Source organism: Gastrolobium bilobum, unplaced genomic scaffold (assembly GCF_033153095.1).
Source record: "Gastrolobium bilobum isolate Gb01-03AN ecotype WA unplaced genomic scaffold, APGP_CSIRO_Gbil_v1 utg11564, whole genome shotgun sequence".
NCBI classification, from domain to species: Eukaryota; Viridiplantae; Streptophyta; class Magnoliopsida; order Fabales; family Fabaceae; genus Gastrolobium; species Gastrolobium bilobum.
The window spans coordinates 74,170-141,675 of record NW_026895109.1 but is presented as its reverse complement, the minus strand read 5'-3'; the positions used below and the strand labels follow the sequence as shown (position 1 = coordinate 141,675).

General features: G+C 34.1%; 5 protein-coding genes across 11 annotated transcripts; 3 read left to right on the top strand and 2 right to left on the bottom strand.

Annotated features, from left to right (window-relative positions):
• Positions 1–7,217: 7,217 nt before the first annotated feature.
• LOC133309687 (cellulose synthase A catalytic subunit 4 [UDP-forming]-like) lies at positions 7,218–12,848 on the bottom strand. Its single transcript, XM_061510513.1, has 12 exons — positions 12,795–12,848; positions 12,486–12,687; positions 11,968–12,086; positions 11,705–11,771; positions 11,429–11,579; positions 10,248–10,860; positions 10,001–10,138; positions 9,574–9,699; positions 9,270–9,482; positions 8,654–9,166; positions 8,128–8,478; positions 7,218–7,958 (listed from the first exon to the last, which is right to left on the bottom strand). Exons 1-12 carry the CDS (start codon positions 12,846–12,848, stop codon positions 7,377–7,379), a joined length of 3,129 nt encoding a protein of 1,042 aa, XP_061366497.1. The 3' UTR covers positions 7,218–7,376.
• A 2,223-nt stretch (positions 12,849–15,071) lies between these two features.
• LOC133309848 (polygalacturonase QRT3) lies at positions 15,072–17,152 on the bottom strand. The gene is made up of 3 exons (XM_061510722.1): positions 16,911–17,152; positions 16,577–16,813; positions 15,072–16,109 (listed from the first exon to the last, which is right to left on the bottom strand). Exons 1-3 carry the CDS (start codon positions 17,148–17,150, stop codon positions 15,072–15,074), a joined length of 1,515 nt encoding a protein of 504 aa, XP_061366706.1. The 5' UTR covers positions 17,151–17,152.
• A 13,511-nt stretch (positions 17,153–30,663) lies between these two features.
• LOC133309771 (UDP-D-xylose:L-fucose alpha-1,3-D-xylosyltransferase MGP4-like) lies at positions 30,664–36,242 on the top strand. The gene is made up of 4 exons (XM_061510617.1): positions 30,664–31,134; positions 31,820–31,981; positions 32,940–33,155; positions 36,033–36,242. Exons 1-4 carry the CDS (start codon positions 30,664–30,666, stop codon positions 36,240–36,242), a joined length of 1,059 nt encoding a protein of 352 aa, XP_061366601.1.
• Positions 36,243–46,339: 10,097 nt separating this feature from the next.
• LOC133308392 (allantoate deiminase 1) lies at positions 46,340–51,639 on the top strand. Of its 7 annotated transcripts, XM_061509169.1 has the most exons (13): positions 46,499–46,629; positions 46,793–46,961; positions 47,320–47,364; positions 47,624–47,727; positions 47,799–47,883; positions 48,002–48,118; positions 48,306–48,415; positions 48,498–48,603; positions 48,706–48,792; positions 50,541–50,783; positions 50,877–51,002; positions 51,163–51,324; positions 51,429–51,639. In XM_061509169.1, the coding sequence occupies exons 2-13, from the start codon at positions 46,944–46,946 to the stop codon at positions 51,546–51,548; spliced, it is 1,323 nt and encodes a 440-aa protein (XP_061365153.1). In that variant the 5' UTR covers positions 46,499–46,629; positions 46,793–46,943; the 3' UTR covers positions 51,549–51,639. The 7 variants fall into 7 exon arrangements, with proteins under 7 accessions (XP_061365021.1, XP_061365288.1, XP_061365153.1 ...); XM_061509037.1 differs by lacking the exon at positions 46,793–46,961 and having other exon boundaries at positions 46,340–46,629; positions 47,273–47,364; XM_061509376.1 differs by lacking the exon at positions 46,793–46,961 and having other exon boundaries at positions 46,506–46,629.
• Positions 51,640–55,202: 3,563 nt separating this feature from the next.
• Positions 55,203–61,754, top strand: LOC133308880 (uncharacterized). Its single transcript, XM_061509640.1, has 5 exons — positions 55,203–55,253; positions 57,411–57,938; positions 58,265–58,749; positions 58,854–59,356; positions 60,196–61,754. Exons 1-5 carry the CDS (start codon positions 55,203–55,205, stop codon positions 61,752–61,754), a joined length of 3,126 nt encoding a protein of 1,041 aa, XP_061365624.1.
• The last annotated feature ends 5,752 nt before the right edge of the window (positions 61,755–67,506 follow it).

Genomic DNA, 67,506 nt, shown 5'->3' with positions numbered 1-67,506 from the left:
TTAATATGTATCCTTAGGTGACAGATATCAGTGAGTTCAGAATTCTCAGAGGCTGAGTGAGACTGGTCAAAATTATTTCAGACTAATAAGTAGGGGTATAAATGGGTTGGACGGAATTTGCCTTAGGTTTGGTCAGATTTATGTAAAATACTTTAAGTTTGGTCTAGTTTATTAGTCTTGTGTAGGCTCAAATTATAAGTCTGGCCTGATCTATATTTAAAAAACAAAAAGCTTAGCCAAGACCTGTTAACCTGGTTAATGATGCTTTTTTTTTTTTAACTATGATTACCTCATAAATTAAGCAACCACTCTCTTAACTTTATTCACCTCAATGATTTAAATTTTTAGTCGACATGTATATGTACAATAATCTTATTACTTTATATAAGACAAAAAAATCACTTATTTTTAAGTAATGTAGTAATAAAAAAAAATACTAGTTAATCACTTTTTATTTTACAGAATTATTCTTAAACTTATAGAATGGTCATAATATTGAGCAAACCTTGTACTTGATGCTTTCATTTCTAGGACTGTAACAGCAACTACTGCAGCAATCAAACAAAAAGCAGAGGAAAAAGTAACAAGAACTGCACCAAAGTAGCATGAAAGGAAGGAAAAAGATGCTGACCACAACATTGGCACCACCAGATGAAGGGAATGTGATGGGTTTGCTGATTTTGTAGTTTCCACCTTGCAAATCAATCACAACTCCTCCAAGGTCTTTAACTCCTGGCAGCATTTCAAGTTCACTCTCCATCTCAAAAGCATATCCTATAGCTTTCAGAATTGCATCACTGCTTTCACCTTCCCCTGTAGGGTCTGCACCATACTCAGCTGGGTACAAAACTCTCACTCCCTATTCCATATTCAAAACCAAAACCAAAACCAAAACCATGCAAAAAATATTGACATTATTATTGTTTGCTTTCAGTTTCAGAGAAAAGCCAGAAAACTGAAAAAGGAAAAAGAAAAGAAAAGAAAATATTTTCACCTACCCTTTTTGTATCTGAAGATGCTGATGCTGATGATTGTGGTTGGGGCAGGCCAATGGGCACTCTATCCTTAAGTTTGTTTCTGAAGTGAGACAGCTCCATGTGTTCATTTAAGCAAGTAGCTTCTTGTAACAGCAATAATAATAAGAGAAAGGCTAAGATTAAGAATCTCATGGTTTTGGGGCACTAAAACAAATGTACAATGTGGATTTTGGTTTCTCATACACAGAGAAACAGAGGTAGAGGGGAGTGATATTGAGAAGGCAATTATTATGTAGTAGATATAATATCATGTAACTGTTTCCTTCCCCCACTTTAAGATATTTCCTACTTATAACTCATTGAATTGGCTGTCTCTCTGCATGCTCCCCATGAGCCTTTAAAAAGACACGGATGCCGAAAGCTAATAACCACACTTTAATTGCATGTTATCCCTATTTTAAGGTATTCTTTTATTTTTATTTTTAACTTAGATTGACAATGAGCGAAAAATTTTAACACTATTATTTTATGGAGATATAATATTTTACCTACTTTTTTTTTCTTGTCTATCTTACCTTATGGTGTTCATCAACCAATCCAAACATATTCAAACCGTGGTGACCGAACCAAGAAATCGATAACCGAATAAACTGAAAATCGAAAAACCGAAAAAAAATCGCAAATTTTAATTGGATTGGATCGGTTTTCGGATGGGTTGATGAAAACCGATCCTATATATTAATTTCTCTCTGCCTACTTAGGTATTTCTCCAATCATAACCCAACATTTTTTTAAATTCAAGACTCATTAACCCATTAACTAAACCCAAGAAAAACTTAATCACATCTCAACAACAAAATTCCATCTGTGTAGAGTTTCATATCTCATTGCCCAAAAAATTAACTATATTATCGTTTACTGATGCTTTTGTATTTCAAAAAAAAAATTACAAAGCCAATATATACCAAAGATATTATTTGCACAATAATCATGAAACTAATTTTAGGATTTTCAAAAAATCAAAAATCGATCCAATACAAACCGAAAAAAATTAGATTGGATCAGATGATTTTTGCTTCCATAACTGATCCAATCCAGACCGCGAACACCCCTAACCTACTCGTCTTCAATACCATTAGATCAAAATCTCAAGAAAAGAGAGAAATAGTGAGATTTTGATCCATTGATATGCAGAGCCACTTGTTACTCAGGTGGTGCCTTGACACCAACTAATTTTAAAAAATGGTACAATTTTTTTTTAAAAAAAATTATGGTACAATCTTAACACTGGTTGAGTTTTTGGCACTGGCTGAATTCTACTTGTTTGGGTCTTTTGGCACGAGTTGAGTTTTATTTCTGGCTCCGCCATTGATGATATTGAAGATGAATATATAAGATAGACAAGAAAAAAATGTAGTTAAAATATTCTATCTCTTTATGAGATATGATATTATGCCTATTTTATCAATTCATCTCCAACGCTATTGGATCAATCTCAAGAGAGAAATAAATGGTAAAGTTAGTTGGGATTAAATTCTCATTTAATGTTATTTAAGTAAGTAAAATAACATATCCTTTATTTTATTATGTGAATATAATTGACAGGAAACTCTTAATTCCTATGCGGTACTCATTTTTTAATTTGTTTCTACATAATACAGTTTTCAAATCGATCTTCATAAAGTCATTTTCAATCCCTATACACAATAATATAGTCATGTAAGATAAGTAGATGATTGTTAAGATACACTCCATTTTAACTTTGTGTCATTATCTTTTCCTATAATTATAAAAGCTTGATGCTGTTTCATAACTAACGTGGCTCATGTTCAATGGTATAGTATAAAAAGATTATGACTAAATGGACATCAAGTTAGTCACCCAATTTATCGTGGGACATTAAGTTAGTCTCTAAATTATACTTGTATTATGAAAGACAAAATTAATATTCAATTTTTTAAAAGAACCAATTTAATGTTTCATATATTTTTTGAAAGGTGAATTTAAATATTTATCATGCACTAAAATATGTCACCGTGGTCGAACAAATAATATAATAAACTTTAGCATGCATATCTGTTTCGAGAAAATCAAGTGGGCACACCTATGGACCCAAAACACCAAATGAATTAATGTTTTAGTAACCGATCTTCAAATGAAGGGATAAGGTTATTCTTCCTATCATTTTTTTTGCCTATCTTTTCCTACCACCTTCCACATCGTTAGATCAGAATCTTAAGAAGAGGAAAAAGATAAATGTTAGTTAAGATTTTAATCTAACAATGTTGGAGGGTGGTAAGCAAAAAAAAATGACAAGTAGAATAATCTATCCCAAAAAAGAATCATGAAACATACAAGGAAATATTTTATCTCACTTAAATTTTGCAAATACCTCCCTTTTGAATGTTTGGTTCCACAAGCTGTTATTGTCTGAACCCTACATTGTTTATTGAGAATTGCTACTAGACGTATAATAACTTTATGTGCAATTATGGAAACTGCATTTGATTAAGAATTTAATCATGTATAGTGGAATTTAATTAGGTAAAAGACTTAATTAAATTAAGTCACTTTCACTACAAAAAATTCCACAAGTTAAGAAAGTTAAACCATTGCATTTCAACCTTTAGTAAGTAACCAAGACTCCAACTGCCTAGACTACACTGACTACGGTAAATTAGAAATTTGAAATAATGTACAAACCATTATTTTTTATTGCAAGTTGCAGTTTCTTTTATCAATAGCAATATATATTTGCAGTAGTAGTAAAAATGCATACCACTCGTTTCTTCTTGCTTTGCTCGCGGTTCTTCTATATGAAGTTCAAACACACACCTCTGTGCAAACTCTCACAGTGTTATTGAACTTGTGATTGGTGAGTAGTTTTCACTCTACACTCTATGGATGTTTTATTATTTTTGCTTTATATTTATGTTATGAAGTTTGAGTATTTGATTGACTATATGACTTATTATGTGCTGCTATATGTATTAAATGTAAACCATATTATATATATATATATATATATTAAAAATATTATTTAATATCTAACGTGTCGAAACATGACATTTTTTAGAATTTACGTGTTGGAGTGTTTGTCTCGTGTCCCATGTCGGTGTCGGTGCATCATTGTCCACAAACATAATCTTATTAACGGGACATATTTTACATACACTAAAATTCTTTAGGGGATGTTTGGTAGAGGAGATATTTTTTTACTAGGTAAATGCAATTACCCAGAAATACGGTAGGAAAGTGAGTTTGGTAGGAAAGTTCAAAAAAAGTTGTTTGGTTGGTCAAATTTTTACTAGAAAAATTGGGTTAAATTTTCTGAATCTTTGTTTGGTTGAGGTAAAACAATGATGGAGAAATGGGTTGAAATGACAAAAATAACCGTTACACTTACAATTTTGAATGTGAAGAACGTTTATGAAAACACAATTGTGTGTGTGCGTGTTGACATTTGTTGTCCGAACGTTTTCACATCTGCACATACCTGTCTCTTCCTCCCTGCCTCTCCTTTCTCCAGTTGCCAAGCATCACTTATGCACGGTGATCCTGTGGTCTCTTTCTCTCAGGCAACAGGCACAAAGAATCTTGGACTTTAGGGCAGCCTAGTGCATTGGAGCGGTGTTATGGTCTTTTAATGTGATTATTGTTATGTTTGCATCTGCCTATGGTTTTGCTTTTTTGATGTTAATAATAATTATGATTATGATTATGCCTCTTGAATTGTGGTTCCAATAATGTTATTTTTTTCTGAAATTGAATTGTAGGCATAAGCCTTACAACATCCAACCATCCAAATATTGAAGCTTCCAGTTGTTGGCTTGGTATACCTGCAAGTTCTGCGGAGGTAGATTCCAAGGCGAAGGAGACACGTTAAAGTTTCTTTCATGTTTGAACAGGCCACAATTGGCAGCACTTCCTGCATCTGCTCAAGAAAAGACGTGTGCTCTCCTTGAAACATTATTCCAGGGCTTTCACAATGACTTGAGTATAACATTCTATTTTATGCTCCTCCTCTTGGTATTGTGCACGATCCACATGTAGCCTGTGGCTTTGCGTATTCAACTTTTGGCCATGTCTTCTGCAACCCACAACTTTGGTAAAGCTGGCTTGGTACAGAAGACGGTAATTTTGTCACAAAATAAGGTAACTTTTAGCCACTTAACCGGTTTTACACAAATACCACATTGCAAATGAAAAAGTTGAACAGTGTTTTGTTTACTTTTTTCCATGCGAACTTCGAAGGTTGGGGAAAATGGTTGACCGGGTAAATTTTCATATCTCCTCTACTAAACAAAGACAACCTATAATACAAAACTCAGATAGATGGGGAAGTAAACCAAAAACCTGAACAAAACAATACCTTAATGAATCATATTAGCATATTATAATTGAGTTTGGGCACATTTTTCAAGTAAATGCACTATGTTTTACTAACTGTACCATAATTGCACACTAATTCGCAAACTTATAAAAATAACATTTTTGGTCCTACAATGACTTGTTTAGGGTATATTGAACTTTCACACACTTATCATATAATTTTCCCATTTTTGGGTTCTACGGATAAATTTCACATCAGTATTTTTCCCCGGCAAAAATTACTATTCACATTTTTTCTTAAAAAATGTCTAAATGCTCTAAATCACATTCTTATTACCAAAATAATCCTCGTTCATATTATCATATTAATTCCATCATCTACTTGTCATTAATACCCATTAAATCACTTAATAGTGTGAGTTTTTGCATAATTGTTGTAGCAGCTAATTACCCGCGATAGCACATTCTCATTTTCACTTGATTTTTGTACTCTTGACTTGTTATTACTTGCCTTGACGGTGTGGGTTGTTATAATAAGGACCCTGATCATGTGTTATTCGAAGTTCTATGGCATGTATTGATTTGAAGAACATTTATTGATGTAATTATTTGATGTTGTAAACAATGATGTACACCTGGACTTATGTATATAGGTTGATGGATGTAAGTTCCCTCTTGTTTGTTTGGCAATAAGTTGTCATTCCATATATGTATTAGGTACCAAATTGGTTAAATAGATAAAGTATGAAAAACAAATAGGTTCTGTCCAATTTTTTGAAAAATCTAGGAGTTTTACTTCCAACTTTAGAAAATCATATCTCACTCAATTTTTTTTTTGTTTGAGGCGTGGGAGGTACCAAAATAAAGTCTAGGATGTCTATTACCTTGTCCTAAAATATAGGGTAGTGGTACATTGTAAATTGTCCCCAACATTCGAATAGGTAGAGATTGTTCAAAATGCAATTTTTGACAACTTCTAGCCCAAAACTTTGAAATTTAATATCTCCTTTGTTTCTTATCAAAACAAGGCGTATCATATGTCAAATTAAAGCTTAGGATGTATAGTTTATTGTATAGAAATTTGAGGATATATTGGGTAAGGGGACATGCGTATGTTTTGTATTTTGTCCGCTGCCCTGTGTTCACTACAAACTGATTGTACTTTTAACTCATGACGGGCATATCTGGAGTTATACAACTCCTATGGAGGCGTGTAATACGCCTTTGTAAATCTGGAGAAGTCTAGAATAACATATTAAAAGATGCGAATTTATGGACACGTAGTTCATCCCCAGCTTAAGAAACAATAAAGGTAGTCAGTGTAGGAATTAACAAAAATGCGAATTGGGCCTTGTTGGTTTATGGGAACCACTTGGAAATCATTAAAGTGTTGTATGATATATAGAAGCTAAGATTTATTATTCCGCAATAGTGAATGAGTTACATTACAGAATTGAATTATGTTAAATACGGAATTGATTTTAATGAAAATGCTTGTTTAACGAAAGGAAAAAGCTTGACCATATTTTTAATTCAACTGTTGTAATTGTAACTGCGCTTAATATCATATATAATGTTAACATGACTGGATGCATACAGGGTGAAGCTTGTGTGGTGGAGTTTTGATGTCTTATAATTTTTTATTATCATTTAAAAATCAAGTAACACCTTTTTTTAACTTTAACTTCATCATTGTTTAAGTAATTAGTAATGTAAAATGCTAATTAAGAGTTGACTTTGACCTACTGCATCAAACATCAATCTGATAAAATTGAGTCTTATTCTCAAGAATCAAGCTCTATAAGATGAAAAATTATCTACTAGTCCCAAAACTCAGAACATGTTTTCCAAAACAGTGCAATGGCTACAATATAAGGTTTAGTTGTATCTTGAGATGAACATATTCCAATCTAACTCAAATTTGTCCTTTAATATACACAATATCACAGATAACTCTTCTCTGAAAGGCAAACACTCAATAGCAGCAAGAAAATAGAAACATGCACAAGTGTCATTAGTAATCAAATGATTTGGAAGAACACTAGATCAACATGCTTTTCCACAGTCTTAGCATTCTACCCCACATTGTTTGAGAACAGGACCAGTTTGCTTGGGCAAGAAAGGATCAATCCGGACCCAAATCAATGAGAAAATTGATGCTAGAAGGATTGACCATAAGACTACAATGGTAGGAGTCCTGTTTTGCTTTCCCATGAGACCTTTGAGGAAAGGATATAAGTGAACAATGACCCAGAAGGCAAAGAACAGCTTCCCAAATAAAGGTCCCCATGAGCCAGATCCATTGTTAATGGCATCAGAGACTCCAGCCACAACTCCCACAATATTCAAGATTATAAGAGTGGTTGGTGGGATCAGAAGAGTAGTCCACTTGAAGAGATAGAGCTCTCCAAATTCAGCATCATCTGCTGCTTTTGCTGTGACAGTAAAATTAGTGTCTACTCCGGCAAGAACTTTAAGGAGACCTTGAAATACAGCAAAAAGATGTGCAGAAACACCTCCAATAACCCAAAATTGCTCATTGCGCCACCAGTCTTCAATGGTAACTCCACTCCATCGAAGCTCAAGCACACCAGTTAAAATGATGGAGATAAATAGAGCCATAAACCAAACACTAGCAAGGTTGGTAAGCTGCACAGAAATAAAAACAAACTTACATTCATAATACACAAATCTAATAATAGCAATGTAGCATTATAGTTTTCCCTTCCCTTTTCTTCTTTTAGCAATTCTGTAATTCAAAGGTGAAAGAAAATGATTGATCTTAGTAATCACAAGAAAATTATAGCTGAGTACTTACTGTGGGGATAATGAACTTTCCAGTGAGGAGACATACTGCAGGAATTGTGCAGTATGCAAGCAGAGGGATGGAAGTGAATGGATAAACAATGGTATTAGTATATGCAAGCCTTTCTAGGTACTTCAGCTTTCCTCCATAGCCATACCACAATGGACAATGGCGACTAAGGAAAATCTCAACAGAACCAAGAGCCCACCTCAGAACTTGGTGCAACCTATCTGATAGATTTATTGGAGCAGATCCCTTGAAAGCTGGTCTCTTTGGCATGCAATATACTGATTTCCATCCTCTACAGTGCATCTTAAATCCAGTCAAAATATCTTCTGTGACTGACCCATATATCCACCCAATCTGTAATGCAAAAAAAATTTGTAAAAAGAACTTCATAGATATAGTAATCATGGATAAACTAATGTCTAATCAGTAATCATAATCAAGTGTATTTTTTAATTTGATGTTTAAAGCATCAAGAAAAATAAAAATGTTTCTTCAATGTTTTGACTTTTGAGGTTAATAATGGCTTTACCTCTTTGCCCCATTCAGTCTTCTCTTCATAGCCACAACTTATAACATGAATAGCCTCCTTGACCAATGATTGGGTATTTGTGCTTTCAGGAAGTCCTCCATTTTCCATCAAAGTGGAAGCAATAAAAACTGGTGACTGCCCAAATCGCTTCTCAAAACTTTTCTGGGACATGAGGGATGATTTCTCTAGCTCCTCATAACCTTCAAGCCCTTCTTCAATCTCTTCAAGATCAAACATGGTCCCAGACCCTTTTCTAACATAATCTTTTCCCATCATTTTCTTCTTCTTCTTGTATAATCCACTAAAGAGACCTCTTCCTGATTTCTTTTTTGATTTTGACTTCCTTGAACCACCACAACAAAAGCAACACCATGAAGGCCAGCAATCACATGTCATCTTTGGTCTTTTCTCAGATACTGGTGGATCATAGCCATATAATGCCTGCCTGTTGAACACAGTTCCAGTACCAACATATACTGGACCTTGAATACCATCAAGCCCTTTCATATTGATCTATGATCAAAGTAACATTGAAGGTAAAGGGTTAAATATCATTTAGTGAAATGTAATCTGCACACATATTTGTTAAGCTAGAGTTTAGAAGAATGGCACTTACATCAAAGAATACAGTGTTGCGATTAGCATATCTATCATGGCGATCAATACCATCAAATCTTTGTGGAAATTGGACATAGCAGAGCTTCTTGCCAAGCTGGGGGTCCATTAAAAAGCACATTGCCTCTCTTATTGCCTTGCTGTTATTGATGTAGTGATCACAATCCAGATTCAACATGAATGGTGCATTTGTAAGCACAGCAGAAACTCGAACCTTTTGAGGATAACATAAACAAAAGAGTTTATAAACATGTTTTCTGGTCCTGCAGGAATAAAACAATACAACATCAAGTTTATATGCTTACCAAAGCATTCATGGCACCAGCTTTCTTGTGGTGTGGATAGCCAGGACGTTTTTCACGTGAAATATATACAAGTCGTGGCAATTCCTTGCCTTCTACATCTAGTGCACCAGCACTTCCTAAATATACCTGCCAAGGCAAGTCCATGAGCCATGTCAGTTGAGACCAGTTATTACTCTTCACTTTTGTTGAGACTAACTTGATTTTAGAACAACAAAATGTAGTTTATAGATTATCAACATCATCCTGACAAATTGAAGAACAATTGTAACAAAAGGACACCACATTTTCCTTTCCCCTATTCCCTTAGAACAAAGCGGGAGGGTGCCTAATTCAATGGCTATTCACATTTCCATAAATGCAAGGTGTTTCTATTCTGTTTTGTTTGTTTCCTTAATTATAAGTTAATGTTAAGATACAATAGCCAAACCTGAATCATTCCTGGATGATCACGAGTGTTGTTACCAGGCCATGGAGTTCCATCCTGCATCACCCACCCCTCCTCTGGTTTCTTCAGTGCCTTTGCCACCAAAGCATTAATTTTAACTTTAAATTCCTCATATTCTCTCTGCAATGAAGCAAATACACAAGAATTACCATATGTCAGAATAGATATTGAGACAAGAAAAACAAAAAACATAAAGATCATCTTTCTTGTCCTATCTAATGTATCACACCTTCATAGCCCTTCGTTCCTTCACAAATGTAGGATGAACCTTATCCTTCAAGTAATCAATCTTCTGAGAAAAATAGAACTCAGGAGCCCTTGGTTCTATATTGAACTTTTTGCAAAAAGGAACCCATCTTCTTGCAAATTCAGCAGTTTCTGCCAATGAATCAAACAAAAGCATAGATGCACCATCATCTGATACATAGCAGCATACCTTCTCAACAGGATAGTCAACAGCAAGGATTGACAGAACAGTGTTTGCTGTTATAATAGGTGGTTCCTTCAAAGGGTCCACAGTACTCACAAACAAATCAACTGGGGCTAGTTGGTTTGGCTCCCCTTCACGCTCAAACCTTATGGACAAACGGTCCAAGTAAGTTTCACGTGTGATGGGTAACCACTTGGGGAACTGGTCAAGTATCCATGACAATGCAAACCATATCTCACATATCACTGAGATAAGCCACAAGGGATATGCATCATATGCTGGAGTTAAGATACGGAAACGGAAGAAGAAAGCTAGGATAACAAGCCTCATCACAATTACAATGCGATATGGATTGATTAGGCTTGAAGATATTGGGACCTTGCGCCACAATGGTTGCCTAGCTTCAGCCAAACTGTCATGTGACATAAGAAAATTAGTGCCAGTTAAAAGTATAAACACTTTGTGCTTTGTGGTAGAATTCAATTTTATGCAGGTTCCCTCCTCAACAATTCAATAAACATCAAAATTTGTGGAGTTGCATATTATAAGTTGTGTGAGTGTGACTCTAAGAGGACATGTGATTATGATTGCTCATTTCTTTTGGTGGTGAGATCTTTCATTTAACAATTAGTAACATTTATTTTTTATACTTATGTAATGTTTTGAATTTTCTGCTCAGATGTTAAACAATATATGGTAGAAATGTTTTGACCACAAATGAACAAATTTTGCCAGTAATAAAGGCAAATTGTCCCTTTACAATATACCTTCTAAATTGATATTGATTTTAGGGTCAAAATTTGACAGCATTCAGATTAGTATTCCTTTAAAATTGGGGTGAAAATTTTAAGAACAAGCTTTTTAAACAAATATTTGTAGATCATCTTGAATTTGATAGCATTCGTGGCGAAAATGTAATCTCATATACAGACTATGACTTTCTCAATCCATAGGAAAGAGCTATAGAAGAGATCACTTACAGGTAGTCATCATCTTCACCTTGGTCTTCTTTTCCATCCTCTTTGTTTAATAGACCTCTCTTTTCTTGTCTGACTTTCCATTTCTCTACTCTTTCTTGCCATTCTGCATTACTGTAGAATTCTTTCTCCCCTTCGAAATCCTTGCCAGCAACTATAGAACAGTAAACCAACATATAAACAACAAAATATATCACATAAGGAAAAATCATGATCATGGATAATTAGCAATTTGCCTAAGCAATTGTCTTTCAAAAATTAAACAAACAAGTTGCTTACCACTTCCTGCTGCAGAGAAAACTTGACCATTGGGATGCAATTTCTGTTGATTTAAGTCCCCATTTTCCTGTAAAAACACAACGGACATAGTCTCTTTCATTAATGATATCCAATTAATTGGTATAGCCACAATTATAATTGTCTTATTCATTTTAGTGAAACCCCATTTGAGGAAAAACATAAAAGATTAACAATTTCTGTATTGCATGAATTTCTTTGAAGCTTTGGCATGATTCTGCTGTCATATAATTAAAAGAAATTACCACATGATTAACATCATGTTGCTGGTCTAGATCATCATGATGATTCTTAATCTGAAATTCATCATCAAAATCATCTGCATCCAAGTTCTCCTCTTCATCTCCAAGAACTCTAGGACAACCTGCAGGGAAGCCACCATCACCATGTCACTTTAAGTTAGCCAGCCCAAACTTTTCATCAACAAAACTAGTTCTTATAATAACTCGATAGGAGCATAAACTGAAACTTTCTGGAGCTATTATTAAATCGTTAGCGCTGCATTAAAACATTCCTCCTGGAGTAGCTGTTAATACAAATAACATAAACTTTGTTATAGCCATTTCTGTACATTCAATGTACTCTACGGATAGAGGAATGCATAGAGTTGAAGCCAATGATTTTTTTCCGTGTTTTAGAATACGGTTAACCAACATGTTAACTAATTGATTATGATAAATTGGATCGGATTTTGTGGTTTTTTGTTCTGTAGCACCTCAAAGTTTCAGTCAGTGACACACAGAGCAAAGCTAAGCTAGCTAACCTTTCTGACGCTTATAGCGAGTGTTGCATTGAGGGCAGCATTGGTTCCCTTCACTCCTCTCATACTCATAACAAGGTCGACAAACAGGAAATCCACACACATGACAAGCCACAAAAAGATCTCCATCTTCCTTATATCCAACCTCATCAGCACAAACTCTACATGTTTTTGATGAAGATTGATGGGTAGGAGGATTATTATGCTGCAAAACATATACACATAGTAGACATGTATGAGAAACTAGAAGGAAAAAAAAAAAGAGCATGCCATTTGGAAAAGTGCAACATGAAAGGAGAAGAAGGTGAATACCTCATTAGAGTCATTAGAGAAATGAGAATGAGAACCAGTGATCAAGCCAGCCATGGAGTTAGAGGCCATGGCAAGGCAAAGGTTACAGAGCAGATGGGGAAGAGTAAAGGAGAAGAGGGTTTTATAACAAATGATGGGTTGAGAGAGTAAAACATCAAAGTCATGGTTGTGGATGTAAGAGTGTGCACCAAACTGTGAGTTGGGAGGTCGTTGGTTTGAGTCTAAGAAACGTTAAGGAGGGAGAGATAGGTGTGAAGGGCTTTTCTTTTATTGGCTTGCTTGGACTCAAAGCAGGTGTCTTTTTTTTGTTCATAAAACATGATCAATAAGATACATAATTTTGATATTTCATACAAGCTGGTTATAATGTCACGTCCCCACCTTTATCAGTTCATAATACCAAACACAAAAATGGAAGACCTGCAATGGAGGTGTCTTTTCTAGGTTCTTAATTCACCCATCAATATAATACACATTGCACACTAGGGAGTTGTAATGTCACATCTCCACATATATCACCTGAACCAAATGGAAAATGCTATTTATAGGAGGAAGGGGAAGAGTAGTGCAAATATTTACATGCAAGATCTGCAAAGTTCCACAATGGAACATACAAATAACGAGCATGTTTTGGAATTTGAATCAAATATTTTAATTGTTTAGTTAACTTATGAGTCAGTTTTGGTTTGTATTACAGGAAAGGTTATATTTACAAACTTTTTTTTTTACAAACTTACAAATTACATCGGTCATACTTCACTGATGAGTGTCTTACCGATCAGACATAATGTAATTTGTAAGAGTTTGTAAACAAAAAATTTGTAAATATAAATTTTCCCTTCTATTATATAGACTTTATTAGTTTGGTCTTTTTATTTTTATTGAAAATATGTGATTTTTGTTGTGCAAGTTTTAGACTCTGAAATATGGCCCAAATCGTAGGCTACAAAGAACCTGTGACGAGTGGAGTAGACAGAACATAACTCGTTTTCTTCCATTTTCAAATATGGGCTTTTCAATTTTTCAAGTCCTTTGAGTCATAACAAAAACTTATCAACTCCTACCCAACTCAAAAAGTTTCTTTCCCAAATGGGCCCAAAGAAAAAGCTCTTGTGATGTGTCAGAAGAGAGAAGAGGTTCAAGGTCACATTCCTCGACTTTTTGACTCTTATAACTTTTTATTAATAATTAATTATCAAATTGACTTTTATTATAAACTATTTCAAAAATTTAATCTTCCCAAAAAACATAACACTTGAATGATTCGGGTAGACTTGGTGGTCAACGGTCAAACAGGGACAGATTAGTGTTATATTTTTTGATGAGGTTAAATTTTCAAAATAGTTTATAATGAAGATCAATTTAATAATTAATTATTAACAAAGGATTATAAGAGTCAAAAAGCCCACATACCTCACTTGAATGGTTGATTATATAACCTTGTCTTTGGGCTGTTTGGAGCTTTTCTTGTGTAAGCAAATCAAGCGTTTTAGTTTTTTACATTCATAAGACACCACAAAAAAAATTTATAATGTAAATGTTTTTTTAATTATTCTAAAATATAATTTATTATGAGTTTGGGGATCAAATTCAATTAACGAAATTTTGGTACAAAACAATGTAATTTTTAAATTTTCAACCACCTGTGCATAAAGTCAATGCTATAGTACACACTTTGCTTATAAGAAATTATTTAATTTTATGTTTCTATTTATTTTTTGACGTTAGGCATACATGATGACTTCCATTCTCAAAGGATTTGGTAATCAAAATACCATCCTTTTGGTTCCTTATGAGGAAAAAAGAAATATGAAATTTCGCTTTGAAAATTCTAATTTCTCCAGAATTTGCCTTGTTATTAAATTTTAACTTTGAAATTTCATATATTAAATTTCTGTCATGATTTTTTTTTTTCCTTTTATTTTGTATCATAGGGAAAAGTATTAAAAGGAGAAAAAGAAAATCAGAAGATGGAATATAAGTTGTATAATAACTGCTGGTAATTTTCAAATTGAATCAGTCTTGGTCCAGTTTTATGAACCTTAACTGTTGAAAAACTACATCTTCTATGAAATAATTTCCCCCCTCTTACAGTATAATGTGTGATTCAATCAATCTAAGTCTTCTTATAAATCTATTACAAATAACTATGATTACTTTGTTTGTCCAAAGAAAGAAAGGAAGACTTCGCAACCAAGGTATGCACAATTCCCTCTTCAGTTAGTATTTAGGACTTCTTGACCAAACATTTTGTTCACCACCAGCTTCAAACTTTCTTCAACTTGTCATACTTTGATCCACAGTAACAAAAACATTTGCAGTGACTGCTTCATTTGTTTCAATCACTATTCGATTCTCAGACACATTCCTCAGAGCATGATTTGGGAAGGTGCTTCCTGTGGAGCTTAATGAGTACTGAACATTTTTTATAAGGTTAGGGAAAAGCAGAATGTTGTTAAAATCAACATTCCATGATGTTCCATTCCCTTGCATGGACATTTTTGCAACTGTGGCCTTTGAGTTCATCCCCCTCACAACATTCCTGTCAACAATAACTTGGTCTATTTGATTGAAAGGACTATTTGATTGGTCCAGCTGAACTATTTCAACCCCACTATTTGACCCAGAGAACATGTTATCAACAATGCTGACACCATTTACAACCCCATTCATAGATTTTAGGACAATATTTGCATTACCAAGGAAGAAACTGCTAGAGATATGGAGTTGAACAGGATCTTCTGCAACAATACTGGTGTAATCCATGTAAGAATTCACAATCCTGGTTTGTGTCAAACCGGGTAGTTTCAAATAAATCCCTGTACCTCCAAAGCCAGTGGCCTTATTGTAACAATGTACACCAGAAAAAGTGTTGGCTTGACCAGTAACCATTATTCCTATAGCCGCAGAGAAAACTACAACATCTGTGACAGCATTATCATTACCCTGGAGGTTTATTCCAGTGCCTGAGAAGTTCCTTTCATTTTTATCCCCACCAGCAGTTATATGCTGGCCAAGGAAGGAGTTCCTAATGTAGGTTTCATGGCCACTTTGGACAAAAATTCCATTGGTGGTGAAATGTGTGATGTAACAGTTGTCTATGCTGATTCTAAGTGACTTTATGATTGAAATGCCTCCTCCCCTAAAGTTTGAGTCCAACAAGAGGTCCTTGAGAGTCATGTACTCGTAATTGTAGAATGATGAAGGGGAATTCTTCCCGTTTTCTCCATTGTTCTCATTAGAAGAGGTTGACAAATCAATGATATAACCATCTTCTGGAAAATTATTTGAGGCTCTTATGGTTCCCCCATGTATCTGTTTTTCCATCAAATTACAAACAAAAATCAAACTGAGTTGTCAAAAAGTGCAGTTTGCCTTCACTTTCTGAAACTTTGTGTCACAAGAATTGGTCAAAAAAAAATTAAAATAAAATCCCTTTCCCGTTCAAAAAAGGTGAAAGGATCATCGAAGGAAAGTATTTTTCTAAAATCTCAATAGCATTAGTCATAATTATTTTCTTGGTCTAGTTAGACCAACCGTTTTTCACCATTATAATTAAAATATTCTAAACTCAGACTACCTGTCTCAAAAATTAAACTTGGCCCTGCCATAAAGTCTTACAACATAGTGCCAATTGTCAAATAATCAGGAATATGTAAACTTAGGTAGATACTTTTCATATTGTATATTAACTATTAATTCACAAAGAGTTATATTTGTCAGAGAAAATATTATTCATGAATGAAGTTAGCAACAAGAACAGTTTCTGCAAACATACATACCATTAGGTTCCCCACGCCAGACACTGGCAATTGCAGTGGCTGGCTGATCAAGTAATTTCCACCTTCAAGATTAATCTGGGCACCTCCAAGGTCACTAATGCCCTCCATCAAATACCCTTCACTTGTTCCCTTGACTGCATCTGCTATGGCTGCAAGGAGTGCTTCAGTGCTATCTGAATTTCCTGTTGGATCTGCACCATAAGATGTCACAAGGTATACCTTTGGATTGTTCACACCCTGCATGGCAGAAAAAAATATCAAACGTTTGATATTTTCCCAGAAAAAAAGAAAAAGAAAAAAAGACTAAACCAAAGGCTGTGCATAATTGAATTACCTTAAGTGGTAGAGGAGAAGGAGAAGGGCTAGAAGAGGGTGAGAAGGAAGATGGTGGTTCTGAAGCAATGGAATCATGTCTAGTTAAAGAGACCTTAAATGACTGTAGTTTATGAATTGCCTCATGATACTTGCTACCAGAAATGGTTCTAGGAGGCAAGTTCTTCTCCCCATAAGCACCAATTACAATGAAACAAGCCAACCCCAGAAGCAAGGACAAGATCAAAGATCTTCTTGTCATTGTTGGTGTCTTTGGTGAGAGGTTTGAGGAACACATGTTAGTGTGAACCGGTCGAGGAAAAACATTGTAGTTGTGTGTCCATTTAAATAAGATAGAGGGAAAACGTAATGAGGAAGAGAAAGAGAGGGAATTGGGATACATGGAAAGAAGTAGGGGTAACTAAGATTTGATAAGAAAATGTGTAGGGACATTTTCATATTTGATCATACACATAACACCCCAAGCCCCATCATATATATGGACTATGATATTAGTGAAGGTTGATCTCTAACCTTTTTTTTTTTTTCACTTGAAATTTTTTCTTTTTCTCTAACCTGATTGAAAAGTAAGCAGTTACCAACTTCTTACTTTTGGGACCTTTTACAAGTTTGACATTGTGTGAAAGGTATTTTGTGTTAGGAAGAAAGCACATCTCTAGTAATCTTGAATTATATCGTGGAATCTTAGGGTAGAGGGGTCCACCATATAAAGTTTGTACTCTTATGCCCCGGGGTAATGAGCTTGGCTGATTCATCATGGTAAATCAGAACCAAAAAATTAAAAGTTTTTGCCTTGTTAGGTACTTAGGTTGTTGCTTAAGAGAGAAATTTTCATTCTTTTTAAGGCTTAGGACCAATCTCAACTAGTGTAGGGTAAAGGTGATGTTGACAAAATTAGAACCTGGCAACCACAATGGGACTTTCTAATGGAAACCCTAGCTAGTCTCCTATTGGGACCTAAGGAGAGGAAGATTTAAAAAATAAAATAAAATAAAAATTGAAAGAGAGACATTTATAGATATCGAACTTGGTTATTCTCCTTACATGTCCAAAATAATACTAGTTTTGAATTATCGTCAACAAACTCATTTATGTTGGACTTAAATGCCCACTTTAAAGAATAATAATGGAAAAAGTGATAGCATTGATGATAATTTTTTCAAAAAAAAAAGTTATTATATATATGCATGCTTATGTTTATCAAAATTTAAACTATCAACCTTTTTAATTAAGTAGTAGTTACTAATACTCACCAATTACTTTATTTTATGAAGATGACGCTACACTTTAAATAGCAAATCTTAATCTGTTGGGTTTCTTATCTTGTGTTAAATGCATGTTTGTATTTTTCACACAAACCTTTATCCTTTTTCCCTCTTTAGAAAGAAAGAATAAACAAACAATTGGTCTGGAGCACATTAGCAAAACGCAGCCATGGCGGTTAATTAGAATTTACTTTAGGATATAATTAATTAAAGGGATAAGTTATTTTACCTATCTTTTTTCTGCCTACTTTTGCCTACTTCTCTTTAATACTGTTAGATCATAATCTTAATAAGAGAAAGATTCGATAAAGATAGTTGAGATTTAGATTTGACGGGGTTAAACAGTGATAGACAAAAATAAACAAAAAAAGAAGTAGATAGAATAACTTGTCCTTAATCAAATGGTGCTCAAATTTTTATACATGCAATGCATAGCTTCGTGATCTGAAGGAAAATGTATCGTAAACGAGGAAACAAGATGTGCTTAATCTGAGTTTATAGGTGAAATGACCAAGAGAAATTAAGCATGAAAAGATTGTTTTCCTTAAATTTAGAGATCATGCTTTGAGCACCTTACAATTTAATTTGAGGCAACAAGTGATATAGGAAGAGACGTTAGACAACTGGTGATCAAGTCTTAAAACGTTGCAAATGTTTCTAATATGTTTACTTTCAAATATACAAGCCGAAGGAAACACCAAACGTTACTTCTACTGTTTCAATTTATAAATCTGTAAAAAAAATATGCATAAAACAATGAAACTCTTGTAAAAATTATCAAGGTTTATTATAATACAATAAAACTATTATATATCGTAAAAATTATCTTTAATTTTTATATTTAAAAAAACAAACTTATAAAAAATATACATATCATTAAAAAAAAAATCTTCCCAATGAGACATTGGTTTTGAAATTGTCATATTGAGACATATACAATGAAACAAGGCAGTGTTAAGAAAATATTTAAATATGAGTTAAGTTGCATTTTATCACCCTAATTTATTAGCTTTATTACACTTTTACCCTGATTTATATTGTTGAACGCATTACACCTTAATTTATAATTATTTAATGTGATATTTCCCATTTAATTTATTGAAAATCAAAACTATTTAATAGTAAATTATTATAAATAGACAGAAATACTCATCTCATTTTTATTTTTATTTTTCATTTCTAACGCATTTCTGGTTTTATTCAGTCTCACCCATGGAAACACTTTTGTAGTTGTTGAGTTCTCTATTATTAACATAGCCTTTTGGCCAACACCTATTTTTCCTCTGTTTACACTCTTAAATAACAAGAGATGAAAGGAATTGTAAAATATTCAGTAGTATTGAATTGATACAAGAGGTACAATATATAGATACACTAATGGGCTTAGCCTAGACCTAACTCAAATCCTATTGAAATAAGAAATTAGATATTTACATATATACAAAAGATTTTTTTTCTAACACTCCCCCTCAAGCTGGAGCGTATGGATCATAAGCTAATTGATCATTAGAGGATACAAAAGTAGTTCTAAATTCACTAGCAAGGACCTTTTCTCGAACAAAGTAACAATCTATTTTGATATGCTTGGTTCTTTCATAAAACACTGGATTAGATGAAATGTGCAGCGCTGCTTGGTTATTACAAATGAGAGTTGCTTGTCCAGTGTCTCCAAACTTGAGCTCACTAAAAAGTTGCTTAAGCCAAATGAGCTCGCAAGTAGTAGTAGCCATAGAGTGGTATTCTGCTTCAGCACTTGATCTAGCAACTACATTTTGTTTCTTACTTTTCTAGGAAATCAATTTGCCTCCAACGAAGATACAATATCCAAAAATAGATCTCCTATTAGTAGGACAACCGGCCCAATCAGCATCAGAGTATCCAACAACTTTAACATGACCTTTATCTTCATATTCAAGGCATTTTCCTGCAGATGTCTTAATATACTTAAGAATGTGAATGACGGCATTCCAATGTTCTTGACATGGACAATTAAGAAATTGACTTACCACACTGCAAATGAAATGTCAGGCCGAGTGACTGTGAGGTAGTTCAATTTTCCAACCAATCTTCTACACTTCTCAGGATCTGAAAAGGGTTCCCCCTGATGTAACGCCCGGCCGCTTCAAGAATAATGACTATCCCCACAAACTAAGATGAGACTTTTCAATGTGCTTTTTCCTCACTCGCACACTTCCCGGGAAAACTTCCCAGGAGGTCACACATCCCAGAATTGCTCCAAGTCAAGCACGCTTAACTATGAAGTTCTTCCGTTCTGGGCTACCGAAAAGTAGATGCATCTTGTTAGTATAAATAGTATCAATTAATTCTTATAAGTTATCCCCAAACTGTGCAGTCTCTTACCTGCACAGTCTTTGGAATACCTCTCTTTCGGGGGTCGATTCGATTCATTCGTTCATGTAACCCCTCGCTGGAAGCCTGTCAGGAGCCGCTCCTTGTCCGTGCCTCTTTGCATCGACGATCACTCCCCACCCTCGTCAGTGCTCGGGATGTTACATACCCACCAGCTTCCGTTTAGTTCGTCCTCGAACCACACCGTACTGGAAGAGAGGCCCTGCTCTGATACCACTTGTAATGCCTGGCAACTTGCAAGGATCAACGACTGTCCCCACACACGAACATGAGACTTTTCAGCGTGCTTTGTCCTCACTCGCACACTTCCCGAGAAAACTTCCCATGAGGTCACCCATCCCAGAATTGCCCCAAGTCAAGCACGCTTAACTATGGAGTTCTTCCGTTCCGGGCTACCAAAAAGTATATGCATCTTGTTAGTATAGGTAGTACCAATTAATTCTTATAAGCTATTCTCAACTGTACCGTCCCATACCAGCACAGTCTCTAGAATCCCCCTCTTTCAGGTGTTGATTCGATTCATTCATGTACCCCCGTCGTTGGAAGCCTGCCAGGAGCCGCTCCTTGTCCATGCCCTTTCGCACCGGCGATCACTCCTCGCCCTCGCCAATGCCTGGGATGTTACATGCCCACCAACTTCCGCCTGATTCGTCCTCGAACCACACCGTACTGGAAGAGAGGCTCTGCTCTGATACAACTTGTAATGCCCGGTCACTTCAAGAATAATAACTATCCCCACAAACTAACACGAGACTTTTCAATGTGATTTTTCCTCACTCGCACACTTCCTGAGAAAACTTCCCAGGAGGTCACACATCCCAGAATTGCTCCAAGTCAAGCACGCTTAACTATGGAGTTCTTCCGTTCCAGGCTACCGAAAAGTAGATGCATCTTGTTAGTATAGGTAATACCAATTAATTTTTATATGTTATCCCCAAACTATGCAGTATCATACCTGCACAGTCTTTGGAATCCCTTTCTTTCGGGGATCGATTCGATTCATTCGTTCATGTAACCCCCCCGCTGGAAGCCTGTCAGGAGTCGCTCCTTGTTCGTGCCTCTTTGCACCGGCGATCACTCCCCGCCCTCGTCAGTGCTCGGGATGTTACACTTGATTTGGTAGAAGCTTGACACTTGGATCCATAGGAGTATCAACAGACTTAGAATTTAACAACTTCAAGAATATCCAGAGCATATTTCCTTTGAGATATCACAACTCCATCTTTAGATTGGGCCACCTTAATTCCCAAGAAATATCGAAGTCTCCCAAGATCCTTGGTCTAAAAATGATGACATAAATGTTGTTTCAACTGAGTTATCCCATGATTATCACTACCTGTAATGACAATATCATCCACATATACCACCAAGTAGATAGATCCAGAAGCTAAATGATGATAAAAGAGAGAATGGTCAGCTTCACTCCAAGTCATACCAAATTGTTGAACAACACTGCTAAATTTGTCAAACCAAACTCTTGGAGATTGCTTGAGACCATATAGAGACTTGCAAAGACGACAAACAAGACCTGACTCCCCCTAAGCAACAAATCTAGGAGTTTGCTCTATATAAACTTCCTCTACAAGATCACCACGAAGAAAATCATTCTTAATACCAAGTTGATAGAGAGGTCAGTGGCAAATAGCAGCCATGGCAATAAAGAGGCGAACAGTAGGCATTTTCGCCACAAGAGAAAAAGTATCAACAAAATTCAATACAAACACTTGAGTGAAACCCTTTGCCACCAAGCGAGCTTTAAGACGATCCACTTGACCATCAGGACCAACCTTAACTGCATAAATCCACCTGCAACCAATAACAGATTTTCCAGATGGAAGAGGGACCAGATCCCAAGTACCTGTAATGAAGGGCACTCATTTCTTCAATTATAGTTTGTCTCCATCCAAAATGTGAAAGTGCATCACCTATAGTCTGAGGAATAGACGCAGAAAACAATGAGGAAAGACATGAATAATATGATAAAGAAAAACGATGGTAACTAATATTAATTGTATACCTGGCCGGAGGGCGAGTATCACGAGTACCCTTATGAATAGCAATGGGAAGGTCACTAGCCGAAGGTGGGACCGAAGCTAAGGGAGGAGATGCAGTTGGATATGAGTCCACAGAAACATCTAAAGAACTATGTTGTAACTCATCAGGAGAAGAAGTGATAGAAGGAGAGTCAGAAACATGGACTGATAAAAGCGGAAGGTATTCAAAGGAGTCATAAGGGAGAGATAACTGAACAGAATTAGTGTCCGCATGAGTAGTAGAAGAGCCAAAAAAAAGGGAACTGATTCAAAAAGGAAACATCGGCCGAGATAAAGTATCGATGTAAAGTTCGAGAGTAACAACATAACCCTTTTGAGATCGAGGATAACCCAGAAAAATACATTTATGAGACTTAGGAGCTAGTTTATCCAAGCCTGGACCAAGATGATGAACAAAACATGTAGAACCAAACACATGTGGGGTCAAAGGATATAAAACTTAATGGAAAAACAAAATAGAGTAAGGCACCTGATGATGAAAAACAAATGAGGGTATGTGATTAATGAGATAGCATGTAGTGAGTATAGCATCACCCCAGAATTTGTAAGGAACATGGCCATCAATTAACAAAGCACGAGTAGTTTCAACAAGATTACGGTTCTTGCACTCGGCTACACCATTTTGTTGGGGTGTATGAGGGCAAGATGTTTGATGAAGAATGCTATGAGACAAAAAAATTGTTGAAACTAATGAGATATACTCATATGCATTATCACTACGAAACGTATGAATAGGAATACCAAATTGAGTTTTTATTTCATTATAAAATAACTGGAAAAACAGAAAATAACTCAGAACGATTTTTCATTAAAAATAATTAAGTACATATGAAATAATCATCAATAAAAGTAACAAAATACTTAAATCCTAAAGTAGAAGGATAACGACTTGGTCCCCAAATATCAGAGTGGACCATAGAAAAAGGGGACAAAGCTTGACAACTTGGAAATGTACTACGAGTATGTTTCCCAAGCTGACAAGACTCACAATTTAAACTAGAAAGAGACTATAAATGTGGAACCATCTTCTTTAGCTTTACAAGTCTTGGATGACCCAGACGAGCATGTATAGTAAGAGGAGAATCCACAGTGGAGCAGGCTGAAGAAGAAGGAAACAGTTGATAAAGGCCATGAGACTCGCATCCTTTGGTAATCTCCTTCCCTGAACTCCGATCCTGAAAGTTAATAGAGGTTTTAGTAAAAGAAACAACACAATTAATGAATTTTTTCATACAACTAATAGAAAGTAAGTTAAAAGGAGAATCTGGAACATAGAGAACATGATCCAGAGATAAATGAGGTAAAAGAAGAACCGTGCCAATCTCACGGGATTGGACTAGAGACCCATTGGCCATAGTAATAGTAGGAAATGAACCAGTGGTACAAAGGAAAGTGACTAAGGACTTATTACCAGAAATGTGATCAGAAACCCCAAAATGAAGAGTCCAAGGGCCTAGAGAGTGTAACTGAGAGATTCCAGCAAAAGAATTACCAGTGGGAGCAATGGATGCAATAGGACCTAATGCTTGCTTCTCAAACCACCAAGTCACAAATTCATTAAGAAGAATGGTCGGAGGTTGCGCAACGAAAGGTAACCCTGGAGTATGAGTGCTAGAGGAAGCCTGAGCAATATAAGCATTCCGAGGAGGTTAAGGTAGCTTTCCATGAAGCTTCCAACAACGGTCAACAGTATGATTGGTCTGATGACAATGAGTGCATAGTAGATTTCCCTATAGGGTTTATGTCCACGACCATAACCCTGAGCAGTAAGGGAAGAGGAGTCAACAGTGTCAACTGGAGGTACATGGGTCATAGGAGGTGCTGATGGTGTAGATGGCTTAGGTGGAATCCCAAGCAAAGTAGACATCACAGAATCCAGTGTAGGAATTATAGCAGATCCCAAAATCTGATCCCGATTTGCAGACAAATGGAAAGGTAAACCATATAAAATAAACAACATAAAAGGGTATTATGATGTTCCTGCTCCTTAGTAACATCACCAGTAAGGGGCAGAAGTTTGTTAAGATCATGAAGCAAACTCTTATCTTTCCCCAAATATTCAAACATAGGACAATTGAAGTCCCGAGGAGTAAAGGTAGTCATCAATTTCTGACACACACCATAGAGTTGTTGTGTATCATTGGTGTACAATGCCTTTGTCTAATCCAAATAGCTTCATAGGTATTGGCAGGTTGAAAAATCTGCTTAGTCGATGGATAAAGAGTAGCTTTAATGAGACTACACAATTGAGCATCAATCATCTTCCATCGTGTGCGCTCATTAGCCGCAATAGAAGCAGCCTTAGTAGTGAGATGGGTTGTATAATCCTGCTCATCTAACCAAAGTCTCAGATCTGATGATCAAGAATCATAGCAATTTATCCACACTCAGTGGAGCAAGGATATAATTGGAAAAAATAGTAGACTCCGACTTGGGGCAACCAGAGACCCAAAAACATAAGAGATAGGGGAATCCATAATCAAGATTAGAAAAATATCAGAAAGACAGATCACACAACTAACCAGTAGAAGAGGGATTTGTGCGTCAACAAAAAATGATGCCAAAACACCAAAACAGGACCAGATCTAGAACCATTGCGTGAGACGAGAAGAACGCAACCAGCCACGGCCGGAACGGAGCCACCATATGCCGCCACACACCGCCTGACCAGAGAGTGAGGCGTACCTTGCACTCGAGCGTGAGGGCGCGTGTGGAACCCTTTGGAGACGGGACCGGTGCAGACATGACTGCGCCGCCTAGACAAGTATGTCGGTAGGTGGATCGTCGAAAATGGCCACTAGACGATGGTGGTTGACAGAGTTGAGGCTTCAACGGGGTTCTGACCTCTGAAGCGGAGAGAAAGGTTCAGCAACGATGAAAATACGATAGAAGAAGGAAGGAAACGTCTGAAAACTGACAAAGAGACAGTACTCGGATTTTTTTTTTGAAAAGACGATGAACAGTGGGTTCACCGGAAAAATAAACGGATCAAGGTTCCTTTCATTAGGCTCTTCATACCATGTTAAATAACAAGAGATGAAACAAATTGTAAAATATTCAGTAGTATTGAATAGATACAAGAGGTACAATATATAGATACACTAATTGGCTTAGCCCAGACTTAACTCAAATCCTAATGAAATAAGAAAATAGATATTTACAAATATACAAAAGATATTCTTTCTAACATACACTAATAGAATCTTTGCATTCCTCTTATAGCACTAACAATGGTACAGAGAGAAATTCAGTTTCAACTCCAAACATAACTCTATATATTAAACAATTTTATTGCTCGAGTTCATCTAAGAAATTAAGGAACTTAATAGACTATGCTCTAATAGCAACAAAAAATAAAGGGTATAGTAACTCAAACCCAACTTTAACAACTGTGTTAGTTCAAGCCACATTCAATTGGTCAAGCTTGCACCTCATGTCTTCAATTCTTCATATACAAGTTCAAGGTACTCGTGAAATTCTTCCCGTGAATGCAGCTAAATTAAGTTATTGATATGGACTCATACTAAATAGGATTAAGGGTTGAACCCATCAAGAGGCCCAATAAAAAAGCTTAAGAAATAAGGAAACATGTTCATTCAGCGTACGAGTCATCTCGCAAATATACAACTGGAGTGAAAATAGTTCAGAGCTCCTAGGCCTCCTCAGTAGCCAATGACCGAAGGACAAACACACGGTTCCAACTAGATCTATTTAGCGTAGCCTATTATAAAGAATCATTTCAACCCAAAAGCTTAAGCTTGTAAGTGATGGGCCTTTAATGATTTTATATTTTATCTCTCTAACACACTCCCTCACGTAAAAATCTTTTGGGCTTGAAGCGTGGATATTGCATAGACCCATTTTTTGGTTATACCTTGTGCTGACTTAATTCCACTAAAAAGTGGGGGCGGTAAGGATTGAACTTGTGATATTGTGGTTACCTTGATTCTTATACCATTATAAGCAACAAATTTAACTCAACAACTTAAGCTTGTAAGTGAAAATTCAATCAATGATTTTATATTATATATCTTTAACATGTAAAGAACCATTTCAACCTAAAAGCTTAAATTTGTAAATGATGGGCTTTTAATGGTTTTATGTTATATCTCTCTGACACTTATAAATACAGAATAGGTTGTAGAGGCCATATGAATCCATCGATGGGATTGAATGTTGCCATTCTAACTTCTAAGGTAACATAAACAGGTTATATCATCATTATATAGAAGGCTCAAAGCCCAAATATGATCATATTCTCCACTATAACTTAAGCTTATTGATCATATATCGATTTGAACGCAGGAGTGCCTTGTGGATACCTCTCTGCATCTGTCTCATCCAAGCAAAGATCTCAAGCATCAGTATAACTATCTTGCGAAAGCATCCCGCGACAGATCACCTTAGACACCAGCAATGAGTATGCTTCAGACTTCAACTGAACCATATTCAACCATATGTAGTCAAGCCCAATATCTCTTGGACTGATCAATTGTCTTAGAGAAGAAAAAAGATATAAATATTTAATCAATAAATTAGGATGGCAAAATGTAAAATTTACGAGTGTTCATTCTCTTGAGATTTTTTTTTTGAATGTACTATAAGTTGATGAGGGTGCATTCTTGATTAAAATTATCTTATATAAGACTTAGCTTTACTAAAAAAATTTGAACTAATAAAAAAATTTGTATTATATTAAAAACATTGTAGGTGTTAGGCAATAGCTCTAAATTTCTAATCAATACTTTTTCTATGTGAAATGAATAATTAAAAGAATTTATCAATAGGTTGGGGCAAAAAATTATACAATTCTAATTTTTATATTAAAATTACACATACTTTTTCTTATTAAAAAGATAAACAATATCGTATCATTTTTTTCGCTTTCAAAATTAGTAACGGCACAAGTCTATACCATTTTAAATTGTAATGCTTAAACATCTTTTGATTTATTATTATTATTTTTTGGTAATTAGAAGGGTGGACACCCCAAAAAAAAACTAACAAACAATAATACAATGGGTTCTAAACACCTGAGCTAAATTAGCCTGAAACAAAATACTAATCCCCGAAGGGGGAGAGGAGAAACAACACCTATCAGCCATGTTTGGGTGATCAAGAGGAAGGTTTAATAGTCAATCTGTATAATAGTTCACCTCCCTATAGATGTGAACCAAAGACATTCACAGCTTCTAAGCTTCTAGTTAACCATGCTCGTATTTGAGTCACTAGATGAGACTCACGAGCAGCGTCACCCTTCCTGGTGAGCATAATGACACCATTAGTAGAGTCACTTTCTAAAATCACATTTCTCCAACCTCTATGCCAAGCCAATTCAAATCCACTCAAGATGCCCCATAACTCAGCTGTTAGTGTCGAACAAACATCCACTTTGTTTTCAAATCAGACCAGCCATTTACCATCATTGTCCCTGATCACCCCTCCACAAGCTGTAGGACCTGGATTACCTCTTGATGCTCCATCGTGTTAATTTTAACTGATCCATGCTTATGAGGGTGCCATTTAATATATGCCTCTATATACGAGGGGGAAGGCAGCTATTTTTGCTTTTAAATAATGGCCTTATGGATTATAGGCAGTCTTTGCTGCATGAATTATGGATTCATTATCATCTAGACAAGATGGGCAGTGCATGTGTCATTGGCTCCAATGAGCATTCCACACTCTAGTGGGCAGACGGTGATGCATAAGCTTCTAGCGATGCAATTTCATGTGTTATTGTCCTTTCCAACCCCAAACACAAGACCAAATTGAGGACTCAAACTCACTTGTAGAAGAATCTGATTTCAGCATCTCATATAAAGCTTTTACTGTTATATATAATGAACCAATCAGCTTCCCCTTTCTTTTGTCAGCTCCATCCTATGGATATGGAGGAAGACAGCTGAGAACAATATGGATCACATTTTCTGGCAGCCACCTGGATAGGAAATCAGTGTCCCAATCCCCATTTTCTTTGACATACTCCATAGCTTTCTTGTTGATCTTTTGTTAAGGGACATTGTTAAAGGTTAGTTCACTAAGCTTGCAGTCAAATGGTCCCCACATATCACGCCAAAACTCAACCTTACTACCATCCATAAATAAAACTCTATATTTTTACCAAACTACTATACTATAATATATTAAAAAGACCTAATGAATATCTTGGGAAATGTACCAGTTTTTTAAATTCAAATAAAATTTTTAAAAAAATATAATTAAACGATAACATACATAATTAGATTAAAAAAAATTGTTAGAGATATATAAAATCATTAATGTAGCATTACCTACTAGTTTAAGCTCTTGAGTTGAATTGGTTCTTTATAAGGTATCAGAGAGCTTCGGTATTACGGGTTCGATTCTCACTGCCCCTTTTTTTTTTCTTGAGGAATTTCTTAAACTTTTGAGTTAAATTAGTTATTTATAAAAATAATTTTGAAATTTAAAAAAATAAAATAACAAATGTTATTGTTTCAAAAAAAAAATTAATATGCATAATTATACTTTAATTTAATAAAAAATAAATAAATGAAAGGATGAGGTTGGAGTCCCGTTAAGCAACGTTATCCTAATCCTAACCTAACCACAATCATCAGATGCATTAAGTATAACTACCACAACAATATTTTCACAATTTGTTGAGTTACTCTCAACAGATACTGCATCCAAAAAAGGTCAAAATATGGATCCTCACCAATTTAATCATCGACCCGATCAAGATTTCCATGCACTGAATATAATGGCATATCTAGGCAATAAAAAGAAAAACAAAACAAAAACAAAAAACATTAGGCAATGACAGTTGAATTTATTTATTTTACATTAATGGAAAAAATGTTCGATAAACCAAAGTTCTTTCTCTTATCCAGTTTCTGTCTGAACTAATAAAAAACTTATAGACAACTTAAACAGAGCTGCTAACGCAATTTAAAAATTACCACTAGCAGACAATGATGCATATTCCCACATCATTTAAACAAAATATAAAAAAAAAATGGCCAATAAGATTAACAATATACCAATTCAGCAAAAATAAAATAACACTGGGTGATTGGGTATTATATTGACTTGTAGGTAACGTGCAATTAACATACCATAAATAATTACATTATATATTAAGATGAGAGCATCTAAATAGTTCTTCTCACACACTTCACATTTATAGTCATTCTTGTTCTTGTCATAACCTTAAATGCAACCATGTTAATTATTCAATAATGTGTAACACTATAACCTGATATAGCACCCAAAAAGGTTGTTAATTGTTTAAAAAAAATTCACAAATATTCTCAATTGTCAAACTCATAACTGTAATGAAATGGTAAAAAGAAATTTATAAATGGAATCTCATTTAAACAAGAGACATAAGTCTACCTGATAATCCCAAAAAATAACCATTGAATCTATTACTCATAAAAACCACTGAACGAGACACAAGTTAATATGTTGTCAAAGGAATATCAAAAAACATTAATTTTCAAGCAGAGAGTTAAAAAAAAAAAAAAAAAAACAAGAGAATTCAAAAAGGATAAGTCATTATTTTAATTTAAACAAACAAAGCATAAATCATGACAATCAAGAAAGAATAAAAAAAAAAATTTAATTCTTATTTTATTTTATTTTATATACTTTTTTATGACCTTAAATGTTATTATTGCTATCAATTCTATTTGTTTATTATTTATTCAATTTTTTTTTTAATTTAATTTTTCTTAGATTAATCCAATAAATGAACCAACCAACACCTAAATCTATTGGCAAGCAGAACAAGCTTTTGGCCCATGGATAAAAGAAACTCACCTAGGCCCACTATTAAGAGAAAGACAAAGAATTTAATAATAATAAAACAAAAACCTAGTCCATAAACAAAAATCTAGAAGCATAAACTTATTAACAACGTGGATAGTCTCAAACTGGACCTGCAAATGCAATGTTCCAACATCACTTTGATCGAGTACGAGGAATGTGTTCATGACTTTGCCCCTTCACTTCGATTCTCAGATCTTAAATCTAATGGTGCCATTGCCAATCACAGCAACGCTCTATTCTCCAACCACCAATGTCATCCTTTATGCACAGAAGAACCTCTCACTCTCCATTTTCCATTTCACCTCATTCTTCAACCAATTCTCAAAGACCCATGTCCATTTTCAGCCCCACCACACTCCTAGTCCTCTTCTCTCTCGTTCTTGTCATGGGTTTCTTCTCCCCTTGGGTGGCCATGCCCCAAGGTATCATCTTTTCAACTTCCAAACCTGCTATCTCCAAATGGGGTCTCTACACATTGCCACAAGCACTCTCCTTTGTGGCCAAGAATGGCACTGTCATTGTCTGCATTGTGAGCCAACCCTACTTGCCATTCCTCAACAATTGGTTGATAAGCCTCACCAGGCAAAAGCATCAAGACAAGGTCCTTGTCATCGCTGAGGACTACCCTTCACTCTATAAGGTCAACGAGCGTTGGCCTGGCCATGCTGTACTCATTCCACCTGTGCTTGACGCTGATGCTGCCCATAAGTTTGGTTCTCAGGTGTGTAATTCCTAGCATCTAGCTTCTTCTACCTTTCCAGTCACAAGGACTTAATGATATTACTTAGTGTTTTGATTAATGGGCATTTACTTTTATCCAGTAATAAGGACTTGTAGCTAAATACAGCGTGTAACATTTGTTGCTTCCTGCTTGTTCTGCTTATCCAATTGGAAGAAATTGGTTTTTTAATTATTTGTTCTGGCTCAAAATTTGTTTTCATGATCTGGTGACTTGAATTAGTGTTACTATCCTCAATTCCTCATGTTAGAAATAGAAACCCAGCTGATTTTTGTGCTAGAAAATGCCATTCTGTTTTTGTAAACCTTTAGACAAGGAATTTCTAATATGCTAATTAATGCTATGCCAGAATTGCTGGGTGTTCACCTTTAAATCATACATGCCGTCATATTACCATTGCTTTTGTTTAGTTGCCTTTGATACACTAATGTAGACCTTATGAACTGATTTGATGATGTTTTAGTGAACACCTTCACTTTTTTCACAATGTTTCCAATTGTAATGAAGGCTATATTCCTAGGATCTGAGAGAAATATTGACACATATTTGCCATCTCATGTAGTGCTTTCCATGCTCATATCTTTAATGAACTTAATCATTGGGTCCATTTCTTCTCCGTGTTTGGTGCTGAATTTTAGAATCAATGCTTGTTTACTTCATTGTTTAGGGTTTCTTCAACTTTACAGCCAGGAGGCCACGCCATCTGCTGAATATTTTGGAGCTTGGATATAATGTAATGTACAACGATGTTGATATGGTTTGGTTGGCTGATCCATTTCCTTATCTGCAAGGGAATCATGATGTGTACTTTACAGATGATATGACTGCAGTAAGTATGCTAATCTATATATATTATTTATGTTTCTTCTGCATTTCTTCTTAAGCATTTCAATTTTTAATATGTGTGTAATAAACTACATGCTAAATCAATGCTGGATACTTGTTGTCCAGGATAATACTTTTCCTATGTACTTAATATATAAGGCATGATTCATAGTGCCTCTAATGATTGGAGATCTTTCTTACAAATTTAATTCTGGTTTTTTATAATTTTAGCATTTGTAATTGAATGGTATATTATGCAGCTCATTTGTTTTATTATCCTACAATATTGTCAGACAAAGGGTAAGTGCAATCTTATTGGAATGGGATTTAAAATGATCATTATTTTCACTAGATCTTTCATCTAGATACACTTCAACTACCAAACTAATTTGCATATACTTTATGCAAGCTGAATAATTCCATGTTGTTGGGGGCAAAACAAGATAGTCGTAAAACCATTATCATTTTTGATAAATTTTGAACATACAACAAGGGATCGATCTTGTTTCATCTACATTGACTTATGACTAGCACATGGATGGGATTGAGTGATAATGTTTGTAGTAATTAGAATCCAAATATTGTTGATCAGTAGCCTGTATACTGATTTTGCTAATCTACAAATCTAATATATGCTGATGAAACATCCTAAGATCCAGGACATTACTTAAAGTATACCGGTAAAAGTTCAACACATAGATATCCTACTTGTTTGGTTCTCTTAGGATTATCTTACCTATTAGAGATAAAAAAAGATAATTATGAATGCATTCAAGTAATGTCAAAATAGATGCCATTGTGAAGGCCTGCTGGAGGGCTTGCTGATGTACCCTAAGGTGCATTAATCAGGCTCTAATCCTATTTTATTATTTCCTTCTGAATTTATGTTGCTTTTCTAGAGTGATTCTGTTTTGCTCTTGTATTATTGATTTTTGTCATTTTTTATTTCTTTGTGATACCAGATCAAACCATTGAACCACTCTCATGATTTGCCACCACCAGGAAAAAAGGGTCGCCCTTACATATGTAGTTGCATGATTTTCCTTCGGCCTACTGATGGGGCAAAGTTAGTGATGAAAAAGTGGATTGAGGAACTTCAAATTCAGCCATGGTCTAAAACCAAGAAATCTAATGATCAACCTGCTTTTAACTGGGCTTTGATGAAGACTGAAAAAGAGGTTGGTTGAATTTGTTTTTTATTTTCCTTCCAGTTTGTATAGTTATTATAAACTTCATACAAATATATGATGACAGCTTATTTCCTTAAGATTTTTCTTTTAGAACACTTTGATAGTAAATTAGGATGTTTGTTTCTGATGAAGTAGCACCACTCATGCTATTGTATGCTTCAATATGAATCTCAACTTGACAGTTTCACTGGTATGAATTATATAATTTATTGCTTATCCAAGTTTGACTTCTAGACATGACTATAGTTGAAAATACTCTAAGCATTCTACCCAGATCTAAAACAAAAGTACAGCAAAAAATAAATTTATATTTGACAATTCTTTGTGGCTGATCAGGCATTACAGGCTTCAGTACAAATCTTATGTTCAAATTGATATTGCTTTTTAAGGTTTATGCCCCCTTTTAGTTTTACGAATTTACAGTCTAACTGGTGTAAAACACCCTAAAGATTCCCCCCTATTCCCTAGAATTTAAAGGAAAATACACAGAGGAAAAACAATTTTTTTTTTATGATTCTTTCTGGTTGATTTTCGTCAAGTATGTGACAAATGCCAATATTTGAATGTTTCTTCATTGAATCCAGTTTTAGTGCTGGATGATCACCTAGCGTTTAGATCGTTGTTAGTTCTAACTTCTGAATGAATATTCTTTCCTACCTTTATGATCAATGATTTCACTCAACATCAACATCAACATCAACAACACATTTATCCCAAATTAATTGGGGTCGGTGGTAGATGAACCCACATGAAAAATACAAAATGGTTGAAAAAAAGTTTTAAAAAAAAAAAAAAAAAAAAAGCCAAAAATAAATAAATAAAAATAAACAAATAAAATAAAAATATAAAATAAGATAAAATAAAATAACAATATATGTATATATAAATAAATAAAAGTAAAAAAGAAAGGGACAAGAAGAAGTGGGGGAAATGAAGGGGAAAAGGACTAAAAAGGGACCATCTGGAACATAGGAATAACAGCGGGTCTAACCCTCCACCATACTTATAGCTTTTCTCCATTCCGTTCTAAGACATACTGTCCGCCAATCTATATCCCACTCCATTAAATCTTGTTTTACTACTTTCCCCCAAGTAAGCTTTGGCCTACCTCTGCCTCTTTTTGTGTTGAGCTCTTGGTAACAAACTTCTGTTCTTACAGGAGCATCCATGGGTCTTCTCATCACGTGCCCAAACCACCTCAATCTATGTTCTCTCATCTTCTCGGCTACCGGTACTACTCCGACCTTTCGTCGAATATCTTCATTTCTTATCTTATCCATCCTTGTGTAACCACACATCCACCTTAACATCCTCATCTCTGCTACTCCCATCTTATGCTCATGTTGCCTATGTGCTGGCCAGCATTCTGCTCCATATAGCATTGCCGGTCTTACTGCCGTTTTATAGAATTTTCCTTTTAACTTCAGGGGGATTTTGCGGTCACACAAAAATGCAGATGCACTGCGCCATTTCATCCACCCTGCTCTGATTCTGTGATTTACATCCTCATCAATCTCTCCTCCGTTTTGTAAAATGGAGCCCAAGTATTTAAAAGCATCTTTTTTGGGTACCTCTTGACCATTTAGATGCACAGGTTCTTGGTCCTCATCTCGTACCAGAGAAAACTCACACTTCAGATACTCAGTCTTGCTTCGACTTAATGTGAATCCTCTGGATTCCAATGTGCTTCTCCACAATTCAAGTTTTTTATTAACACCCTCCTTGCTCTCATCAATAAGCACAATATCGTCTGCAAAAAGCATACACCATGGCACTTCCTCTTGAATATCTTTTGTTAGTTCATCCATAACTAAGGCAAAAGAGGTAAGGACTTAGAGCCAACCCTTGGTGTACACCTACCGTGATAGGAAAATAACTTGATGATCCGTTACAAGCTTTTACACATGTAGTAGCCCCATCATACATATCCTTGATTGCCTTTACATACTTTAATGGAACCTTTTTCTTCTCCAGGACCCACCATAAAACTTTCCTTGGAACCCTATCGTATGCTTTCTCAAGGTCTATGAACACCATATGCAAGTCCTTTTTCTTTTCTCGGTATCTTTCCATTAGTTGTCGCATCAAGAAAAAGTGGAGATTGTATTGCGTCTTATCTTTAGACTTTAGTGGGTTACTCTCTTTTATTCTTAGTTGGCCAATAATTTAAAGTTTAAAGGAAAATTTTCACTACGAGACCCTTATTCTGTCCTTTTCCTGCAATTTGAATATCTATGTCTTATTCCATTGAACACTATATCTTGCAGATGAATTTCTGTTGTACTATGTAATGTATCATGGATGATTTCTGTTCAATTAGAAAGAAAATACATGCAATTTCTTTACTCAACCCCTTCTAAAACCAGGAATTTGTCTTTCATACCCAGTTTCAACTCTCAACAAAATGAATCTTCTGTTTCTGAAAGTGAAAATTATGTTCATATGTTCAATGAAAGGAGTGTTCATTTTGGCACCCCAAATATTCTGCTTTAATGGTTTTAAGATTTGTATTAAAATCTTGATAACAAGAGAGTGTGTTTATCTTTATAACATGGTTTTAAGTTTTTGGGTTGAATTAGTTCTTTATATGGTATCAAAGCCTCAGTGACCAAGTGGTAACGAGTTCAATTCTCACTGTCCCGCACTTTCTCTTGTGGAATTTCTTAGCACAAGTAAGTAGGTCTGTGCATTGTCCACCCTTCAAGCTCAGTTGGCTCTCTTGTGAGGGGGCGTATTAGATATATATAAACCACTAATGCCGCCTTACCCAAAAACTTAAGCTTTTAGGTTGAATTGATTCTTTACATAACATATAAAATGCATTATTCTATTTTTCATGATTGTTTGTTTCATGGCTCTCTGCAGGTGGATCTTTACCTGTTGCCCCAAGCAGCATTCCCTACAGGAGGACTATATTTCAAGAACAAAACATGGGTTAAGGAAACTAAAGGAATGCATGTTATAATTCACAATAACTATATCATAGGTTTTGAGAAGAAAATAAAGCGATTTCGTGACTATGGACTCTGGTTGGCGGATGATTATGCATTTGAGTCCCCTCTAGGTAGGTTATGATTCTTTGGAGGATACAAAATTAACATGTCCATATTCTGCTTTGATACATACAATGCAAGCATTTAGATTCACAACATCATGCATGCTTCCTTCCAATTTGGTCATCCTGGTTGTTGACTGAAGACATTTGAACTGTAGCTGTCTGTCAGCACTCAGAACACGCCATTGGCTGATTAATGGTTACTCAAAAGCCAGTTGAATATAAGCTGTTAATGGGTTGACAAATGTGGTCCCTTCTCACCAATTCAGCATGCATGTTTTTATCTCAAGTGGGGCCATTTTAGATTTTCCCTACTTTTTCTTTTCCCTTTTTCACTTTAGTGGTCAAAAGTAGATATAATTTCAACGCCCAAATAAATTGTAGAATCTTTCTTTGATTGATGCTTAGGGTTGTGTAGAGTAGGATTGTCTTAAAAAAGAAAGAAAAAACGTTTGATTCTCATTACAGTGCATGATACTGATCAATCAGCAAGCATGTGTGAAATATATTAAGGGGTTTGTATTTGTCATTTAACATGACACAACAAATTTTTCTACGCACAATATTTTGTGGAGTCCACACTTTTTGAAGAAAAAAAGAAAAAGAAAATTACGGCACGTAAAACGAATCTCTATAACATTACACAATCATTTTTTTTACAACATAACTCTTATAAAATTCATATATTATATCATTGTTTCTTTGTCCTCTACTTTTTGTAATTGAAAGATCAGCTTATCAAGACGCTCCTAGTTGCGCCTGCTCGTGCGCTTGAAGAAATATTAATCAAAGGCTTAAAATATAATAAATATGAGTATCAATGGGTCCTGGGCCTGTTATTTGGGAGTAAAAATATCTTACGTATACAAAAAAATTTCATGTCTTGGACCTTTGAATCACGCTTGATGTTGCTTGTGCCACCTCAAATTGTTATCAGATGAACATGTACATTTTTTTTTATAAACTATTCTATATCTGATCACCGATGGACGTTACTAATTCAAATTCGAGCTGGGTAGATCTACAAGTAAATCAAAACTCTCTTGTTTTAACATAACTGCTTACGTAGAGCTCAAACTCAAAACCATTGGTTAAATTAAAATAACTCTTGATACGTATTTGATAATAACATATACTTTTTTAATAAAAAGGGCATGATCATTTTATATTCATGGAATATACTGTTGTAAATAATATTTAGTTATTTATTTATTTGTTGTATTGGGCTTAGCTCATTAGGTCATGTATTCTAGGTCATGTATTCTCTATAAATAGATAATCATTTGTACAGATTATTTATAATTCAATAATATATCAGAATACCCTTTTTCAAGTTGGTATCAGAGCTCTCGATCCTAAGGGCTCTGCTTCCGCGCCTATTGCCATTTTTTTGGGTAAAACTCTAGTTCCTTTGCCTCTTGCTGCCATCAGCCGTCACTGGAAAAAAAATTTTGGGGATCTTTTGGACCAAGAGGACCACTATTGACCTTTATTTTCTTCGATCTATCATCCCACACACCATCTCTCAGCCACAAACGATCCAAACACCTCCGACCGCCTCCAATCAGATCTGTCTTCACCGTTTGGACCACTTTCCGGAGACTTTTCAACCGCGACCACCCACAGACAGGTGCGCACTCACCGGGCGACCACGCCAAAAAAATTTCAGCCCGAGAAGCCTCCACACGCGCTCTCACGCACCACTTCTCTCTTCGGGCGTGAAGCCCACGTGCAGCCCCTTTCTCCGACGCGTGCGGCCTTGCTTCTGGACCGGACCACCGCCATTCTTGATAAAAGACAAGTCTGAAGTACCAGAGATATTTATTCGATTTCATCATATGGTTGAGACTCAGTTTGGTAAGTGTATTAAAAGACTAAGATCTGATAATGGTACTGAGTACGTCAACCAACGCCTATCACAATTCATTTCAGACAGAGGTATGATTCATGAGCTCACATGTGTTGATACCCCTTAACAAAATGGGGTTGCTGAAAGAAAAAATCGTCACTTCCTTGAAGTTGCTAGAGCACTAATTTTCGAGACATCTGTTCCTAGTTTTTATTGGGGAGAAGCCGTGTTAGCTGCAGCCTTTTTGATCAACCGTTTACCTTCACGGGTCCTTAACAATACCTGCCCTATTCATTCCATGACTTCCTTCTTTCCTTCTGTTCTCATTTTGCAGAACCTTCCACCAAGAGTGTTTGAATGTGTTGCCTTTGTCCATGTTCATAAACAACATCGCAGTAAGTTGGATCCTAGGGCTCTTAAGTGTGTCTTCCTTGGTTATGCCTCTGATAAAAAAGGGTACAAGTGTTATCATCCACCAAGTCGGAAATTTTTTGTTTCTATAGATGTTACCTTTCAAGAATCTGAGTCGTCTTATTTCCTGGGTCTTCATCTTCAGGGGGAGGATAGTTCTTCAGAAGACTCATCCTCTTCCTTCTTTGAGTCTGGATCAATCTTGTCTACTCCTACACCTCTTCCTAGTGTGTCTGCTCCTGGTGTGTCAGAACCTTCAAATACACCTGAGATACGAAAGATTTTGACACCTGAATTGGTATATCAGAGGAGGAAACAACCCATACTGTCTCACCAGCAACCTCAATCGTCTGAACCACCGGTAAGTCCTGAATCTTTTGTTTCTCTTGTTTCTGATTCTAATATTATTGTCTCTCATGATTTGTCTATTTCTTCTGATATCTCTGATGACTTACCTATTGCCCTAAGAAAAAGGAAAAGATCTTGTCCCAAGAAATCTTGTTCCTCATGTCCCTCTTGTACTCAATATCATATCTTCCATTTTGTTTCTTCTACTAATCTTTATGTCTAGCACAAAAGCTTTGTTTCAGCACTAGATTCTATTTCAATCCCAAAATCAGTACATGAAGCATTGAAAGATGGGAATTGGGCTCAAGCCATGCAAGATGAGATGAATGCGTTGGAGAAAAATAAAACATGGGAGGTTATTGATAGACCCAATGGAAAGAAATCAGTAGGGTGCAGATGATTTTATGCCTTGAAGTATAATTCTGATGGCACTCTTGAGAGATATAAGGCTCGATTAGTCGCCAAAGGTTACACTCAGACCTATGGCATTGATTATGAAGAAACCTTTGCTCCAGTTGCAAAGATGAATACGGTGAGTGTTGCGAAAATTGGCAAGTATACCGTTTGTTTCAAGTAATAAAGTGATAAGTAAAGTATCGTTCCCTCGAGGATTTAATTTAACTATTCCCCTTAAGTTGGAAGAGCAAATTTGGTTGAGTTGTAAAAGTGATTGATTTTGGAATTTCAAAACAGAATTTAAAAATAATTTAAAACAGAAATTAATAACAATTAAATTTGAACACATGCAAGAAAAGATTAAGAACTTAAGAGAATATTGATGAAAAATTTGTAAAAAGGTTGTAGCCATGATGCACTTCACCTCTGATCCTCCCTTATATTTCTCTATTGTATTTTATAATTAATTAATTCGTTTGCTCAGACAATTCATTATTTCTTTATAAAATAGTTGAACCCTAATGTCTTAGTGATTTCAACCCTTTAACCCAATCAGAATTCTAATATCTTAGTAATCCCTCTTGAATTAAGCATTAAGCAAATGAATTATGAGTCTGCAATCTATGTAAGCCTATTCCTAGGTCATGCACAAATTATTATTCTACCCTTGTCCAGATCAAAACCCCAATATGTCTATTATGAATTCTAACCCTCAAAGCCCTATAATTTAGAGTGGTCAATTCTAAACAGGATATGGAAAAATTAACACAGGTAGAATAAAACAAACTAACTAATTAAATTATAAAAACAATATAGAAAATATAAAGGATTCACATCGGGTCCGTGATCCCAACTACAAAAAGAAATTAGCCAGACATATTCATGTCTGACTTAAACAAATTAAAAGAATAAAAATTGTTCATAAACTAAGAAGAAAAGAAGAAGAAGAATAAAAACTCAATGTCTTCAGCCTTCAACTACGGTGGAATCCTGATTTCCAGCGCGAGTCTCTAAGAATTCTCTCAATTCTCTAGTCCTCGCAATTCTCTCCAACCAAAGATTATTTGTCTCTGAGGTCTGAGTCTCTATTTATAGAATTTGTGCCCTTGATCATATCTTGAATAGGATCTTCACTAGAATCTCTAATTATATCTTTAATTCAATCCTTCAAATCTTCCCATTTTTATTTAATGGAAAATTTTCCTTAAAAATATTCAACAAAGATTTGATAAGATCTTGAATGATTCAGAAATCCAAAGCACTCTACTTGATATCTCCAATTATCTCTTTATTGAGCTGAAATTACTGCAAAATATCAGAAATCTTTGAGAATATTATTGAGAATAAAATAACAATTTAATTATAATTCTCATAACTTTTAATTACTTTTAAATCAATTTCATGCTCTTATTAACCTTTAATATATAATAATTTGGAGACTCATCAGTGAGAGTCTTGTTATCCCTTGCTGCTCATTACAATTGGGATATAAATCAATTTGATGTGAAGAATGCTTTCCTCAATGGTGAGTTAGAAGAAGAAGTCTACATGAAAATCCCTCCTGGTTTTGATTCTGTGAATGGAGAAAATAAAGTTTGTAGATTAAAAAAGGCCTTGTATGGATTGAAGCAGTCACCTCGTGCCTAGTTTGGAAGATTTACTAAGGTTATGATGACCTTAGGATACAAACAAAGTCAAGGAGATCACACTCTTTTCTTTAAGCACTCCCAAGATGGGAAGCTCACTATGCTCCTTGTATATGTTGATGATATTATTATCACATGTGATGATTTTGTGGAGAGACATGTTCTGCAAACACGACTAGCATCTGAGTTTGAAGTTAAAGACCTTGGAAAATTGAGATATTTCCTAGGGATAGAAGTAGCTCATTCAAACAAAGGAATTTTTATCAACCAGAGGAAATATGTTCTTAATCTTCTCAAAGAAGCAGGAAAGGTCGGGTGTAAACCCTCTAATACTCCTATTGAGCAGAATCACAAGATAGGCTATGAAGAGGAGAGTCCTCCAGTTGATAAAGGACAATATCAACGGCTAGTTGGGAAATTGATATATATGGCTCATACTAGACCAGACTTAGCTTATACTGTTAGTGTTGTCAGTCAGTGTATGCACGATCCAAAGGAGAAACACATGCAGGCAGTGAAGAGAATTCTTCAGTATCTTAAAGCTACTCCTGATAAATGACTGTTATTCCGACGTGATGGAGGTCTCTCTTTAGAAGTCTACACTGATGCTGATTATGCTGGATCTGTGACTGACCGTCGTTCTACCACTGGTTATTGTATGTTTCTTTGTGGTAACTTGGTGACGTGGAGAAGTAAGAAACAAGATGTGGTTGTCAGATCAAGTGCAGAGGCTAAATTTCGAGCTATGGCTGAAGGTATCTGTGAATTACTGTGGCTAAAAATTGTACTTGATGATCTTAAAATAAAATGTGAGGGACCTATGAAGCTGCTATGTGATAATAAGTCCGCTATTTGTATAGCTCATAATCCAGTTCAACATGATCAGACTAAACATATTGAGGTCGACCGCCATTTTATTAAAGAGAAACTTGATAGTGGGTTGATTACCACTCCATACATTCCCACTGGTCGTCAATTAGCTGATGTATTGACAAAGAGACTTCCTCCAGACAAATTTCAAGAGCTTACTAGCAAGCTAAGAATGATAAATATCTATTTCTCAGCTTGAGAGAGAGTGTTGTAAATAATATTTAGTTATTTATTTATTTATTTGTTGTATTGGGTTTAGCCCATTAGGTCATGTATTCTAGGTCATGTATTCTCTACGAATAGAGAATCCTTTGTACAGATTATTTACAATTCAATAATATATCACAATACCCTTTTTCAAGTTATACACTTTCAATTTTAATCATTGATCTCATTTATATCTAATGACTTACATAATTAATAAATTAAAACTATCATATGCAAGTGGATTAACGGTTAAGATTGGGTACATGACTTCTTATTTTTACACATGCCCTATTCTCTTTCATGTTCATATTATGTGTCATACAAGACATGGGTTAACAAATATCAAATCAATATTTAACTATGACAATGTTTTATTAAAGTATTCTTAATTAATTTTTCCATTTCTCAACGTCACATTAATACTTTATTAGCATATGAGAAAGTCTCATCAAATGAATTAAGATTTGTTAACCAGAACTACACATAATATAAGTAGGAGAGAGTAATAAATAAGGGATACATATTACGTACATAGAAAACATTAGTGTAGATAAACTCTCCAAAACATCCACAGATTTTATTTTATTTTTGGTATAAACATCGGCCACAAAATTTTTATCCCCAAAAATTTCCATTTCACCAAATCCAACGATAATAAACTCCTGTACGTTATGTTCTTGTGTACAAAAAGATCTGCAAACATCAATAAATAAAGGAACAAATCAATTGCGGTTAGAAAAAAAATCGTAGAAAATGCAATTCTTGCATCCAAATTTAAAAGATATATAACTTTTATTATAAATTTAGCCAATTAATAATATATTGTTATTATTGAAGCAGCTTATTATAATATCTTTTTTCCTTAGAACCATTTAATTATTGGTAGGTCAAAATTAAATTAACAACTCTCAATTAATACAATTTTATTATCATTAATTTGATTTTGATCACCATAACATAAATAATTATAAGAGATTATAAAAAAAAAAGTTATACATATATATAACCTGCCCAAGTTGACATTATAAAAGCTTATGTAATTATTTAATATAAAATAAGATATGTAATGTTTTGCTTCACGGCTATCTCATGCATTTGTGTGTGTTGTACTATTACATTATAGTAGTTATATAAAATTTTTAATATGATGCTTTTTAAAATAAAATTTTAAATATTTATTTATCGTTAGGATTGATTTTTATTATATTATACTGTATATTTTTCACATAATGTAAAATGTATTTAGTGTAAGTATATTTAAGATTGTACTAAAAAAAGATATATTTAATGTCTTTTTTTATTATTTTGCTTATCGTATGAATATTATATATGTTTTATATGATTTCATATATTTATCAAACATAAAGGTATGTTATCTAAACTCTAAACAAGTATAAAATACGTAAGTATATACGAGATCCATAAGTGGGCAGCATTTTTATTTTTATTTTAGTACAAAAAGGGCAGCATTTAACACAGTCTGGTTTGGTAGGTCCAATGGTATCTTCGGAAAATGACAAACAAGAGCGATTCATTCGGGTCGTGGAGTACGCGTCGGCATGCATGTTTTAAGATCGAAAGAATCTTAAAAGGTGACCTACTAATTGCATGCTTTTATTTTTTCTTAACTCGTGTTAAGATGTTTACTAGTTAATTTGGTTCGAGTTTTGTGATTAAAAAAATATTAATTGATTTGGTTTATTTTTTTAAGAAACTCCATCCTACCCATACTAAACTAAATTTTTTTAGTATAACTTTATATCCTCTAATAGACTATCGAAGATTAATTTTTTCGAGGCATAAAAATTATTTAAGTGAATTTTATCTCTGTAAATAAAGTTTTTTCTATGCACACGGTCAGGAATTACACAATTTTTTTTTTGATAAACCAAAAATATTTTTCACAGGAGGTAATCATGTTCGAATTGTATATATTTACATTATGATGGAGCTAACTTTCTTAAAAAAAAATTTACATTCACAAAAACTTAAACCTAAGATTTTGCTAAGACATCAAACCATCGGCAGACCTGTTTAGGAGTAAGTGTGTGCAAGTGCACACACAAATTTTTGAAGAAAAAAGAGAGTATATTTTGAGTCCTCAACAAAAATTAAGATTACAGGGCCCAATTTAATCTCTTAGAAAAAAAAGTCAACTCTTGGTCTCTTTAAATTTCAAAATAGACCCGGTTAGTCGAAATCGTGGTTTTTCTGAAATTCAAAGAAAACCTACATTAGTCCCTCAAAAAGACTAAAATGAGTCTATTTTAAAATTCAGAGGGATAAGAAATCAATTTTTTTATAAGAAATTAAATTGGGTCTCATGATTTTTGTTGAGGACTCAAAAAAGACTTTATTTTTGTAGTAATTAAGTTCAAGTATTCTATTCTTATTTTGTTTATATTCTTTTGTTTTTTTAATACATTTAAAATTTTCTTTAAAAAAAAATTTGGGGGCATTGCCACCGAACCCCATCCCTAAATGTGCAGACATAAATAAAATTGCTTAGATATAATCGATCCTTTTGGTAAATTGTTAATATTTTTTAAGTTTTTATTCTCACGTCTTATCTTATTTTCTTCATAAAATTTTAAATTTTAAAGCACTGCGAAATCTTTTTCTTCTTTCGTGATCCAAGAAAACAGCTAAATCAATTCTAAAAATATTAATATTATATTTTACTAACATTTAACTGTTTCTATTGTTATGCTTTCACATTTTATTTTATTTCTTTATTCATGATAAAATAAAGTTAAATATTAGTAAACATAATAAAAAGTACCTGACCTTTCTATGTTTGTTTGTATGGTGTGCACATTAAAATTTTCTATATAAATTCGTATTTCAATCAATTGACTTTATACTTGCTTTTTTTTAATCAACTATTGAATTTGTTCATATTACGTTATTTTTTAATTAATAAAAAAATTACGACACAACTTTTGTTTAATAAACCTTCCAATATTTTGTTGGCATTAATTTTAACTAATCTGGATTTAAGCTGCTTATGATTACAAATGATGATAAAGTTCTTCTTGTATATTATAAATTTTTAATACAGTTGCATATCTAAGTTTCAAGATCACTGTTTAAGTTGAAAGAATTCCTATAAAAGTATATGATTCACGTCATTTGGTAGCATTATGAACTACAAAATATATAGTAATGATTTATTTGTTTTTTAAAATACATAATGAGGTCTTGTATTGAAATAAAAAATTATTCTTGTAACTTTTTTGTAATTCACATTACCAAATTAAAGTAGTAAACTAACACAATAGCAAATTTTCATATAAAGTCATCAAATATTTTATTTTGTCATTAATAATTCAATCTATATAAATTTTAAAAAGTATAGAAATATTTAATTTGATTATGTTAAATGAATATCATAATTTAAAAATAGTCAAAATTCAAATTATCTATTCATTAAAGTTAATTACAAAATTGTCGCTCTCTTATTATAGTTTTCTTTAACTATTCTTGATTTCTCTTCCTTAAATTGAATATGAGTAATATTGAACTGTTGAATTGACTATACTATGGTATCAATTGATATTCTTCATCATCATCGTTACTACTACTACTATTATTATTATTATTATGACAATCTTCTATGTGGAGCCCACTTAAAATTAAAAAAAAAAAAAAAAAAAAAAAGTAAATGGGCACTATTATTGTGAGTGCAGGAAAAGAATCTTGATTTCTGTTACAGAAGAAAACATAAGCCATTATTATTATTAATATTATTATTATTATTATTATTGTCTTTAATCAAAGTACTTGAACATCCTTTTAAGAAAGCAAAAAATACATAAAAACAGAAGGGAAGAATCCGTTTATAAACTTTTTTTATAAATTACACTATGTACTTTTGAGAGAACATAGAGTAACTTCCGGGAGAACATAGTGTAATTTGTAAACAAAAAATTTGTAAATATAATCCTTCCAAAAATAATAAAATATGCAATATAAAATAACGTGTATTATCTTAACATCACAAGAAACATGTAATAAGACACTTTAATGTTTTAGACTTTTAACTCGTTATAAAAACCCAATAAACTAATGTTCCAATCATCTTCATGAATATACTGATTAAAAAGATGATAGACAGAAACGAGAAACCTCGTTTTCAACATAACAATAGTTGAAATAGAATCTTAGTATATATTTTCAAGTGCCCAGACTTATAAAAAAGAGTTACGTGACCAGCATTGCACCTTCAAAAATATGGAAAATGCAAATGGCAAATACAATACGGCTTGTAAAAAGGGTCCCACAATGCAACAAAGCTCGTGCATGTCACGGGTCTTCATAGCAGCCGCCACCTCCACCACAACCTCATATACCATATGATTCGGTTCTTTAAGATCGAGAAATAGTGGTGTACTTATTTTTCTCTTTTGCCATTCATTTGCTTTTGCTTCCTTTGTTCTTTGTTCTTTGTGTTGTGTCCACCCAAGTTGTTCCCAATCCCATAGCCATATCCATAGCCATAGCCATAACCATAACCACCACCTTCTCTATCTCTCACTATGACTTCCACTACTACTTCCTTTAACAAATGCTTCAAACCTCTTCAATCCACTTCAACTACTCTCACTCTCACGTTCCTTCACTCTTGCTTCTTCTTCTTCTGTCTACTATCAGCTCCTTCTTGTGCTTCTATGTTTTCTGGTAATAATTATTTTGTTTTTTTCATTGTTATTTCAGAAAAACAAAGTAAAAAGAGGTTGTTGAGTTTTGATTCTTTGATGAAGTGCAAAGACACCCTTTTAAGGATTTAGTTTCCATTTGCATAGATGTTAGAACAAGATGTCTTTTTTTTTGTTTATCTCAGATTTCGATGCAACACAGCACCTCAACAAAGCCCAGAAAAAGAACAAACGCCACCTCAGCGTGTTGACGGTTGGGATTGTCCCGTTTGTGGCGTCACCTTTAATCTCTCTGAGCCAGCAAAGAAAAAGAAAGAGTCTTCTTTCTTTTTATTAATGTTCACGTGGGCCCTTGTAATTCTCTTGCTTTGACTCTCTGGATGTATCTTCTGGGCTTGTGTTGTGTGGGCTTTTGTTGATGTCTGATGCTCAAAGCTGACAAAAAATGGAGATTGTGTTTGTGTGAGTAGATCTAAGAAAATTTGTGTTTTTGTGTTTAGTTCTGAGAGAGAGTGTTGAATGGGTCAATTCATAACACTCTTTTAGTTCAATGGAAATGTTTATATATGTTAACAATGATGATTAATAATTTAATACTCTGACTTGGACGTCTGTTGATGTTTATGATTGCTTGGATGTGCTAAGTACCTATTTGAAATGGTTAGGTATTGAAACTGGAGATTTAGAAAAAAGAGGTGATTTGTTTCCGCAGATTCTAAGAGATGAAGCAGTGGCAAGACTTTATGAGCTTGGAAAGGTACCTAACCTTAACTCACCTTTACTTTGTTTGATAATTTTTCATGTATATTTCTACTCTAATCAAAAATGGCAGGGATGAATTTCTGTTCTTCACTAATTAATTACCTACATTGGTTGGAGTATGTTACCTATCATTCCGAACTCTTAAGTTTATCTACATTGGTTATGATTTAAAGAGTCAAGTTGTTAAGTTTTAAACTAAAGGGATGTTAAAATTTGTTTATGCTTTGAAGTTAATGTTGGTGTTGGATGAACAGGTGAGTGATGCTAGTGGCTATCTGGAGAGGACATTTTTGAGTCCTGCATCCTTGAAGGCAATTAATCTTATTCGTAAATGGATGGAGGATGCTGGTTTGAGAACGTTAGCCTTCTAACTTCTTCAACTCCGAATGGTTTTTCTGAAAGCTTGGCTGATGCTTATGTTCTTTCCAGTTGGGTGGACCAGATGGGAAACGTACATGGTCGAGTTGAGGGAGCAAATGCAAATGCTGAAGCTTTATTGGTTGGATCTCACATGGTGAGGAAGCATTTATATCCTCCTAAGTTTATGTTAAATAGAACTGAATCTTTACTTGACAATTAATGGAAGGTTTTAGTGACGATACATATTAACAATGGATACTTATTTTGGATAGGACACTGTTGTTGATGCTGGGATGTTTGATGGATCATTAGGAATAGTCACTGCAATATCTGCGTTAAAGGCAATGCATGTAAATGGAAAGCTGCAGAAGTTAAGGCGTCCTGTTGAGGTTGGTGAAGTAACTGATATAATTATGCAATATATATTAATAAACATCTTGTCTATGTGCTCAGTGTTCATTGATTTATTCTCTTCATAATAATGATGTGCACTGAGAAAAAGATTGTCATAACAATGTACATGAAAAAGTTGGAACTATGCTTCTTTTTTATTGATGTTAACATTTAATCCTTCAGGTGATTGCATTTAGTGATGAAGAGGGTGTCAGGTTTCAAACTACTTTCTTGGGCAGTGGTGCTGTAGCTGGTATTTTACCTGCTACAACATTGGCGATAACTGATAAGAGGTTTAACACCGAGGAACTTTTTGGTTATAGTAATAGTATAATTTCATATAACTATATATTTATCTATAGACTCCTCTTTCAGGAATGTAACGATAGAAGATGTTCTTAAGGAGAACTCAGAAGAAATTACAGAGGAAAGTTTTTTACAACTCAAGTATGACCCAAAATCAGTTTGGGGTTATGTCGAGGTATACGAAAACATTTGCATTCTTCATCCATAGTGCTGTAGATCAATATTTACACCAATATGACTCATGTAAATTTGTTTGTGTGCTTCTTAAATGCTGCAGGTTCACATTGAGCAGGGTCCTGTGTTAGAACAATTCGGTTTCCCACTTGGTGCGGTTAAAGGCATAGCTGGCCAGACACGTTTGAAGGTACAAAATACAAATTCAGCCTCAGTTTTGTCTCAACTGTGTTTACTACAAGAGGATTATTATACAAGTGCTTCTCAAGTTAATACTACATGCAGATCAGATAATTATTTCAATGTAAAAACAACAGTAAAAAGGAAACAGGTATAGATGGATTCAGAAAGGAGGAGCTGATGGTCTGATTCAACATTACTAATTCTTAAGCTTCATTCAGCTCAATAAAGGATATACAATACTACAAGGGTGTACCAAAAGTAGTTAAGATACAATGCAAAATAAAATTATAACTTCAAGCTACATGAGCAGAACCAGAAATTGGAGCTTGGTGTAACGCCCGGCCGCTTCAAGAATCAATGACTATCCCCACATACTAACACGAGACTTTTCAGTGTGCTTTTTTCTCACTCGCACACTTCCTGGGAAAACTTCCCAGGAGGTCACCCTTCCCAAAATTGCTCCAAGTCAAGCACGCTTAACTGTGGAGTTCTTCCGATTCGGGCTACCGAAAAGCAAATGCATCTTGTTAGTATAGGTAGTACCAATTAATTCTTATAAGCTATCCCAAATTGTGCAGTCTCATACCTGCACAGTCTTTGGAATCCCTCTCTTTCGGGTGTCGATTTGATTCATTCATGCATGTAACCCCCCGCTGGAAGCCTGTCAGGAGCCGCTACTTGTCCATGCCCCTTTGCACCGGCGATCACTCCCCGCCCTCGTCAGCGCTCGGGATGTTACATGCCCACCAACTTCCGCCTGGTTCGTCCTCGAACCACACCGTACTGGAAGAGAGGCCCTGCTCTGATACCATTTGTAACGCCCGGCCGCTTCAAGAATCAATGACTATCCCCACATACTAACACGAGACTTTTCAGTATGCTTTTTCCTCACTCGCACACTTCCCGGGAAAACTTCCCAGGAGGTCACCCATTCCAGAATTGCTCCAAGTCAAGCACGCTTAACTGTGGAGTTCTTCCGATCCGAGCTACCGAAAAGCAGATGCATCTTGTTAGTATAGGTAGTACCAATTAATTCTTATAAGTTATCCCAAACTGTGCAGTCTCATACCTGCACAGTCTTTACAATCCCTCTCTTTCGGGTGTCGATTCGATTCATTCATGCATGTAACCCCCCGCTGGAAGCCTGTCAGGAGCCGCTCCTTGTCCATGCCTCTTTGCACCGGCGATCACTCCCCGCCCTCGTCAGCGCTCGGGATGTTACACTTGGTATCTAGAAAACAGGAAATTGATGTCCTTAATTACTTTTCATTTCTCTGTCACTTGGACGGTAATGAAGCCAAATGTAATAAAATCAACGGTACATATTGACTGGTACATTTAGTACTCATTCTTGCATGAATGAACCTAATCTAAATACACCTACCTCTGCACCTCATATATGTATTTGATATTATATATGGTAAATATGTAGTAGAAATGTCAAGTATAATCTGTTCTGTAGCATTGCAGTGGTGTGTTTTAATGCACTTAGTTGCTTGCATCAGTTCTACTTGTTTCCTATCATTTTAAGCCTTTTATGTTAACCCAACAAGATATAACCATGATTATCCAAATGTTCCTGCAAACAAGACTTCAATCTTTTTCATGCATGTGAAACACATGATGTGAACTTGTCACCACATTACATTTTGTGACATGGTGTGTCTAGACAAAATTTTTATCTACACAATGATCTTGGTTGGTTTAATTGAATTTTATACATATATGTTAGTTTATAAATAATCAACTGTGCAGGTTACAGTGAGAGGATCACAAGGTCATGCTGGAACTGTTCCAATGTCCATGCGCCAGGATCCTATGGCTGCTGCTGCTGAATTAATCGTAGTTATGGAAAGCCTCTGTAAACATCCCGAAGAATACCTTTCTTATGATGGTCATTGCAGTGATTCATCGGTGAAATCACTTTCAAGTTCGCTTGTGTGTACTGTTGGAGAGATATCAACATGGCCAAGTGCCAGTAATGTCATTCCAGGCCAGGCAAGAGATGAATTTCTAAAATACTTTTTATTTTATTTTCTTTCTTATTTTAGGAGTTAATGCTCTTGATGACAATGTTTTAATTTGTTGCAGGTTACATATACTGTGGATATACGAGCAATTGATGACCTTGGACGTGAGGCTGTTATCTATGAATTATCCAAACAAATTTATCAAATATGTGACAAGCGTTCAGTTTCATGCATTATTGAACACAAGGTATGGTCTTAAATGTGGAGTGGATGTACTATTATATAACTGAGTAAGAAAGAATATACAAGAAGAATACATGATGTGGGACTTGGTCCCTTACATTAGACAACTCTATATACAATATTCTCAACATGTATAATGGATGAATTTGGTGTGTTCACTTCAGCATGATGCAGGTGCTGTGATGTGTGATTCTGAACTGAGTTCACAGCTCAAGTCTGCAGCTTATTCTGCACTCAAGAAAATGGAGGGTGACATTCAGGATGAAGTACCAACATTAATGAGTGGAGCAGGGCATGATGCAATGGCAATATCTCACTTAACAAAGGTTACATATCTTTGTTTATTTATTTATTTTTTTGTATGTAGGTTTTTGACACATAATTTATAATTAGCATGGAGGATATGACAATGTTTTGAGGTTTTGAACAGGTGGGAATGCTATTTGTGCGTTGTCGTGGAGGGATAAGTCACTCTCCACAAGAACATGTGCTAGACAATGATGTTTGGGCTGCTGGTTTAGCAACCTTGTCATTTCTGGAAAATCTATAACAACTTTGTAAACTATTAGTATAGATATTATAGCATGTAATTATAGGTTAATTTATTCATAATTCAACTGTTTAATTTAGTTGCTTGTGTCTCCTTATAGTTGTGTACTTGAGTTTTAAATTCTTCTCTATTTCGTTGCCAAACTCAGATTAAAGCATGTGACTGATTTTAACTGAGAGGGACCGGTATGTTAAGTTCTTTGGACAGAAGAAAATAATATGTTAAATAGAGACAATAAATAAATTTTTAAATGAACAACCCCACAAAGAAAAAGAAAACATTTTAGTATTATATATTGAATGAAATTTTTTTTTGATTTTGTTGTAGAAATTTTTTTACTGTTATATTCCTATAAAAGTGAATGAATTTTATTACGAAGAAGAAAAAGAAAAAAATAGTGAGACACACTTATTACTTTTATGTGAGTGATAGAAAAATAAAAAATAAAAAATGTTAAACCCACATATTAATACACCTCTATTTCTTCCCCTTTCTTTCGACAAACTGGAAATATTAATTAAATAATTATTGAATTGATCATCATTCGACTGGTCATAAGTAATATTAAATATATAATGGGTGAATTTCTATTAAACCAATTAAAATTTTCTTTTATCTACTATGAAGTTCTTCGCATTGGAAGGTAAAAATATACTTGGGCTCTTTTACACACAAAAAATTAATATATATATACATATAATAACAAGAGACGAGAGAAACATTGAAATAAATTTGTATATTGAATTGATTCAGGAGAGTACAATATATAAAAAAATACTAATGGGCTTAGCCCATATCTAACCTATATCCTAATGAAATAAGAAAATAGATCTTTACAAATAATAAAGATATTCTTTACAAAGATATTATTTCCAACACTTCCCTCTAGCATATAGATCATAAGCAACAAGCTTGAACAAGAAAGATTAAGAAACATAACATTAAAATAAATGAGTGGAGGTTGTAGCAATTCTACAACTCACCCTAAAGAAAACATGTAAAATAACAAATATTATAAACTAAAATAAAATATTATCAATATCTCAAATACTCCCCCTCAAGATGGAGGGACACTTCATCTTGGGAAGAAAGAAAACTAAAAGGATGTTTCACGGAATATAAGTCGAAGAAATTGACAGCAAATCAATTGGAATGACCATCAGTTTGAAGAGTTGGTAAAGACATCAGCCTAAAGGGCTGGGAAAGACATTGTTGCAACTGAAATACAAGCCGACGGAGCCAAGTGTACCTGGAATAATCCGCGGACCAGGCAACAACAGAGATAATGGAAAAAAGACATTGTTGCAACTGGAATACAAGCCAACGGAGTCAAGTGTAACTGGAGTAATCCGCGGACTAGGCAACAATAGAGATAATGGGAAAAAGACATTGTTGTAACTGCAATACAAGCCGCCGAAGCTAAGTGTAGCTGGAATAATCTGCGGATCAGGCAAAAACAGAGATAATGGGAAAAAGACATTGTTGCAACTGGAATACAAGCCGACAGAGCCAAGTGTAACTGGAGTAATCCGTGGACCAGGCAACAATAGAGATAATGGGAAAAAGACATTGTTTTAACTGGAATACAAGCCGACGGAGCCAAGTGTAATTGAAATAATTCGCGGACCAGGCAACAACAGAGATAATGGAAAAAAGGCATTGTTACAACTGGAATACAAGCCGACGGAGCCAAGTGTAACTGAAATAATCCGCGGACCAGACAACAACGAAGATATATGCTCCCCTTGAATGGGAGGCCAAAATAAAGGCAAAATTAAGAGAAGCAACGGTAATGGTGTTTGTATGTCCGTTCGCTGAGAGAAAGATCCAGCAACGACAAAAATACGGTGTAAGAATGAAAAAGACGTTCAAAAACTGAAAAAGATACAGTATTCGGAAAAATACGATGAACAATGGGTTCACCGAAAAAAGAATGGATCAAAGAGAGGGAAAAAGAGAAGCAAAAAGAGAAAGAGAGAAAGGGAACAAACGGGAAAGCCAATCCCTCACGGAGGGTGATATCTCTCTACTATCATATTAAAGTTATGAAACAGAGTAAGGAAATACGGACAAGGATTCCTCTCGTTAGGCTCTGATACCATGTAAAATAACAAGAAACGAGAGGAACATTGAAATAAATCTGTATATTGAATTGATTCAGGAGAGTACAATATATAAAAAAATATTAATGGGCTTAGCCCATATCTAACCCATATCCTAATGAAATAAGGAAATAGATCTTTACAAATAATAAAGATATTCTTTACAAAGATATTCTAAAGATATTATTTCCAACACTCCCCCTCAAGCTGGAGCGTATAGATCATAAGCAACAAGCTTGAACAAGAAAGATTAAGAAACATAACATTAAAATAAACGAGTGGAGGTTGTAACAATTCTACAACTCACCCTAAAGAAAACATGTAAAATAACAAATATTATAAACTAAAATAAAATATTATCTATATCTCAAATATATAAAGAACTAATTCAACCCAAAAGCTTAAGTTGTTGGGTGAGGCTACATTAATGGTTTTATATATCTCAATACGTCCCCTCACACGAGAGTCCACTAGGCTTGAAGGGTGGACGATGCACAGGCCCACCTACCTGTGCGTAGAAAAAAATTCCACTATAAAGAAAATGGGAGGCGGTGAGGATCGAACCTAGTACACCGAGGCTCTGATACCATTTAAAGAACCAATTCAACCCAAAAGCTTAAGCTGTTGGGTGAGGCTATATTAATGATTTTATATATCTCAACAATATATATATATATATATATTGTTAAAACTATATATATATAACTTAAAGGGCCAATTTGAAACCTAAATTTTTTTTAAGGAAAATTCAAAAACTAAACTACTTAAAAAGTAGCCAATATATATATATAGTTAAAACTAAATTAAGTGAAACTTTCATATAACTTGGTTATTAAGAAAATTTTATTTATGTCCCTGTTCTTACAAACGTTAGATGGGTGGGACCCTATCAATATTTTTGTAAATATTTATGAAAAGACAGAGATGGACACAATATGATCAAGTCACATTAAATTTACACACGACATGACATATTTTCAAATTTTGAAAATGTATTCTCTCATGTGCAAATTTTAGGGAGTAACTTTTCTCATGTTTAAATTTCATATGATGTGTAAAAATTTTGTACTTGTATCTTCCCTTACAAACATTAAATTGGTAGAGCTCTATTAAAAATTGTTAATATCAACAAAAGGATAGAGATAAATACAAAATCTACACATAATAAGATAATATGAAATTTAGAGTGGATCATTTCACATAACCCATAAGTGAAAACTTTATGTTTATCATCAAATATAAATCACGAAACCAATAATGTTTCCGATAACAACTTCAGTTCATTTCCAAGCATCTATGTTAGTCTCTTCAATTGTCAAGTCACAACTCTCTCCATATTCAACATTCCTTGAAGGTCCACCATATTTTGAAGCTACTACCAATTAAGCACTATGAGTTCTAAAAGCATAACCATTTGATTTGTTTAATAATAATTGGGCTGAATCACACACGGTTGAACATAGTCCAATGGTTGTTTGGGTCTTTGCTGGAATAGGTGCTGCGAGATGATGGCTTTGCGAGATGAACTGTAGCTTAAGGGATGCTCTATGAGATGGAGGTCTTGGAACTAGACCTCTTGGTTGATTGGGGTGATCAGGGGGAGGTACGTACGAAGTACTCTAATGCTCAAGTCAGTATGACTGATGAGCTTTAGTTTAAATGGTAAAGATGATCATACCTGGGCTTCAAGCCTTTATTTTTATTTTTTATTTTTTTGATAACAAGCCTTTATTTATATAGTGGTTAAGTGTCCTGCTTACACCGCCTTAGTATTGCAACATTTAACCTTATTGGTGAGCAGAAGTGGCTCTTGCAGGCTGTCCCGTATGCATGATGTCTATTTATGAGCTACGTCTTATATATGTACATGGAACCAGGTGTATGTCCTTTTGTAACACTAGTATGCATCCAGTTTGTTATCATTCGTATGATATTAAGCACAGTTACAATCACAAGAGTTGAATTAAAATACAACTTAACTTTTTCTTTTGAACGCATAATATTTTCTGCTTAAAACACTTTATGTATTTATAAATAATTCAAACTGTAATTATAACTCATACCAAAAAGCGAAACATCTAGACTCACTTCAACATATCATACCATCATGGAGTTCCCATAAACAATATGGCTCCAATCTATTACCGATTGATGGTAGTTAATTACACAAAATGATAATCTCCTACCAGCAACTCACAAAATGAAACAAACAACATTCCATTTTCTTTTCGGACAACCGGGGATAATTCCCACCATGATACCTCGACTTAAATGACAATTCAATAAATACATACATCATCCCAATTATCAATAGGCATACGAGCCCTTCCATCATAACAATATCAGAGTACACCAATATCCACAAAATACATCACTTGGAACTTAACTATTACAAAATATATGATAAGAGTCCTTTACATAAATCAATAATATGACAAATACAAAAGAACCATGACCATAGGCTAAGTCCCTCTATGCATCAACATTACATGTTCTTATAATAAGACTACATATACATGTGATACAATAGTAATCCAAAATAACATGTTGTCGACATAGGCTATGATATCAATACATAGACAACAAAATAAATAAACAGCAGCAGCAGCATGGAATAGAGCATAGTCTACATAGGCCTCTTGCCCATGAACCCTTCCGCACCATCAGTGCCAATACCTGAAAGGGGGTACCCGTGGGGTGAGATAAATATATCAGTAAATTTTTTTGGCTAATATTTCTCTGATTACAATTTCCGTATGCATATTAATATATATTATTACGTGTGTTTGGAAATTCACCATAATTACTCATGAGTTTTCACAACAAATGAAACTTCATGAACGCTGCATTTGTGACTTATATATGACCTTTTATTGTAGAAAAACATTCCTCATTGTAATATTGTATAAATACATTTTTGAATTTAAATTCAACTAATGATTTTATACACCTCATGTATATATTTAAGGTTCTGTATAATAAATATATTAAATAACAAAATTATATAACCAAATTAAAAATATTAATTCTACCATTAAACTTCTGTTACCAACAAAAACAAATACATTTTGAATTTAAATTCAACTAATGATTTTATACACCTTATGTGTGTGTATATTTAAGGTTCTGTATAATAAATAAATTAAATAACAAAATTATATAACCTAATTAAAAATATTAATTATACCATTAAACTTCTGTTACCAACAAAAATAAATACATTTTTTTTAAATTCAAATATCAATTTATTGGAATAAATTAAACAATCAGCGTTGGATATGGTATTTTTTTCAAAAAATTGGTTTCCCAACAAATGATGAATATGCTTATTTCATTAAGTAATTACTTTCTTTTTCTTTTTCAAAATGGTATTAATAATACTGAATTTTTAGCTACTTAAATTAAACAAAAAATAAAAGATTTATTTTTATACCACTCATTAAAGTTTGAAAAGTTTGATGATGGTCCGTTGGAGTGGGTAATAGAAGCCAAACCATTCTTTCATCAACTTGAGGCAAGCAGTGAGGATGCCTTCGACCAAGCAAAAATATTAAAGAGGAATCGAGTAAACTATTTCATCCAACGTTGTCGAGAGAGTGGGAATCCTAATGTGTTCTTTCGTGAGGGTGTTGTTAATTACTTTCGTGAATCTTCAACCCCAGAAACCATATATACAGCCCTTGATCATATTAAGCAAGCATCACTGAAAGGTCACTGAAAGCGCATTGATGTTAAACATCCATTATATTTGGGTTTGCAGTATCCTTTGTTATTTCCTTACGGTGAAGATGGTTATCGCGATGATGTCCATCGTAATTCAATTTCCACTGGTAGGACAAACCCAAGATCAACTATCAGCATTAGAGAATTCTTTGCATTTAGACTTCAGATCAGATTAGGAGAGTCCCAAGTTCTCCATCAATCTAGAAAACTTTTCCAACAGTTCTTGGTTGATGCTTATACAATGATTGAGCACGAACGTCTTAATTTCATTCGTTACAATCAGGCTAATCTCAGAGCTGATTTGTACAAAAATGTAGTACACGCGTTTGACAGAGGAGAAGATACAACGATCAAAACAGGCAGGCGTATTATTATACCTTCTTCTTTCACGTGCGACCCAAGATATATGGCAGAAAATTGTAAGAATGCATTTGCAATTTGCTGTTGGGCTGGACAACCTCATCTTTTCATAACAATTACCTGCAATCCGAAGTGGCCAGAAATTTCACGGTTTCTTAAGGCTAGAACGCTGAACGTTGAAGATCGTCCAGATATTCTTTGCAGAGTATTCAAGTTCAAATAGGACCAGTTGTTACAGGATTTAAGAAACGGACATATTCTTGGCAAAATTAATGCATGTACGTATTTTTTTATTTGTTATTGTTTTGGAATAACTTTTTTGCATTTTTTATTAAAATCAAAACCATATCTTTATATTTCCTAATTTTGCATGTACGTATCTTATTTATTTTTTTTATTTTTTTTGCGTTTTTTAATACAAATTATAATCGTTTGTTTTACTTGAAATTAACAGATGTTTGTACAATTGAGTTTAAAAAACGTGGGTTGCCTCATGCTCATATTCTATTGTTCTTGCATTCCTCTAACAAGCGAGAAAGTGCTCTCGATATTGACAAATTGATTTCTGCGGAGATTCCTGATAAAGATTCTGATCCTTCATTATTTGTAGCTGTAACAAGTTATATGATGCACGGTCCATGTGGTCCTAATAATTACAAGTCTCCTTGCATGAAAGAGGGAAAGTGTTCAAAGAAATTTCCCAAAAAATTCAGCTCCCGTACAATTATTGACGATGATGGATTCCCTCATTATAAAAGAAGAAATAATGGGAGATTTGTTATTAGGAATGGTGTGGAGCTAGATAATCGTTCTGTTGCGCCTTACAATGCAAACCTTCTTTTAAAATATCAAGCTCATATAAATGTTGAATACACCTGTCAGAGCGGTGCTATTAAATATCTTTTTAAATACATCCATAAAGGAAATGATCGCGTGACAACTGCTATAAAACATTCAGATCCAACTCTTGACGCATCTCGAAAAAATGATGAAATTCAAATGTTTTATGATTGCAGGTAGTGAATTTCAAATATATGAACGTGTGATTTTTTTCGCTTATTTGAACTGAATTACGATTTTTTTTTCCTTTCTTTGGAATAAATTTCTTCTTTTATTATAGGTATGTGTCTGCATGCGAGGCTGCTTGGAGAATTTTTGGCTTTGATATTCATTTTAGATATCCTCCTGTTCAGAGATTGTCATTTCACTTACCTAATGCAAAGAATGTTGTTTTCCGGGATAATGCATCAATATCTGATGTGAAGACAAGAGCTGAGTCCAGGAGGTCAATTTTTGAGGCTTGGATGGAAGCAAACAAAAAATATCCAGAAGGAAGGCATCTAACTTATGCTGAGTATCCAACCCATTTTGTTTATAAAGAAGATACCCAAGAATGGCACCCTAGAAAAAAAGGATTTTCAATCGGTAGAATAAATCGTTTCTCAGCTAATAATGGAGAAGATTCATATCTTCGGATGCTTCTTACTTTTCAGAAAGGTTGTACGAGCTATTATGATTTGAGAACAATTAATGGTGTGTTTTTTCCTTCGTTTAAGGATGCATGCTATTTTCTAGGTCTTTTGGATGATGACAGAGAGTATATCGATGCTATTAAAGAGGCAAGTTCATAGGGGTCAGCTTCTTATCTTCGTAATCTGTTTGCTCTTCTTTTATTTAGCAATTCAATGACTAGACCTGAATTTGTTTGGGAAAAGTCTTGGAAATTCCTCTCTGACGATATCTTATATCTACATAGGAAAAATATCGGATGTTCAGGTATGTGCTTATAACAATTTTCATGCATTATTTCTAAAGACCAATGTTTTACTGCAACAAGAGATATATCGACAATTTCAAAATGTTAGATATGTTTTTCATGTTGATTACTTCAAGAATGACATATACTTTCATGTTACTGTATGTATAATGTCCAACATTATTATCTGTTTGCTTTGAGTTCAAGAAAAATAATATTTTATAAATTATTTCACTTTCTTTTTATTAAAAATTTAAAACATTTTCAGTTATTATTGTTGATACTGAAAATAAGTTGTTAATTTAAGTTGAAATAAATGTTAATCTTAAAAATATTGTAACCTTTGTAAAGAAAACATTATTTTTATTATTGATGTTACTGTTTAAGTCTGTTACTTCACATTGAATTAAATTTATTATAAAAAAGTTAACGTTTTTTTAGGCTCCTTACAGTATATCATTGTTGTTTCTCATATCTCAATGGTGAGAGAGTTTTATTTGTCATTTTAAAAATTAATTATACTTTCTTAAATTCAAAAATATTAACCTCCTCTTTTTTTTAATTCATTATAAAAAGTCCGTTAATAGAATAAGTCATTTTGAATTTCATATATATTCTAACGCATCTTGAAGTTAATATTTTTTTTTTAATTTTTTCTGTTGTTTATAATTCAATTTCTTAGTATTCTGTTTTATTCTTTGTTTAGATGTATCTCTTCCAGAAGATTGTATAATAAATTCTACACTTGCTGAAATAGACAAAGTACTGCAGAACAATGGTAGATCTCTATCAGATTACCCGTCAATGCCTCGCATAATGATGGAATCATTGCTGGATATACAAAATAGATTGGTGCTTGATGAGTTATCGTATGACAGGTTATTTTTGATAGAAGAACATAAGAGATTATTACATTCCCTAACTGATGAGCAGAAAGATGTCTACGAGAAGATTATTTCAGCGGTTTCCCGAGGCACAGGGGGGTTTTTCTTTCTTTATGGATTTGGAGGCACAGGAAAAACATTTATTTGGAATACTTTGTCTGCATCTGTTAGATCAAATGGAAAAATTGTACTAAATGTTGCTTCGAGCAGAATTGCTTCTATCCTGTTGCCTGGAGGACGTACAACACATTCCAGATTTCGTATTCCTATTCAGATCAACGAAGATTCAACGTGTAACATAAGCCAAAATTCTACTCTTTCTGAGTTGTTGTCGAAAACAAGCTTAATTATTTGGGATGAGGCCCCAATGGTACACAGATTTTGCTTTGAGGCTCTTGATAGAACACTTAGAGATGTTCTTAGATTTTCTAATCCGAGTTTCTGTGATAATCCATTTGGTGGAAAAGTTGTTGTTTTAGGAGGTGATTTCCGGCAGATTTTACCTGTGATTCCTCATGGTAGCAGACATGATATAGTTCATGCCACTATTAATTCGTCTCATCTTTGGCCGCATTGTAATCTATTGACTCTGACCAAAAACATGCTTCTAACTTCAGGAAATAGTAATCAAAATTTGATGGAAATAAAAGAATTCTCAGAATGGCTTCTTAAAATAGGAGATGGTGATCTTGGAGATGATGTGGACGGGGAATCTATTATAACAATTCCAGATGCACTATTGATCAAAGAATCGGAAGATCCACTTTCAGATTTGGTTGATTTTGTGTATCCGAATATGTTGAATCATATTTTTGATCCTGCTTTTTTCAAAGAACGTGTCATTTTGACTCCTAAATTGGCAGATGTTGCTATCTTAAACGAGCGGCTTATGAGTTTTATTCCGGGTGAAGAACGAACATATTTGAGTTCGGATAGTGTTTTGAAGCAAGATGGAAATTCTGAGCTAGAGGATGTTGAATTCTCTCCTGAGATTTTAAATACCTTCTCATGTTTCGGACTTCCTGATCATAAATTAACTTTAAAGGTTAATGTGTCGGTTATGCTTTTGAGAAACATTGATCAATCAAAGGGGTTATGTAACGGCACAAGACTGCTTATTTCTAGATTAGGCAACCATGTTGTTGAGGCAACTGTTCTTAAAGGAAGCAATATAGGAGAAACTGTCTTAATCCCTAGGCTCACTATCAGCCCGTCTTCTCATACGTTTCCTATAAATTTCCAAAGAAGACAATTTCCCTTGGTGGTTTCATTTGCAATGACTATCAACAAGAGTCAAGGACAATCGCTTTCTCATGTTGGAATTTATCTTCCTAGACCTGTTTTTACTCATGGACAATTATATGTGGCGCATCAAGAGTAAAGAGCAAACAAGGATTGAAGATTCTTATATTTGATGATAATGGTTGTGTTGCAAATAGTACCTATAACATTGTCTATAAAGAAGTATTTCAAATGTTAGTGTAGTTGATTTGATTTCTTTTTGCAGTTCACAAACTTGAATGCATTTATGATGAAAAAATCTTTTTATTTTTTTTAATTTTGTGCATGTCCTTCTGATTTTTTTTAGTTATGATTGGGATAAAGTTATGCTATATTTTTTAATTATTTTTATATATTTTTAAATGTCGTTAATGTTATATATGTTTCTTCTTTTTTCAGATTATGATGTGCATTGCTTACGGAACCATCAAAGCAATTGGGAGTAAATTCAATTGGTGGTACAAATCCTGTAAGAAATGCCTCTATTATGTTTGTGAAGATTTTGACAGATTGTTTTGTAATAACTGCCAAAAACATTGGAGTGATGACCAACCAAAGTGAGTTATTTTGTCCAACGAATTTTTTTGATTTTTAATGTTTTGTTATACTACATAATTGAAACTGATAATTTTTAAGTAGTCATTTCATATTTTGTCGAATATCTTATATATGTGTAATATTTTGGCTGATTGTTTATGTGATAATAATTCCCGTACCTATAGTTATATAAGTTAATAATTTTTATTAAACGTCAATTCATTTAGAAGGATGCGACAAGATTCGGTCGACAACCAACTGAATTTTTTTTCCCTCCGTGCAGCACACGGGTAAATAACTAGTATATATATATACACTTTGGCTCTTTAATTTTTAAGTAGTTTAGTTTTTGAATTTTCCTTAAAAAAAAATTTAGGTTTCAAATTGGTCCTTTAAGTTATATATATATATAGTTTTAACAATATATATATATTGTTAAAACTAAGTGAAAAACTTGGTTATTAAGAAAATTTATTTCTGTCTCTATTCTTACAAACATTAGATGGGTAGGACCCTATCAATATTTTTGTAAATATTTATGAAAAGACAGAGATGGACACAATATGATCAAGTCACATTAAATTTACACACGACATGACATATTTTCAAATTTTGAAAATGTATCCTCTCATGTGCAAATTTTAGGGAGTAACTTTTCTCATGTTTAAATTTCATATGATGTGTAAAAATTTTGTACTTGTATCTTCCCTTACAAACATTAGATTCGTAGAGCTCTATTAAAAATTGTGAATATCTACAAAAGGATAGAGATAAATACAAAATCTACACATAATAAGATAATATGAAATTTGGAGTGGATCATTTCACATAACCCATAAGTGAAAACTTTATGTTTATCATCAAATTTAAATCACGAAACCAATAATGTTTTCGATAACAACTTCAGTTCATTTCCAAGCATCTATGTCAGTCTCTTCAATTGTCAAGTCACAACTCTCTCCATATTCAACATTCCTTGAAGGTCCACCATATTTTGAAGCTACTACCAATTAAGCATTATGAGTTCTAAAAGCATAACCATTTGATTTGTTTAATAATAATTGGGCTAAATCACACACGGTTGAACATAGTCCAATGGTTGTTTGGGTCTTTGCTGGAATAGGTGCTACGAGATGATGGCTTTGCGAGATGAACTGTAGCTTACGGGATGCTCTATGAGATGGAGGTCTTGGAACTAGACCTCTTGGTTGATTGGGGTGACTAGGGGGAGGTACGTACGAGGTACTCTAATGCTCAAGTCAGTATGACTGATGAGCTTTAGTTTAGATGGTAAAGATGATCATACCTGGGCTTCAAGCCTTTATTTATATAGTGGTTAAGTGTCCTGCTTACACCGCCTTAGTATTGCAACATTTAACCTTATTGGTGAGCAGAAGTGGCTCTTGCAGGCTGTCCCGTATGCATGATGTCTATTTATGAGCTACATCTTATATATGTACATGGAACCAGGTGTATGTCCCTTTGTAACACTAGTATGCATCCAGTTTGTTATCATTCATATGATATTAAGAACACTTACACTCACAAGGGTTGAATTAAAATACAACTTAACTTTTTCTTTTGAACGCATAATATTTTCTGCTTAAAACACTTTATGTATTTATAAATAATTCAAACTGTAATTATAACTCATACCAAAAAGCAAAACATCTAGACTCACTTCAACATATCATACCATCATGGAGTTCCCATGAACAATATGGCTCCAATCTATTACCGATTGATGGTAGTTAATTACACAAAATGATAATCTCCTACCAGCAACTCACAAAATGAAACAAACAGCAATCCATTTTCTTTCGGACAATCGGAGATAATTCCCACCATGATACCTCGACTTAAATGACAATTCAATAAATACATGCATCATCCAAATTATCAATAGGCATACGAGCCCTTCCATCATAACAATATCAGAGTACACCAATATCCATAAAATACATCACTTGGAACTTAACTATTACAAAATATATGATAAGAGTCCTTTACATAAATCAACAATATGACAAATACACAAGAACCATGATCATAGGCTAAGTCCCTCTATGCATCAACATTACATGTTCTTATAATAAGACTACATATACATGTGATACAATAGTAATCCAAAATAGCTTGTTGTCGACATAGGCTATGATATTAATACATAGACAACAAAATAAATAAACAGCAGCAGCAGCATGGAATAGAGCATAGTCACCATAGGCCTCTTGCCTATAAACCCTTCTGCACCATCATGCCAATACCTGAAAGGGGGTACCCGTGGGGTGAGATAAATATCTCAGTAACTTAGAGGATTTTTCCACCCCAAAGTTCACTTCAGGTATAAAACTTATAAATAGAATAATCAAAATAATGCACTGTATATGTTGGTGAGTCTTCAATTTATTATGTATTAAGGGTTAATATGAGCATGAAATTGATTTAAAAGTAATTAAAAGTTATGAGAATTATAATTAAAGTGTTATTTTATTCTCAATAATATTCTCATAAAAATTCTTATATTTTGCAGTAATTTTTAGTTTAATAAAGAGATAAATTGAAAAGCTCAAGTGGATTTACTTTATATTTCTGAATCATGTAATTCGTTTAAGATCTTATTAAATATTCCCTTGAATATTTTTAAGGAATGTTTTCCTTTAAAGATAAAAGGAAAGATTTAAAAGAATGGATTCAAGATATAATTGGAGATTCTAGAGAAGATTTCATTGAAGATATTATGAAAAATTAAAAGATATGATTTCATCACTATAAAATGGTAGGGGTGACAATATGGGTTGAGCCCGGCGAGTCAACCCGCCAACCCGCCAAAACGGGGCGGGTTGGGTTGAGATTTTCAACCCACCAACCCACCTCAACCCGCCCCGCCTAGAAGTGGGTCAAAACGGGTTCAACCCGCCGTGAGGCGGGTTGACCCGCCGGGTTTTAAATTTTCTTATTATTTTTTTTATTTTTTTACAATTAGGTAGTATTTCATTAGTACTTAAATTTTTGTGAAATTCAATTTTTTTTTATCTTAGTACTTTCTAGAAAAAATAAAGAATAACAATTTTATTTATGACAAATGTTATCTATTTATAAATTCCTAAAGAATGTTTGACAAATATTAGTATACATTTAAGATTGAGACTAAAAAAAATATAGAGAAGTGTGAAATAAAATAAAATAATATTAAAAAAATTCATAAAATATAATTTATTTTTGAATTTTAATTAATTTTTTTTAATTGGCGGGTTGGTGGGTTGACCCGCCAACCCACCATAAAACGGGGTGGGTTCATTTTTACAACCCATATTTTTTGGCGGGTCAACCCGCCCCGCCTCGTTTTTGACGGGTTGGTGGCGGGGCGGGGCGGGTCGGGCGGGGCGGGTCAACCCAAATTGCCACCCCTATAAAAAGGCAACTCTTGAAAGCACAAAGGGATTTCGACATAGTGGAAGGAAGAGATACCGGTGTTGAAGATTTCACAGAGAGAAAGAGAGGAACTAGAAGAAATTGAGCACCATTGAATTCTTCTTATTCTTTATGATTTCTTCTAGACGAAGATCATCTGAGGAAGAAACCCAACGCCATTGTTGAAGAAGAAAGAATACCCTGTAGAGTAGGATTTATGTCTTTTTTACCGAGAGGAATAATTGTGTGATACACTTGTGAGTAGATCTATCTTTTAGAAGGTGAAATTCTCTGCTTAGTGAGGTTAGGGGTGGCAATTTGGGTTGGCTCCGACTCGCCCCACCCCACCAAAAACGGGGCGGGGCGGGTTAACCCGTCAAAAAATATGGGTTAGAAAAATGAATCCACCCTATTTTATGATGAATTGGCGGGTCAACTCACCACCACGCCAATTAAAAAAAATTAATTAAAATTCAAAAATAAACACTTATAGATGATTTTTTGTTTAATTTACTGTTCATAAACACTTTTACAAGCTGACTTATAAAAGGCCGGACTATTTGATACCGAGCCGAAAATTGCCGACCTCGACACACAACAAAACCAAAACGTGATTTCCAAGCTTACAGTCCCACATGGTGTTCAACACGTGTGACAATAAATCTGGGCGTTTCCATGAGTGAGGGTAGTTCGAGGCCGTGGTTTTGGCATTTAGCAAACGGTTTTCGATATTGTTGTTGATACTTTATACTCCACAAAAACGCTGGTTTTCGACCATGGTTTTCTTTCCTTGTTTGTGCCGTCGGGTTTTACAATTTTGCTGTTTTATCCTTCCATTTTTTCCTATCTACAACTAGCTTTTAATCTTTTACCCAATATGTTTCATTTTCATTATTACCTAACTTACATAATATAATTTTTTTAAGGTTTAATATTTTTCATTCACATAAGAGTGAGTGAATTTTACAATTTTTTTTCTCTCATCTTTTTATAATAAGATCCACTTACTTTAATGTAAATATATGGTAGAGAAAAATTTTCTATAGCAAAAATAAAAATATTTCCCCCCCTTTTTTTTTGGGTAAACTTTTCCTTTTTCTACCGTTAAAGAAACAGTGCATTATAAAAAAGTAAATAAATAAAGGTTTATATCATAGCTAATGTTTGATTATTTTGCAACCATTAAATATTTGAATAGGATTCTTCTGTCTTCCATCTACTTATTAACGAAAGTTAATAAATGTAAATAATAATTTATATCTGACTTTATTAAATTAGTATCTTATTTATTGGTACCTTCAATTTGTTTAAATCTCTTAAAATAAAGAGAATAATAATAAAATAAAGTATTTAAATATAATAAAATAATATATTTTTATACAAACAAAATCACATAAATGGAAATGAAAAATCGCATATACAAACAAAATTTATAAATACTTAGATATAATTAGTTTTACTTAATTTTTTTCTCAATTATAAATGTAGTTCATCTAACATGACAGTTTTGGATCAATATATTTCAATTAATTAGTACCACTAATTAAACTCTACGTAAGCTTACCAAAAAAAGCTCTCCATAAAACATAAAAAATTATAATGTTTAGAGAAAATATGTAATTATTAATGGAAAAATTTATCCTTATAGATGACAGTTATCTTAATACTTTAAGTATATTGAATTAAGACATCACATACAAAGACTTCCGTTCGAAAAAAAAAAAGTATAATGAATTAATATAAAGTTATCCCCATTATATTTAACAAAAGAGTAACTATAGATTTTAAAATTATATTTTCGGTCTTTTGATTTTTTTTTCAACCCATAAGAGGTCTGTACTGTAGCACTAACTTATGACTAGGTGACATTAAAAACAATTATATATAGAGAGACTAAATTA

Excerpts from the sequence above, each read along its gene's own strand:
- LOC133308880 (XM_061509640.1), top strand. The coding sequence starts at position 55,203 with ATGGAGGTCTTGGAACTAGACCTCTTGGTTGATTGGGGTGATCAGGGG. Across the intron at positions 58,750-58,853 it reads CAAATGTTTTATGATTGCAG|GTATGTGTCTGCATGCGAGG; the intron begins GTAGTGAATTTC and ends CTTTTATTATAG. Across the intron at positions 59,357-60,195 it reads CGATGCTATTAAAGAGGCAA|ATGTATCTCTTCCAGAAGAT; the intron begins GTTCATAGGGGT and ends TTCTTTGTTTAG.
- LOC133309771 (XM_061510617.1), top strand. The coding sequence starts at position 30,664 with ATGTCATCCTTTATGCACAGAAGAACCTCTCACTCTCCATTTTCCATT. Across the intron at positions 31,982-32,939 it reads TTACAGATGATATGACTGCA|ATCAAACCATTGAACCACTC; the intron begins GTAAGTATGCTA and ends TTGTGATACCAG. Across the intron at positions 33,156-36,032 it reads TGATGAAGACTGAAAAAGAG|GTGGATCTTTACCTGTTGCC; the intron begins GTTGGTTGAATT and ends GGCTCTCTGCAG.
- LOC133308392 (XM_061509037.1), top strand. The coding sequence starts at position 46,488 with ATGACTTCCACTACTACTTCCTTTAACAAATGCTTCAAACCTCTTCAA. Across the intron at positions 48,119-48,305 it reads AGTTAAGGCGTCCTGTTGAG|GTGATTGCATTTAGTGATGA; the intron begins GTTGGTGAAGTA and ends TTAATCCTTCAG. Across the intron at positions 51,325-51,428 it reads CAATATCTCACTTAACAAAG|GTGGGAATGCTATTTGTGCG; the intron begins GTTACATATCTT and ends GGTTTTGAACAG.
- LOC133309848 (XM_061510722.1), bottom strand. The coding sequence starts at position 17,150 with ATGACAAGAAGATCTTTGATCTTGTCCTTGCTTCTGGGGTTGGCTTGT. Across the intron at positions 16,814-16,910 it reads CTTCTCCTCTACCACTTAAG|GGTGTGAACAATCCAAAGGT; the intron begins GTAATTCAATTA and ends TCTGCCATGCAG. Across the intron at positions 16,110-16,576 it reads CTGGCGTGGGGAACCTAATG|ATACATGGGGGAACCATAAG; the intron begins GTATGTATGTTT and ends ATGGAAAAACAG.
- LOC133309687 (XM_061510513.1), bottom strand. The coding sequence starts at position 12,848 with ATGGCTGGCTTGATCACTGGTTCTCATTCTCATTTCTCTAATGACTCT. Across the intron at positions 10,139-10,247 it reads AGGAACGAAGGGCTATGAAG|AGAGAATATGAGGAATTTAA; the intron begins GTGTGATACATT and ends GCTTCATTGCAG. Across the intron at positions 9,167-9,269 it reads GCAACACTGTATTCTTTGAT|ATCAATATGAAAGGGCTTGA; the intron begins GTAAGTGCCATT and ends CTTTGATCATAG.